This window comes from Trachypithecus francoisi, unplaced genomic scaffold, assembly GCF_009764315.1.
Source record: "Trachypithecus francoisi isolate TF-2019V2 unplaced genomic scaffold, Tfra_2.0 Lachesis_group3, whole genome shotgun sequence".
Taxonomy (NCBI): domain Eukaryota; kingdom Metazoa; phylum Chordata; class Mammalia; order Primates; family Cercopithecidae; genus Trachypithecus; species Trachypithecus francoisi.
Window position 1 is genome coordinate 1,393,932 of NW_022681468.1, and position 67,953 is coordinate 1,461,884.

At 58.6% G+C, this 67,953-nt stretch overlaps 2 protein-coding genes across 9 annotated transcripts; both read left to right on the forward strand.

Moving 5' to 3' along the window:
* Positions 1 to 2,450: 2,450 nt before the first annotated feature.
* NUDT14 (nudix hydrolase 14) lies at positions 2,451 to 15,186 on the forward strand. Of its 5 annotated transcripts, none has more exons than XM_033191058.1 (6): positions 2,451 to 2,658; positions 6,001 to 6,044; positions 6,744 to 6,775; positions 6,967 to 7,204; positions 9,876 to 10,065; positions 10,407 to 15,186. In XM_033191058.1, exons 1-6 carry the CDS (start codon positions 2,578 to 2,580, stop codon positions 10,473 to 10,475), a joined length of 654 nt encoding a protein of 217 aa, XP_033046949.1. In that variant the 5' UTR covers positions 2,451 to 2,577; the 3' UTR covers positions 10,476 to 15,186. The 5 variants fall into 5 exon arrangements, with proteins under 5 accessions (XP_033046949.1, XP_033046950.1, XP_033046947.1 ...); XM_033191056.1 differs by having other exon boundaries at positions 2,453 to 2,658; positions 6,711 to 6,775; XM_033191059.1 differs by lacking the exons at positions 9,876 to 10,065; positions 10,407 to 15,186 and adding an exon at positions 7,790 to 8,126 and having other exon boundaries at positions 2,452 to 2,658; positions 6,711 to 6,775.
* A 73-nt stretch (positions 15,187 to 15,259) lies between these two features.
* On the forward strand, positions 15,260 to 45,561 carry JAG2 (jagged canonical Notch ligand 2). Of its 4 annotated transcripts, XM_033191051.1 has the most exons (26): positions 15,261 to 16,138; positions 16,386 to 16,736; positions 28,206 to 28,263; positions 30,039 to 30,290; positions 30,406 to 30,466; positions 34,155 to 34,285; positions 34,389 to 34,508; positions 34,707 to 34,820; positions 35,050 to 35,163; positions 35,315 to 35,428; positions 35,508 to 35,554; positions 35,642 to 35,815; positions 37,258 to 37,408; positions 37,488 to 37,640; positions 37,719 to 37,832; positions 38,123 to 38,236; positions 38,318 to 38,431; positions 38,646 to 38,762; positions 39,004 to 39,031; positions 39,119 to 39,204; positions 39,849 to 39,962; positions 40,073 to 40,188; positions 40,669 to 40,911; positions 41,581 to 41,712; positions 42,910 to 43,066; positions 43,369 to 45,561. In XM_033191051.1, exons 1-26 carry the CDS (start codon positions 16,073 to 16,075, stop codon positions 43,863 to 43,865), a joined length of 3,738 nt encoding a protein of 1,245 aa, XP_033046942.1. In that variant the 5' UTR covers positions 15,261 to 16,072; the 3' UTR covers positions 43,866 to 45,561. The 4 variants fall into 4 exon arrangements, with proteins under 4 accessions (XP_033046946.1, XP_033046942.1, XP_033046944.1 ...); XM_033191055.1 differs by lacking the exon at positions 40,669 to 40,911 and having other exon boundaries at positions 15,260 to 16,138; XM_033191053.1 differs by lacking the exon at positions 35,315 to 35,428.
* Positions 45,562 to 67,953: the final 22,392 nt, after the last annotated feature.

Consider the following 67,953-nt stretch of genomic DNA (forward strand, 5'->3'; position numbering starts at 1 on the left):
TTTCTGTCTCATGGATTTACCTGTTCTGGACATTTCTTTCTCTCTCTCTCTCGCTCTCTCTCTCTCTCTTTTTCTTTCAAGATGGAGTCTTGCTCTGTCACCCAGGCTGGAGTGCAGTGGCAAGATCTCAGTTCACTGCAACCTCTGCCTTCTGGGTGCAAGCAATTCTTGTGCCTCCCCCTCCCGAGTAGCTGGGATTACAGGCGCGCACCATCACGGCTGGCTAATTTTTGTATTTTTAGTAGAGACAGGGTTTCACCATGTTGGCCAGGCTGGTCTCGAACTCTTGACATCATGTGATCTGCCTGCCTCAGCCTCCCAAAGTGCTAGGATTACAGGTGTGAGCCCCTGCGCCCGGCCTGGACATTTCATATACACAAAATCGTGGAAGACGTGGCCTTTGCATCTGGCTTCTTTTGCTGAGCATAATGTCTCAAGGTTCATCCACACTGTAGCCTGTGTGGGAATTTCTCTCCTCATGGCTGAGTCGTGTTACCTTACACGTCTACACTGCATTTTGTGGATCCATTCACCTGGCAACGGATGCTTGTGTTGTTCTTCCCTTTGGCTGTTGTGAACAAGCATCTGTCTGAGTGTCTGTTTTCAACTCCTTTGGGTAGGCACCCAGGAAGACAGTTGCTGGACCACAGGATAATTCTACGCTTAACTTTTTGAGGAGCCGCCAGGCTGCGTCCCACAGTAGGCACCTTGCTGGTATTTTCATGCAGCTCAGCTCTGCAGTCTGCACTGCCGGGCACCTCAGACTGAGTGAGTCTGAGGAGCACGGTGCTCTGTAGAGCTGCTGGCTCTCCCAGGGGCTCCTTGATGGGGCTACTGTTGCCTCTGCCTGCCCCAGGGCTGCTGCTGCTGGAAGCTGAGACGCATCCTCCTTTTCCACACAACCACAGGCAGGAAGGGGCCTGCACGGGACATGCGAAGGTGCGCACTTACCCTGGACCCCTCGTGCACCAGAGGTAGAGGCCTGCCTGGCTGTGGGATGGGGTGGGGCCAGCTTCTGGGCTAGGTGCTCTGGTGGGTAAACTCTCTGGCTTCTGGGACACCAGGAATGGCTAAAGCGGGGAGACACAGGCCCCTGTAGAGCTACTGGGGCGGTGACAGCAGGACTTGGATGCTGGCTTCATGACCGTGTTCCCCAGCGTTCCCACCCGGTGATACCCCTTCCCTGGAATCTGCGGGTGGCCCAGGACTTTCTGACCCACAGGATGCAGTAGGAATGACACCATATGACATCTGAGGCCAGGTCACACAACGCCTGGCGGCCTGGCCTGGTGAACGTGCTCTGGAGGGAGCCAGCTGCTGCGGGAGAATCCGACTACCCTGAGACCACCGGGCTGCGGGGAAGCCCACACCAGCCACATGGGAGGCCAGCTGGCCCTGGCTGTTCCAGCCACCCAACTGAGGGCCAGGGGTGAAGAGGCCATCCTGGACGGTCCACCCCGCTTGGCCTTCAGACGACTCCAGCCCCAGCTGCCACCTGATTACAACTGCAGAGAGACCCCAAGGCAGGGCTGCCTGGCTGAGCTGGGCCATCCATAGGCCAGGCGATAAAGGGGCACTTTAAGGCATTAAGCTTTGGAGTGTTTCGTTACACGGCAATAGTGAACAGGGATCTGGGAGTCTATTTCAAGCCCATATGGCCAGTCCACCCTGAGCCTGTTCCCCTGGGCCATAGTTCAGAAAGCAGGTGCAGGTCAGGGTTCAGGGCCAGGGTAGGCCTTAGCTCCCTTGCCTCAATATTGTTTCCTGCCCCTGTGGAGGCCATGGTGGCATTTGGGGGGAGTCCTTGGAATCCATGCCCAAGGAAGAACTGCAGCTGCCTGGGACCCTTCCACACCCAGGAAGGACCGTCATCAAGGTAGAACTTGCAGGAGGAGGGAAGGGCAGCTGGCTTTGGCGTGGAGGAGGGACAGCTGCAGAGACAGAGTGGCAGCTCCCAGCCACCCTCGACACCAGGAACCTCGAGGGGAAGCCCCCTCGGCCCAAGCTTTGGCCCCTCCTGCGCCCCACTCTCCTCTCACCTGGCTTCTTTCCAGGGCCCTCTCTCTGGTCTCCCAGTCCCTCCCTCCCTGGGGTGCTGCTCCGTCCCCAGCCCTGCCCGCGGACCCCTGGAGTAACTTAATCTCGGGGTTGTGGTCCATCCCCAGAGTGGGGAGGCATCCACTCGGCCCATCGCACCCATGGGCCAAGGGGCAGGCCCTTGGTTCCAACCACCTCCAGGCCCTCCCTCCCCTAGCCAAGAGGTCCCGAGTCCCACCCAAGCACTGTACCCCGGTCTGCCGGGGTCGACCCTGCCAGTCCTTCCTCTGCACGACGCCCACGTGCCTGCGCGGCTCCCCTGGCACCGCGGCGACCGGCGCCCCCAGGCGCTCAGCACCCAACAGGTGGCACCTGCGAGCCCCGCCCACCTCGGCCGCCCCGCCCCGCCCCGCCCCGCGCACCCACGGAGCATGCTCAGAGCCGCCGTCACGCGCCCGCCCGAAGGCTCCCGTCCGGTCAGGGCGCTGCCCCGGGCTGGTCCTCGCTGCGGTCGCGACCCCCGCCTGTCCTGGCGCCGCCATGGACCGCATCGAGGGAGCGTCCGTGGGCCGTTGCGCCGCCTCACCCTACCTGCGGCCGCTCACGCTGCATTACCGCCAGGTGAGCCCGCGTCCCCGTGCCCTCCGCGCCCCCGCCGGCGGCCCAGCCCACGACCCGCGTCCCGCCCACAGCCTTCGGCGCTGCGGGCCCCGCCCCGGAGCCCCGCCCCCGACTCCCGCCGAGCTCCGGGTCGGCCCCTTCTCCGCCCGGCGGATCGCGGGTTCCCAGACCCAGTGAGCCCCCAGGCCGGGGAGGGGCCGCAGGAGGGACATCTGAGGGTTCACCACTCATCCTTTCAAGGAAACATTGCTGGGCCCTATCCTTTCCGTCCCCCGAATCCGACCCTTTTGGCAGTGGGACTCCTTGGTTGCCCTGGGGTCGGGGAAGGCTTCCTGGAAGTGGTGGCTTTCATGCTGCAACTTGAAAGAGGAGATAGCTGGGCCGAGGAGGAAGGAGCAAGGAGTGCAGAGGGCGGAAGCAGGGAGGTAGGAGAAAGAGCTGAGTGAGAATTGGAGCGAGTCTCTCAAAGTGGGCTTCCTCCTTGGGGTTTTTTCCAGGGAGGGCACCTCCTTGGAGTCTCCATCTGCCTCAGCTCAGCCTTCCCCACCTCCTAGGGTGTCACATTCTCCCATGCCAGGCCCCGACACAAGGGGCTGTGTTGCCTCACTTGGCACCAGGCACATGGTAGGTTCACAAGGAATATTTTGTTTTGTTTTGTTTTTGAGACAGGGTCTTTCTCTGTCTCTCAGGCTGGAGTGCAGTGGCATGATCACAGCTCACTGCAGCCTCAACCTCCCGGGCTCAAGGGATCCTCCTGCCTCAGCCCCTGCCCCAGTAGCTGGGACCACAGGTGCACACCACCACACCCGGCTGATTTTTAAATTTTTTTGTAAAGACGAGGTCTCACTGTTGCCCAAGCTGATCTTGAACTCCTGGCCTTTAACTCCTGGCCTCAACCGATCCTTCTGCCTTGGCCTCTGAAAGCATGGGGATTACAGGCATGAGGCATATGTGTTGGGTGAAGGAGCTACTGCCATCCTCTTCCCACATCCAGTGGATCACTGAGTCCCAGCCTGTCTTCTCCTAAGCCCAGCCCTGTCCGGTTCGGGCCCCACCTTTGGCTTGCATGCCCACCTGCCCCCAGCAGATCTCCCCTCTGCCAGAGCTCCTGAATGCCATTTAGGCAAAGACCACCTTCCTGGCCACAGTCAGTCCAGCACCCCCAGCCTCTCTATCAGGTCAGGTGGTCCAGGTCGCCGTGCCCCTCTGCTTGCCTGCCTCCCTCAGGGGGCATCCTGTCCCCCCATCACATCCAGGACACTGCCCCTCACCATCCTTGTGAAGCCGTCTTGGCCCCCAGCCTGAGAGAGGCCCTGTGCCCCTCATTTCCCCTGTTGTGGGAGTCCTGTTGGCTCTGGAGGACAGGGAATCCCTCTCCCCAAGGCAAAGCTAAGCTGGTGGTGCTGGTGGGGGGCAGCTGGCATCAGTCGAGGTACAGCAGGTGGGGACATGGGGTCACTGCCCTTTTCCCTGATGACCACATGGGATGCCTGCTTGTGGCTGCACAGTCCCCACAGGGCTGGGCCTCAGGCAGCAGGTACAGGACAGCCCAGTCAGGTGCCCTCTGTGGCCCTGGTGGCAGCACTGTCTCCCTCACTTCCCGTGAAGCGCTCAGGGCAGCCCTCGCAGCCTCAGTGGGCAACCCACTGGCACTGCTCTACTGAAGGGCTCTGGTAACCAGAGCTGAGCTGGTGTGGGCCGTGGCTGTGGTGGACACAGATGTAGGCTCAGGCCGGGCGGCGTCTCCTCAGGGCCGAGAGACATTGAGTTGGACCTTGGCTGCCACCCAGGGACAGCTGCAGCCCTCAGCTTTTTGCTGCATCCAGCCAGGGGAGGCCTGTGATGTCAGGCAGACCAAAGGCGGGGGACCCCCATGGCTCTGAGGTGATGCGGCTTTGTTTGCACCCAGCCCTGCCCCCCTCTCCTAGGCCTCTGTGGCCTCCCTGAACCTTCCTGCACCTTGACCTGGCTGGACCTAAGGGTCTGACACACCTTTGACCTTGAGCTGAGAGGGTCCTTGAGACCTGCATGGGGTGATGTTACTCAGGGGGAAGCAGTGGTGGAGAGGGGGCATGGGCATAGCAGGCACATGGCAGGCTGTGGGCAGGGGGCTTCCCTGAAGCCTGCCCTGGCTGGGTGGCTGGCTCTGGGGTGGCTGGATGTCAGGCAGGCCTGGGCTCGCCTCCCGGGAGTGGTACCCTACAGCCTCTTGGGCAGCCTGACCTGCACAGGACACTGGCCCTCCCTTCCCTTGGAAATGGGCACTCTCCTCCCAGGACGCCTTTGCCTCCCAGCCAAGCTCAGAGGGCCTCTGTGCCTCTGCCTGCCCAGAATCCCTTCCCTGACTTCTGTCACCTCTTCCCGGAAGTCCTCAGGAAGGCTGCTTCCCTCTACTGCAGTCCCAGCTGCAGTTCCTGTGTCGCTGCTGCTCAGGCCTCTGTCCATTTCGCAGCCTGGGCAGAGGCCTCAGGGTGGGATGAGCAGCTCACCTGGGCCTCGGAGTGGCAGATGGGCTGAGCTTGCCGGAGACGGGACCCTGTGGGAGCCCAGGCCCAGCCCTCAACATGGGAGTGCATCTCAGAATCCGTCAGTTCCAGCCTCCCCCAGCAGGCCCAGCCCACACACCTGCCCACCCAGGGTGCAGGGGCCTGCCGGGGCGGCGTGCCCAGTGTGTGGGCGTGGGAGGGTGGAGGGTGGCCACAGGAGAACAGGACCACAGGGTATGTGGGAGAGCCAAGGCCAGAAACTGGGGATGGGAGGGTGGGAGGCGGGGCCCAGCCTGGTCACCATCGCAACAGTCACTGAGTCCTGCAGTGCCATCTCCTTCCTGCCTGGGGTGCCACCCTGCCCCGTCCGCTCCTGGTGCCGGCCCCTCGTGCCCTCGGATCTCCCCCTGTTCAGCGGCCCAAGGAAGCTTCAGCAGGAAAACCTGACCTCTCCTCTGCCTGTGGGGCCCTCCCTGCCCTGCTATGAGGGAGTCATGCCTGCCTCCCTGAGCCGCCATGAGCCCTTCCTATACTTGGTGACAGTGTGTGTCTCTTTGCAGCCCCTTGTGCTCGGTCTGTGCTGGGCAGTGTTTCATGGGGTGCCTGGACACCTTCCCTGCCTTTTGCCCTGGTCTTCTGCCTCACTCCTAGGGTGTTAGGCTGTCCTCGACCTCCCTGCCCCTCCCAGGCTGCTTGCGCCTCTGCCCACGGGAGCTGCAGCTCCTGGGTCCCGTGGGCCAGGCCGTGAGCCGATCTCCCTGGTTAGGAGTGGGTGCAGCAGGTCTGTGGCCTCCTCGGTTCCCCAAGCACCTCTGCCCATCCTGGCACGTTGTAACCGCTGATCTGCCTCTTCTAGAACGGTGCCCAGAAGTCCTGGGACTTCATGAAGACGCATGACAGGTGAGAGCCTGGCCCAGCCCAGCCACTGGGGAAGCCCCGAGACTGATGTCCACGGGAACGCTGGGCCCAGGGGGAAGGGGCCCTCTCCTGCCTGACGTTTCCATTCCCTGCGTGGGCTCCAAAAGTCCCTTCTCTCTGCCTGGCCTCTGAGTTTCCTGTCCCTGAGGGGTCAGCCTGAGGCCTGGGGGCTGAGTCAGGTCTTAGCTCAGGGCACCAGGACCATGATAGTGGGCAGGTCCTCTCAGGGCAGGGAGAGGTCGTCCTGGAGCCTTTGCCCCTAGCATCCAGGGTCTGGGCTGGATGGCGACGTGGGTCGAGGAGTGTGGCCGGTGGGCAGCTGGTCAGTGAGGGCCACACGTCCTGTCAGTCACCCGGCCGCAGCTGCTAGCACCCTGACCTACTCAGCTACCCATGTGTCCTTCCCTGCCCCCTGCTTCCCGTCCTGCCAGCTGGAATACAGCAGGTCTGGGTCCTGGCCGGACTCTGACCCTGGACAGCTCTTGTCCTGCCTGGGCCTCAGCCATCCTGGCTGAGCAAGGGGCCTGACCTCCCTGGGCTGCTGGCAAGGAGGTGGGATGGCCATGCTGGGAACAGAAAGGTGGGAGGCAGGGCCCCAAGCAGGGCCAGTGGGGTGCTTCTGTGCTGAGCCCCTCCCACCGTGCACAGCGTGACCGTACTCTTATTCAACTCGTCTCGAAGGAGTCTGGTGTTGGTGAAGCAGTTCCGGCCAGGTGAGGCCAGCTGGGGTGGGAAGGGGATCCGCAGGGTCACCTTCAGGTCCCTGTGGTCCTGAGGGTCTGAATATAGATGTGGGAGGGGGCTCCAGGGGAAGCTGAGGCCCTGGGAGGGGGCCTGGCTGTGCGGGTGACCTGGAGGTGGCCACCACGTGGCTGTAAGCATAGTCTGGCTTCCTCCCACACAGCTGTGTATGCGGGCGAGGTGGAGCGCCACTTCCCAGGGTCCCTAGCAGCTGTAGACCAGGACAGGCCCCGGGAGCTGCAGTCAGCCCTGCCCGGCTCAGCGGGGGTGACAGTTGAGCTGTGTGCCGGCCTTGTGGACCAGCCTGGGCTCTCGCTGGAGGAAGTGGCTTGCAAGGAGGCTTGGGAGGAGTGTGGCTACCACTTGGCCCCGTCTGATCTGCGCCGGGTCGCCACATACTGGTGAGTGGGACCAGGCCCTCAGGTCTGTGGTGTGGCTCGAGATGGGAGGGGCTTCCTGGGAGAGTGAGGGCCCTGTCCCCAGGAGTGTGCAAGCAGGATGGATTTCTCCTTGTTTTTCAACGTTGGATTAGGGGAGGGTTGGACAGAGTGCGCCTCAGAGCCTAAGCCAGGCCGGAACCTGGGCTCTTGGGGCTCTCTGGAGCGTCTCAGCCCCATGCCTCCAGCCTGCGGCCCCCAGCCGTGTGGGGCAGGCCGGGTGGCAGCTGCTGCTGACAGGTGCCTCTACTTCCTGTAGGATTAAGACCGGGTGCTGGGGGTGGGGGTGAGTCACAGCTCTGTTCTCAGAGGGTGGCTCAGGAATGAGGGAGAAGCTGAGTCCTGGGCTGGAGAAGGAGTGGCTCCAGCTCTCCTGGGGAAGAGGCACGGCCTGGAGCCTGTGCTTCGGGACGTGACCCCACCAAAGTCGAGGCGCCAACTCCTGCCCCGTAAGGCCTGCCAGCTGAGGTTGCCTTCCCAGGACAAGCCCATCCACTTCCCCAGGGACACTACGATGGGCTCCTGACTCCAGCTGAGATCTTGGGGAAGGAGGGGGGTGTCGGAGTCCCCCCAGCCCCACCAGCTGAGCACCAGCCTCCACAGTCTCCTCCGGAGGCCAGGGCCCACTCCACTGGGAGAAGCACCGGAAGTCTCTGAGCCTGTCAGCCTGGCACATGGGCCACTCAGGGTTGAACCTGCGGCCCTCCCGCCTCAGCAGCCTCAAGGACTTCACCTGGGCACATTCCTGCCTGGGTAGGTGGACTCCAAGTTAAAGGCAGCATTTCCACGCTGGGCCAGGCATGGTGGCTCACGCCTGTAATCCCAGCACTTTCGAAGGCCAAGGCAGGTGGATCACCTGAGGTCAGGAGTTCGAGACCAGCCTGACCAACATGGAGAAATCCCGTCTCTGCTAAAAATACAACATTAGCCAGGTGTGGTGGCAGGAGCCTATAATTCCAGCTACTTAGGAGGCTGAGGCAGGAGAATCGCTTGAACCCGGAGGCAGAGGTTGCGGTGAGCCGAGATTGCGCCATCGCACCCTAGCCTGGGCAACAAGAGCGAAACTCTGTCTCAACAAAACAGAATTTCCACGCTGAAGGGTGGACTTGGGTGTGAAGGGTGGGCCTTCGTTTTCTGCAGGTGTACACCCCGTGGCCGGCCATGCCCACTGTGCCCCACCTCCCTGGCCCGTGGTACTGAGCACAGCTGGGAGGCATGGGAGGGGTCGGAGTCCCCTTGGTCCCCCCGGAGGAGGTGGGCCTGGGCAGAATCCTGGCAGAGGGGCTGCACGGCATAGGCTCTCAGGGCAAGTGGTCAAGCAGCCCAGGTCGCTCTGGTTCTACTGGCACAATCTCTGGGCCACAGCCTGATTGTGAGGGTGCTGGGGAGCCAAGGAGGGCTCTGGAAAGTGGGCATCCTGCTTAGACTTGCATTGTGAAGAGCAGGCGGTGGCTTCAGGGACGCAGGACTGGAGATGCGGCTGACTAGGGGTCAGGGCGTCTGTCTTTGAGGGCCTGATGGGGGGCTGGACTGACATCAAAGTTCACCCACCCTGTGGCAGGGCCCGTGGCTCCCTGTGTCTGATTCTGGAGGTGAGCCAGGCCTTCTACCTGCCGCTGCAAAGGACAAGGCCCGGGAAGGCAGTCAGCTTGGGGCGTGATGGAGTGAAGTTGGAACGTGCCCTGGGGTAGGGGAGGTATTGCCCAGCCTGGCTGGCAGATTCCTCTCAGCCCGGGCCAAGGGCCGGGCCTGTCTCCTTCACAAGCCAGCGGAAACCGGGGCTGGAAACCCCAGACCCGCCACTTCCCCCAGAGGTGCAGCTGTGGCCGCCACCGGAAATGGGCCATCAGGAAGGGGTCTGCGGGAGGTGAGGGGCTAGAGGGCAAGGAAGCAGCTGGGTAAGGTCGGTCTGGGGTGGGGAGGCTTGAGGGTGGGGCATGGAAGCCCCCAGTATGTTCCCTGCCCATGCATGTTGGGCCCATCTCAGAGGGCGGCCTCCACCCTGCAGGCCTCCAGCTGGCCTGGGTTCATGGTACCCGACAGCCCCTCCTGGGGCGAGCCAGGGCTCCCCCACCCCCGGTCATCTTCCCAGATGCCCCTCAGTCCCGTTTCTCCCCAGATCCACACCTCGCCTTCCCCTTCCTATTCTAGAATGCAGCCTCGCCCCTCTGCCATCCTGTCCTCCTAGCCCGTGGTCTACCTCCACACACACCAGTCCAGGCACCTTCCCTTGGTGCCTGAGCCCTCCTGGCTGCCAGCAGCCCCCTTCTGGCCACTGCCCACTGAGGGAGGGGCTCCCTCTCACCCCTCCCCAACCTGGGCCACTGGACCTGATCCTGGGGACCTCGCTGCCACCCCACCCCACTCTGCCATGCTGCGGGGGTCAGTGCATGCTCTCCCTAGTTTGAAACTTGTGTCCTGTGGGTGCCTGGTGGGGAACCCTTGCGGGAAGGCCATTCCCGGCGTGCTGGGTTTGTCCCTGCTTCCCAGCCAGCCTGTGTCCCCGGGTATGGGCTGGGGTCTGGCATGGGCCTCTGCCGCCAGCCACAGACTGAGGGGCTCCAAACACCACCAGGAACAGCCTCAGGGTGTCTGTGGTTGGGGGCTGCATACAGGGGTGGGGGCTTCTGCTCAGCCTTGACAGGCTTCAGGCAGGTTGTCAGCCGGATCTGCAATCTCATGGGGGTATGGGGCGTCCTTGGCCCACGTGGTTATGGCAGAATTCAGGTCCTGGTGGCTGGCAACTGGGTCCCACCTCTCTGCTGGCTGTTGGCCCCTCCCCTCCCAGCATGGCGGTTGCTTCCTCTTCAGGGCCAGCAGGACAGGTCTGAATTTCTCCCTCTCTGGTGTTGAACCACTCTCTGGAGGGCTTCGTGATTTTAGGATGCTCTCCCTTTTGATGAGCTTAAGTCACTGCCTAGGGTCCTTAAACACGTCTACAACACCCTCCCCACCTGGCGAGTACAACCTGATCAGGGAAGGGATGCCCTGCTGGGGGAGGGGCCACAGGCGTGCACACCAGGTGGGCATCCGGGTGGGAGAGGGCATCCCAGAGTCCTGCCTACTGGAGAGCTGGAGGGAGCAGAGTAGAGAGGGTGGGTCAGAGGGTGGTAGAAGGGCCAGGGGGCCAGCGGGGTGACTCAGCAGACCCTGTCTCAACCCGTAGGTCTGGAGTGGGACTGACTGGCTCCAGACAGACCATGTTCTACACAGAGGTGACAGACGCCCAGCATAGTGGTCCAGGTGGGGGCCTGGCGGAGGAAGGTGAGCTCATTGAGGTGGTGCACCTGCCCCTGGAAGGCGCCCAGGCCTTTGTAGACAACCCGGACATCCCGAAGACCCTCGGCGTCATCTTTGGTGTCTCGTGGTTCCTCAGCCAGGTGGCCCCCAACCTGGATCTCCAGTGAGACTCCAGGGTTCTAGACAGAGGCCAGTCTTGGCCACTTACCCTACACCCTGCAGACCCAATAAAGGCTTACATAGCTCCAGCCTCTGCCTGCTGGTTCTGAGCTGTGACCAGGGCCTTGGAGAGGACTGGGGAAGGGGCGGGGAGCAGTGACCCTGACCTGAGATGGCCCTCGGGACATGGCGAGCTCTCCTGTAGCAGGAGCAACTGGTGGCAGGCCATGCAAGTGGCTGGTGTGGGGCTGAGGACAGGCCTGGGGATGCCATGGGCAGGGCCAGGCTGTGCCTTCTCTTGGAACTAGGAGGGGTGCGGTCTGGGACTCATGGAGGGTGGCATGACACGCCTGGGGGTGGGCCTGCTGGTCAAGGGGCTGCAGTGTGAGCTGTGCTCCCAGGAGTGGTGGCTGAGCCAGTCCTCAGTTGTCGGGATGGGGCAGGCAGCACTGCAGGCTGCTCACTGCAGGGAAAGTGCGCTGCCTGCTCCTGGGGCAAGTGAGCAGTCCCCACCCTGACGAGCTGGGCTAGAGCCACTCCACAGGAGCCCGGAGCCAAAGCTGCCCCATGTCGGGGGCCCCAGTAGCTGTCCATGCACCCCCAGCCTTGGAAGTCTTCCAGGGGACCTTCCTCGGCCTGTGGGGTATGCAGAAATGTCTGCAGGCTTGCCCCCAGAGGAGGGGGTGGCGGCACAGGGTGGGGACACGGGGCCAGTGTTCTCCTTGACATGGGCCAGGTTCCTGGTGCTAACCCGATCCTGGTCCCGGGGCACGGCCTCAGCCTGGGCTGCCCAGCACCAGGCTCTACTGGCCCCTGAGCGTCTCTGGCCTGTATGCCCTGGCCTTGCCTTCTGACATGTCCTGAGGGTGGGGCTGTGGGAGATGCGTGCAGCTCAGAGCTGCTGCCCAGGTGCCCACAATGCTTGTGGGGCAGGAACTCCGCTGGCCTGGTCTGCTTCCTGGGCCACAGGTGCACAGTAATGGCTCTGCAGGTGAATGGCTGTGTTGGCACTGGTTGTGGGCATTTGAGGGCACTGCTGGGCCATCAGTCTTGGGCAGGATCCTCTCCTGGACATCATTAGGTCCAGGCTCTGGCTCTCAGGAAGGTAGAGAAGGGGACTGTGAAGTGAAGGGAGCCTCAGTACCCTGCAGGGGGGCACCCTGGGTGGGAAGGAGGGGACTGACCCCCTGTTATCATACAGCACAGTGCCAGGCAGCCTGGCATTGGAGGCTGTCCTGAGGAGGCTGTGCCTCAGGGGCCCACAAAAGTAGTGCCACCTGTATGCAAATACTGGCTGTGGCCCAGGTGGAACCCTGGGGGCATCAGCAAGGCCAGTGACAGGGCTGCCGCAGAGGGGCTGTCTGGTATGAGGTGTGTGCCAGGGAGGGACTGTTACGTATGGGTGCGTGGGTCTTGGCCAGCCTCAGCTTCCCCCTACCCAGATGAGGCCCCAGCAGGATATTCACAGGACAGGAGCTCTGCCTGACCCACAGCAGCCCTGCTGTGCTGCCCTTACCAGCAGCCTGCCTGGTGACCTCATGAGAGTGCAGTGGGCCCTCCGGGCTGACCAGCAGAGGCTGCCCACTGCCTCAGAGGGACCTCTCGCAGGCACCAGGTGGGTCTGGCCCCTGAAGCACTGAGGGGACAGATGACAGGGCACCCGGACCTGGGTGCAGTCCAGCCCCTCACTCTGCTCCGCAGCCTGATGGGGTGGGTCAGCAGGCAGCGCTGCCGGGCCTAATGGAGCTGGCATTGATTTCCCGGCACTGGAGAGGGGGTTGTAACCGGAAACTCCCCTCCCTGTCTGCTATATTTAGCACTGCAGGACCCGGCGGAAGCACAGCTTACTCCAGAGCCTCGCCGGCTCTGTCCAAACCCCTGGCAGCCTGTCCCCAGCCTGGTCCCCAGGAATGCCCGATGGGCCCAGAGCCCCTGGCCAGGCTGAGTGGCTGCACCCTTGCCCTCTGCACACAAGCTGGGCACTGCCTGCTTCAGAGCACATCCAAGCCCCTCAGAGTGGGAGTCCTCCAGGCTGGGGGACGGGTGGCTCTGGGAGGCTGGAGGGTGCTGTGGTCCAGCGGGCCCCAGGACAATGACAAGGTCCCTTTCTAGAAGAGACTGGATAGCCTGGTCTGGTGAGGGTTGGGGCTGGAGCCCTGGTCCCCGCTGATCTCAGCCCCTCACCCAGCAAGGTGCAGCACCAGGGGGCAAATGCTTTTTGTCAAATCTGTATAAGGGGCAAGGGTTCCCACTGCTGCCTTCTGGGAACTCAAACCAGGGTCCAACTGCCTGGAATTTCTGGCTCAAGGGCTGCAGAAATTCCTGCAGGAAAGGGATCCCCTCTCTGATGCCTCCTATGTCCCCCTCCTCCCCAAGGGCGCGTGCGGCCACCTTCCTGACCTGGGTCCTCTCGTAGACATCATGAGGTCCAGGTAGTGGCCAGGACCTGGGGACAGGACCGGAAGGAGACAGTGAGAGGGAGCCACCCTGGGCAGGAGGGCAGGGACTGACCCCTTGGTACTGCCCTGATGCTCACCCACCTGCCCTGGGCCACGGATACCCAGGCAGGTCTCACTCCAAAGGACCTGGAGGGAGGCAGTGGGGTCGCCATCCCCCTGCTTGGCAGGATGGGCTGGGCTCTGTACCCTGAGGCTGGGCAGGCCAGTGGGCAGGGCTCCAGGCAGGTTGCGGCCCCTACCGGGTTGAGCTTGAATCTTCAGATGAGTGCGCATCCCTCACTGGGGCCTCCGTGCTGAGACAGCTCTGAGCTGGGGGCGCATTGGCTGAAATGCAGATGCTGCGGGAACAGGCCCCACACAAGCCCTCAAAGTTCAGCCGCATGGCCACTAGCCGCCGCGTGGCCAGCCTCTTCAATCCTTTCCTCCCACAGCTGGCCAAAAGCAGGAAGCTGGGAGCTGGACCAGGGAGGGGAACCTGGAGGGTCTGTCCCCTGGGTTCCCTCCTACGTTGGAATTCCCCCACCTCAGCCCAGCCACCATCCCCTCCCCTCACCTGCACCGTGGCAGATCCTTGACCTCACCCCTGTGCCTGTCCCCTCCCCACAACCAGGGGTCTTTGTGAAAATGTAGGTCACTGCAGCCCACCCAGCTCAGTTGCTTTGGTGACCCCTGTGGGGTCTTAGCGGGAGGACTCTCATGTCACCACTGGCCTTGGGTTGTAGTCAGGACCCTTACCAGGGTCCCGCTCCTGTGGCTCCAGGGCCTTGACACATGCTGTTGTCAGCTCCTGGCCTGACTGACCCGTGCCTGTCAACCCTCTGGCGGCCCCCTATGCCAGGTTCTGCATTACTTGTCTAAGTCCTCTCTCCACCCCTGGGCCGGGAGCTCCTGAGGGTATGCGGGGATGGAGTCTCCCTTGTTCACCACTTGGCCGAGTGCCCAGCAGAGGCACCCAGCACCCCTCCCCCACCACAGTGGGGCAGTGGGCATAGGTGGGGTGGAGTCCTGGGCCTCTGGAGCCGGACAGGGCGCTCCTCTGTCCCGGGGCTTCCTTCTCTCGAGGACCTGAGTACCTGCCCCCAGGCCAAAGCATAGGAGGGGTGGCATCTCCACAGGGAGCCCCTCCCCCCGTAGGCGGTAATCACTGCCCACATACCGGAAGGCGGAAACTGGAAGGCTCTGAACACAGCTTGGATTCTCTTATTTGGTGGGGGTCTCTGTGCGGGCCTTATCCTGGCTTATGTCTTAATCCCCACGAAGCCTACCTGCTACTAGGTTTGGGGTGGGCATTCTGAGTAAGCAGAGCCAGCTGAGGCGGGCATGGGGGGCTCTGACCCACCCATTTAGGGACCTTCAGCTGAGCCTGTGGCCTGGATCCTGGAGGGGCTGCTAAATAGGGATGAGGCAGGCAGACCTTGCATATGGGGTGTTCACAGGCCCTGTGCCTCCAAAGCTCTCTTCTTTCAGCCCTTCTTTCAGCCCCAGCCCCATGGTGGCAGTGACTTGCTCCAGGCTGGGGGGCTACACTGTCACCCAGCTCCGGGCACAGGGCAGATTTGCCAGAGGAGCTAGGGGGAGAGAAGACAGCTCAGTTATCATGGGGATGGGTTGAGGACCCCTCTGGTCCATGTGGGGATCTTTAACCACCAAGGTGACCCCTAGCCTCGGAAAGGACTGCACTCAGTGGAGGAGGGACAAGGTGCCCTTGGTATTGACCCTGTGGCGGAGCCTCGAGGTCACCCAGGGAGAGGGCAAGGAGGTGACTGCAGAGGATGGGGTGTGGAAGCCTGGTGACCAGGGCAGCAGGGGGAGGCCTCTCTTGGAGTAGCCTTCAGAGACAGGCACTGCCGACTTTTGTTCCCGTTTCCCTCCTTTTGCCCCCCAAACCCAGACCTGAGCTTGGGGGCGAGAGGCGGGAAACGGGGAATGCGGCCTGAGCATTTCCTGAGGGCATGGCCTGGCGACCCAAAGACAGCGCCGAGCTGAGCAGTCTGCACCCTGGAGCATTTGTTGACTGGCTGCATGACCGGCGCGCCTCGCAGAGGGGAAGGCAGGGGTGTCGGAGGGGCGCAGCGCCCCCTGCAGCCGGCGTGGAGGCGGCAGGAGCGGCGCGGAGAGGGGGAGATTCCCGGAGGAGGTGGGGGGCGCGCAGTAGGGGCTGGGCCCGGCTCTGGCCCCAGGGCCGCGCCAACCCGCGTGGGGGCCGAGCCCTGATCACAGCAGGAGGCGGCATCTCCTCTGGGACTTCGAGGAGCGCGGCGGTGGCGCACTGATGGGAGGGGACCACACGGCAACCTCGGGGCACCCCACCCCTGGTTTCTGACACCCGGCGGGAGCCCAGGCCGAGGAAGGGAGGCCGCTTTGCGGCGCCGGCGCCCGCCTCGCCGACTCATGCGGAGGTGTGAGCGGGGCCCCAGCGGCCCGCGCTGACCCTGAGGCCCCGTGTCCCCGCCGCCCGGGCGCCCTGGGAGGCGCGCGCCAGGCCGGGGCGCTGGCAGGCGACGCCCTCCGCCGCCTTTAAAGCCTGGGGCGCCCCGGGACCCCCCCGGCCCCACCCCGCGGCGCGGCCCCGCCCCCTCATGCATATGCAGGTACGCGGGTGACGAATGGGCGAGCGAGCTGTCAGTCTCGTTCCGAACTTGTTGGCTGCGGTGCCGGGAGCGCGGGCGCGCAGAGCCGAGGCCGGGACCCGCTGCCTTCACCGTCGCCTCCGTCGCCGCCGGGTGGGAGCCGGACCGGGCAGCCGGAGCGCGGCCGCCAGCGAGCCGGAGCTGCCGCCGCCCCTGCACGCCCGCCGCCCAGGCCCGCGCGCCGCGGCGCTGCGCTCGACCCCGCCCGCGCCGCCGCCGCCTCTGCTGCTGCCGCTGCCTCTGCGGGCGCTCGGAGGGCGGGCGGGCGCTAGGAGGCAGGCGCGGCGGCTGGGAGCCGGGCGCGGGCGGCGGCGGCGGGGCCGGGCGGGCGGGTCGCGGTGGCAATGCGGGAGCAGGGCCGGGGGCGCTTGCCCCGGCGGCTGGTGCTGCTGCTGGCTCTTTGGGTGCAGGTGAGCGGGGCGGCGGGGGCGGCGGAGGTCGCAGACGGGGCACACCGGGCCGCCCCTCGGGGCCGGGCGGGCACTGCCTGGGGCCGCCGCGGTTCGGAAGCCCTCGAGGCTGCGCGCGGCGGTGGGGGCTCTGAGCGGGCGCGGCTGGGTGGGGGCGGGGCGGCGGGGCCTGTTCCCCCACCCGTGGCGCCCGGTCCGCCGACCCCGGCCCGCGCCTCCCTCCGCTCTCCCGCTGCCTTATTTTTAGGCGGCGCGGCCCATGGGCTATTTCGAGCTGCAGCTGAGCGCGCTGCGGAACGTGAACGGGGAGCTGCTGAGCGGCGCCTGCTGTGACGGCGACGGCCGGACAACGCGCGCGGGGGGCTGCGGCCACGACGAGTGCGACACGTACGTGCGCGTGTGTCTTAAGGAATACCAGGCCAAGGTGACGCCCACGGGGCCTTGCAGCTACGGCCACGGCGCCACGCCCGTGCTGGGCGGCAACTCCTTCTACCTGCCGCCGGCGGGCGCTGCGGGGGACCGAGCGCGGGCGCGGGCCCGGGCTGGCGGCGACCAGGACCCGGGCCTCGTCATCATCCCCTTCCAGTTCGCTTGGCCGGTACGTGTGCTCCACTTCCCTTCTCCAGCCCTTCCCTCTCCCTCCGCACCCCAGCCCCTCGCGCTCCGCGGCCTCCCAGCACCTGCGGCCGGGTCTGCGTGCGAGCCGCGCGCGCCCAGGCGGGGCGGGGCCGGCAGGGGGCGCGTGCTCTGGGGGCTCGGTCCGCGCCTGGCCACGTGGGCGCGCCGGGGCCACGGGGCCACCGGGAGCGGGGTCGCGGCAGGGGCGGGGCGGCGGCGTCCCGCGTGCGCGGCGGCCTGCGGCGTGTGCCTGCGTCGCCCTGCGCGTGTCTGTCTGGGTGGGGAGGCGAGGCGAGGCGCCCAGGTCCCGGGCAGGCCGCGGAGGCATGTGCGCAGCGCGTGCTGGGGCTGGTCTAGGGCAGGCCCTGACGGAGCCGCCCCGGGCCCGTGGCCAGCCTGTGCCTGCCCTGCAGTTTCCTGGATGCCTGGGGGGCACGGGCGGGCGCCGTGGGACCTAGGCCTGGGAGAGCCTAACGCCTAACGCCTATGTCGGCGAAAGCCCCCGATGCTGGCCCAAGATCTTTCAGAAGCAGAGATAGTGGGATTCTGGTGCTGTGACCTTCTGTGGCACTGCCCTGTTTGTGGGTTTTTTTGGTTTTCATGCTGGGAGGAAGGGTGGTAGGGGTCCAGTGTCACTGGGAAACAGGTACTCATCCCAGTGGGCTGGTGGGCGGGTAGTGGTAGGTGGGCAGGCCCAGGCTTTGGGCACCTTACTTCATTCCCTGGAGCAGGGCCTTGCCCTGTTGCCCAGAGGTCCTTCCCTGCTTGGTCACTGTGCTGGGGGACTGGAACTGGGTGGGTGCTGAAATGAGAAAACCGTGCAGACCTGTGATCAGGGAGTAGATGGATCTGGGAGCCCGGAAGTGGCTCCAGCCAGCAGGAGGCGCAGGAGTGTGCCCACCTGGTATCCTGGGCCCTAAAGAGATTGTGAGTTGAGGGCAAGCCCTGCCGAGGTCATGCCAGTTGGGCCTGCCGTGTCTGGCTCCCAGTCCTGTGCTGTACCTTTGAAGCCCTGGCTGGTGGCCTTGCCTGCTGCTCCTATCCTCATCCCTTCCTGAGCTCCCACCTGTGGAAGCTGGCCACAGTCCCCTTTGGCCATGTCCTCAACCCCTGAGCACCCCGCTGGGTGTCCCTTGACCCGAGGGGCCTCAGAGTGGGGAAAGTGTCCCCCTGATGGAAAAGCAGGGGCAGGCATGGGAGGGCCCAGGCAGTTGTGAGAAGCCCAGCCCCTCGCCCCCACGGCGGCGCGGCAGGCAGGTCTGAGCAGGGCCCGCAGCCTGTCATCTGCACCTGGGCCTGAGCCAGCGTGGCCCCACATCGCTACCTGAGGATGTGTTTTCTGCTCGAGTTGGCAGCAGTGGGTGTGGGGGCAGGGAGGTCTTGGAGGAATGTGGCGGGCTATCGCGTGTCCGCCCTGGCTCTTCGCCCCGCTGGCCAGCCGGTCAGGTGTGGGATGGGACTGGGCAGGCCCTTGCCTTCCTTGGAGTCCGGGCACTGGGTGTCGGGGCCAGCTCACCTCCCTGCCTCTTGCTTCCAGCCGGTTCCTCGAATGCCCCAGGAGGGGGCAGGCGGCTTGTCTCTGGGTTGGGGGCCAGGGCAGAGGCATAGCTGCATGTTTGGGGGCAGCCCTGGTCTCCTGCCATGTGGCCTGGCTGCCGGGCGGGAGCTGTGCCGTGATGCCAGCACCCTGGTATTTGCACTCGGGTGGCAGCAGCCCGTGGCCACACTGCCCTGGCTTGCCGAGGTCCTGCTCTGTGCGGTGATCTGAGGTGTGCTTGGCTGTGACGGGAAGTTCAGGCTCCCTGGGACTTGAGGGGTTTCAGCCTGGAGGCTAGGGTGGTATCCTGCCCAGGCCCGCAGGGCTCTTGGGCTCTCTGGAGTAAAGAGTATGAGAGGGTCTTGTGGAAGAGGAGTGGGGGCGTCTGGGTTCTGCATTCACTCCCTCTGCCCCCTGCCCCCTGAGTGACTCTCCCACCTTGTGGTCTCTGCTGGTGACCCAGGCCTGGCTGGATGGCCCTCTGTCCCCTGGCCTGGCTTCTTGCGGCCGGGGTCTGTGTGCCGTCTACGACTCATGGATCTGTGCTGGTCTCAGGCTCAGCTTCCCTTGGTGGGTGGACCCGGGGTCTTAGATGTGAAGAGGTGGTGGACCACGTGCCAGCAGGCTGCCTGGCTGCCCCTCCTCTCCTGGCTCCACCCCCAGACGTCCCCAGGAGGCCGGTATCAGCCTGGGTTGGTCCTGGTGCCTGACTTGTAGCTGGCAGGGTGAGGCCACATTCTCCCAGTTGCGTGTGTGCACGCACCCCTGGTGCTCTGTAGGCCAGGCAGGTGGTGATGGAGGTTTGGAGAGGAGTAGTGTCATGGTGGGGGCAGCAGGGAGTTTTGCTCTGGGGCCTGGTAGGTGGCAGGCCCAGGGGGCACCTGCTGGCTGAGGGAGGAGCAGGGTGGTGGCAGTTGGCTGTAACCTGGGCAGCCAGGGCCCTGCCCTCAGAGGTGCAGCTGGAAGCCGTGCCTTCCTGGCTGGCCCATCTCTGGAGCCAGGAGCCCAGGAGCCTGCCTGCCAGCGAGGGTCTCTCCTGTTCTGTCTCGGCATGTGCGTGCTGGGCTCCAGGGCAGCCGTGCGGGGTGGCGTGGGTGGAGCATGGTCCCCGTGACAGATCTGGGCTTGTGAGGAGAACGGGATGGGTGAGGGCCCTGCAGATGTAGGAGGTGGGCCTGTGGCTGGCCCTGTGTCTGCCAGCTCAGGAGGCCTGAGGTCCTGGGCCATCAGAAGGTGCTGAGGCTGAGCTTTCCTCACCTGTGAAATGGGCGCGGGGTGCTTTTCATTGCGGGTCTCACGAAGTCAGAGAGGGCTGCTGGGCTCCCAGCTCAGGCTCTGCTTGTGCCCCCAGCCTGGTTCCCAGAACTGTCCAGTACCTCCCCTCCCCAGCCTTCCCTCTCCTCTCTTCTCTTCACCCTAGGGAGGAAGGCTCTTACAGAGCCCGCCCCCTGCATCCAGCCCCACTAGGGCTCAAGGTGGGCCAGGCTGAGGTCTGTGCCTGGGGCCACCTAAGCTGCTCGAGGCAGGCATGAGGTTCAGCCCCATGCTGCTTCCTGTTTTTTCTGAGCTTGGGGCTGGGGCTGACAGGGCCCTGGCCTCCCCACCCTACCTTCAGGGGATCCTGTCTGCACACGGAGCCACCTTCTTCTCACACCTTCCCAGTAGGGACCAGGAGAGCTGGCCGGTCTGGTGTGGAACGTGGGGTGTCTGGGTTCCTATGTTGGGTGGGCATCAGTCTGCTCCTCCTGCCGTGGCCCTGGGGCCCAGAGCCCTAGGGGGAGCTCAGAGCATGTCCGCCTTGTACACTGGGTGTCTTGTTCAAAGCTTTGGTATGGGGGCAGGTGGGGCTTTCAGTGCCCAGGCAACATGGGGACCGCAGGAGCCAGGGAGGACTGCCCTTGGCTAGGGAGGTTTGGGGAGTGGGCTGGGGGTTTGTCACTGGTCCCTGAGGGTGGACTGAAGGGTGAAAGCTGCGGCATGATAGGAACGCGGGGGTGGGGTGGGGGGTGCGGGGGGGGGAGCAGGCAGCAGGCCTGGGTGGGAGGGGACTGTGGCTCTCAGGGGCCCTCCTGGGCGGCTCTGTGGTGTCTTGATGAGAGAACCAAGCTAGGCCAATGAAGGGGCGCTTGTGGAGCCAGGCTCCGGCCTGAGCTGCTGGTGATGGGGTGGGGGTGGGAAGACAAGGATCTGCAATCGCAGGCCCCAGCCAGGGTCCCTGTCCCCAGACCTAGGCCTGAGCGGGGTCCCTATCTCTAGACCCTAGGCCTGAGTGGGGTCCCTATCCTCAGGCTGGAGGCCTGATCGAGGTCCCTGTCCCCAGCCCCAGGACTGAGCGGGGTCACTGTCCCCAGACCCCAGGCCTGAGCGGGGTCCCTGTCCCTAGACCCCAGGCCTGAGTGGGGTCACTGTCCTAAGACCACAGGCCTGAGCAGAGTCCCTGTCCCCAGACCACAGGCCTGATTGGGGTTCCTATCCCCACATCCCAGGCCTGAGCGGGGTGTGGCTGGCATCAGTTGTACCCTGGGCTTTATAGCAGGTGCTAGCAGGCCCCGGCTGCCACCGTCTTCACAGTGGGGGGCCTGGGACCTAGAGGGGTGTGCTGGGGATGGGGAGGTGCACCCAGGCAAGGCCCTGGCTGGTCTCTGGTGTGGAGCATGGGTGTCTGGGTTCCTGCGTGGGGTGGGCTTTGGTCTGCTTCTCCTGCTGCGGCCCTGGGGCCCAGAGCCCTGGGCATGGTGTTTGCCCCCACCCCCTCTTCCCTCCCTCGGGTGACAATGGTGGCAGAGGCCTGGGCCTCTCAGAAGCTCAGGTTTCAGGAAATGTATCTGTGCTTGGAGCTCCTGGCGCCTGCACCAAGCCCAGTGCTCTGTGGGGGGCGGGAGACTGATGTGAGGCCGAGGGGAAGAAAGCAAGTTGGAGCGTTGGTGGGGCAGCAGGCCTAGGAGGCTGTGTTGGCTTGGACCGTGCAGGGCCCTGAACCTGGAGTGCCCTGGGCTTTGGGGTGCCCTGGACCTGGGTGGCCTGAGTTTTGGGATGCTGTAGATTGGGGGTACACTGGGCAGGGGTACACTGGACTTAGGGTGCCTGGGCTTTGGAGTACCCTGGGCCATGAGGTGTGCTGGACCATGCAGTGCCCTAGGCTGGGGATGCCCTGGACTTGAAGTGCCCTGAGTTTTGGGGTGCCCTGGACTGGGGGTGCACTGGGCCATGGAGTACACAAGGCTGTGGGGTGTACTGGATCTAGGATGCCCTGGGCTGTGGGGTACTCTGTGCTTTGGGTGCTCTGGGCCTGAGGCATCCTGGGCTTTAAGGTGCCCTGGACCTTGGGGTGTGCTGGGCCATGCAGTGCTTTGGGCTCTGGGGTACCCTGGGCTTTGGGGGCACTGGACCTAGGATACCCTGGACTTTGGGGTACCCTGGACCTGGGGTACCCTGGGTCTTGGGGTATATTGGGCCATGCAGTGCTTTGGGGCTCTGGGGTACCCTGGGCTTTGGGATGCCCTGGACCTGGGTGTCCTGGGTCTTGGGGTACCCTGGACCTGGGGTACCCTGGGTCTTGGAGTATGCTGGGCCATGCAGTGCCCTGGGCTGTGGGATACTCTGGGCTTTGAGGTGCCCTGGCCTGGGGTGGAACATCTATTGCCTTGTCTGCCTGTCCTCTGACTTGTGCCACTGCTGTTGCCCCTGCCTGGGGACAGGAGGAGGGGTTTAGACTTAGCCTTGAGGGTTTGGGCTGGGGAGGAGGCAATCGGATGGTGGGAGATGAAGTTGGGCTGGGGGTCTGCTTGTGCGGTGGGGGTGGGTCAGGCCAGGCTTGCAGGGAGAGGCTTAGCTGGGCCTGCAGGGATGAAGCCCTTCCCCCTTGGCCTCCAGAGGCTGGGCAGGGGCATAGCCCCGCTAGGCTGGCCTCGAGGGAGGGCCTTGGTTCCTCTCGCTGCTTGCTGGGGAACCTGGGCAGGTGATGGGTATCTGACCTGTCCCCAGAGCCCCAGTCCACCCAGCCCCTGTTGCCCCTGCCGGCACCAGGCCCACATCCTCACATGTCCCAGCCCCATTCCTAGAAGGGCAACATACCCCTCACCCCCCACCCAATCCAGGCGCTGTTGTCCCTCCCGTGTTCTAGGGGTTTGGTGTTGACAAAACCCTGTCCCAGACCATGGCCTGTCAGGCAGGAAGGACAGGGGTGAGAGGCTGCTATTCCCAGAGGAGGCAACTGAGTCCTGGAGGCTGGCCCCTGGGGAAGAAGAGGAGCTGGGAGGGCTGGCAGGTGGGGTGAGGCAGGTACCGCCCTGTCAGCCGGCTCAGGTTCGCTCTGGATGACTTCCTGCCGTCCAGGTGTAGGGACCCCAGCTGGCGGGCGGTGAGGCCCTCTCGGCGGGCGGGCAGGCGCACGTCCCTGCGGGAGCAGGTAACCGGAGCCTTGGGCTCAGGCAAAGGTGGCAGTAATCTTACCTGAGTGGCTGGCATGAGGTTTCCTGGGAGTTGAGAGGAGCTCCCTGCTGGCCCTGAAGCTCAGGTGTGGCTGTACCGGGAGACCGGGAGGCCTGGCATTCCTCTGCCTGTCCTGTGGCCAGAGCTGCTCTCAGACCCATGCTGGCCCCATCCTCTCACCTCACTATTGCCGCTTCCTGGCCCTGCTGGTTCCTGTCCAGCGGCTAGAGTGACTGTTAAAGCCTGGTGGGTCCCAGTCCTCACTCAGACCCCAACAACAGACCTCACTCAGACCCCCAACATTCCTCACTCAGACCCCCGACAGACCTCACTCAGACCCCCAACAACAGTCCTCAGAACCCCAACAGTCCTCATTCAGACCCCCAGCAGTCCTCACTCAGACCCCCAACAACAGTCCTCAGACACCCAACAGACCTCACTCAGACCCCCAACAACAGTCCTCACTCAGACCCCCAACAGCAGTCCTCACTCAGACCCCAAACAACAGTCCTCACTCAGACCCCCAACAACAGTCCTCACTCAGACCCCCAACAACAGTCCTCAGACCCCCAACAGACCTCACTCAGACCCCCCAACAACAGTCCTCACTCAGACCCCCAACAACAGTTCTCACTCAGACTCCCAACAACAGTCCTCACTCAGACCCCCAACAACAGACCTCACTCAGACCCCCGACAGTCCTCACTCATACCCCAACAACAGTCCTTACTCAGACCAACAACAGACCTCACTCAGACCCCCAACAGACCTCACTCAGACCCCCAATAACAGTCCTCACTCAGACCCCCAACAACAGTCCTCAGACCCCCAACAGACCTCACTCAGACCCCCAACAAGAGTCCTCACTCAGACCCCTAACAACAGTCCTCACTCAGACTCCCAACAACAGTCCTCACTCAGACCCCCAACAACAGACCTCACTCAGACCCCTGACAGTCCTCACTCATACCCCAACAACAGTCCTTACTCAGACCAACAACAGACCTCACTCAGACCCCCAAGAGACCTCACTCAGACCCCCAACAACAGTCCTCACTCAGACCCCCAACAACAGTCCTCACTCAGACCCCCAGCAGTCCTCACTCATACCCCAACAACAGTCCTTACTCAGACCAACAACAGACCTCACTCAGACCCCCAGCAGTCCTCACTCATACCCCCAACAACAGTCCTCACTCAGACCCCCAGCAGTCCTCACTCATACCCCAACAACAGTCCTTACTCAGACCAACAACAGACCTCACTCAGACCAACAACAGACCTCACTCAGACCCCCAACAGACCTCACTCAGACCCCCAACAACAGTCCTCACTCAGACCCCCAGCAGTCCTCACTCAGACCCCCAACAACAGTCCTCACTCAGACCCCAACAACAGTCCTTACTCAGCCCAACAACAGACCTCACTCAGACCCCCAGCAGTCCTCACTCATACCCCCAACAACAGTCCTCACTCAGACCCCCAACAACAGTCCTCACTCAGACCCCCAGCAGTCCTCACTCAGACCCCAACAACAGTCCTTACTCAGACCAACAACAGACCTCACTCAGACCCCCAGCAGTCCTCACTCAGACCAACAAGTCCTCACTCAGACCCCCAGCAGTCCTCACTCAGACCCCAACAACAGTCCTTACTCAGACCAACAACAGACCTCACTCAGACCCCCAGCAGTCCTCACTCAGACCAACAACAAGTCCTCACTCAGACCCCCAGCAGTCCTCACTCAGACCCCCAACAATAGACCCCACTCATACCCCAACAACAGTCCTTACTCAGACCCCCAACAACAGACCTCACTCAGACCCCCGACAGTCCTTACTCATACCCCAACAACAGTCCTTACTCAGACCAACAACAGACCTCACTCAGACCCCCAACAGACCTCACTCAGACCCCCAACAACAGTCCTCAGACCCCTAACAACAGTCCTCACTCAGACCCCCAGCAGTCCTCACTCATACCCCAACAACAGTCCTTACTCAGACCCCCAACAACAGACCTCACTCAGACCCCACTCAGACCCCCAACAACAGTCCTCACTCAGACCCCCAACAACAGTCCTCACTCAGACCCCCAGCAGTCCTCACTCATACCCCAACAACAGTCCTTACTCAGACCCCCAACAACAGACCTCACTCAGACCCCCAACAGACCTCACTCAGACCCCCAACAACAGTCCTCACTCAGACCCCCGACAACAGTCCTCACTCAGACCCCCGACAGTCCTCACTCATACCCCAACAACAGTCCTTACTCAGACCAACAACAGTCCTCGCTCAGACCCCCGACAGTCATCCACTTTGCTTAGCCTCAGGAAGGAAGTCCGTGCTGGGGTCTGGATCTATGGTATGACCGCACTGTCCCCGTGGGCTATGCGTTCTCAGCCCCTGGGCTTGCTTGTGGGCTCTGTGAGGCAGCTCCTTCACTTCCTCATGCCCTGCAGCCTCATTCCCAACGCCACCCCTTCAAAGCCTGGCCTGGCTTTTTTTTTTTTTTTTTTTTTCCTTTTTTGAGACGGAGTTTTGCCCTGGTTGCCCTGGAGTGCAATGGTGCGATCTCGGCTCGCTGCAACCTCTGCGTCCTGAGTTCAAGTGATTCTCCTGCCTCAGCCTCCCGAGTAGCTGGGATTACAGATGCCTGCTACCATGGCTGGCTAATTTTTGTATTTTTAGTAGAGATGGGGATTCACTATGTTGACCAGACTAGTCTTGAACGCCTGATCTCAGGTGATCTGCTTGCCTCGGCCTCTTAAAGTGCTGGGATTACAGGTGTGAGCCACCGTGACCCATTGGCCTGGCCTTATTAGACCGACAGCCCCTGCCCCCTGCTGCTTTCCCTGAGCCCCGCTGGCCATCAGTTGTCATCCTTGGTGGCAGAGGCGTGCCTGCTGCACACGTGACATGAGTGAAGGAAGGAAGGAGCCAAATGCCGATGCCTGGGAAGCGGCTGGTTGCTCCAGCTGTCACCAGGGGTGGGGAAGGGCTTGGCCAGGTGCAGCTGCAAGGATGGTGCTCCCGGCAGGCGGGTCGATAGGCTGGGGTGGGTAGGTGGGGATGGGTGGGAACCTCGGGAGCCCCAAGGGTGCTGTGAGCTGGGAGGGTGTGGACAGAGCTCTCGGGGGTGTGGATGGAGCTCTTCATGGGGTGTGGCTGGAGCTGATGGGGGCGGTTTGTGGACAGAGCTCTCGGGGGGTGTAGACAGAGCCTTGGTGGGGGTTGTAGACAGAGCGCTGGGGGTGGGGTGGACAGAGTCCGGTGGGGGTGTGGATGGAGCCTTGTGGGGAATATGGATGGAGCTCTTGGCGGCGTGTGGGTGGAACTTTTCGGGAGTGTACAGAGCCCTGGGGGTAGTGTGGATGGAGGTCTTTGTAGGGTGTGGACGGAGCTCTGGGGAGGTGTGGACAGAACCTGTTGGAGCGTGTTGGGGGTGTGGATGGAGCTCTGGGGAGTGTGGACGGAGCTCTTGGTGGGGTGTGGATGCAGCTTTTTGGGGGTGTGGACGGAGCCCTGTTGGGGAGTGTGGATGGAGCCTGTTGGGGGGTGTGGACGGAGCTCTCGGTGGGGTGTGGATGCAGCTCTTTGGGGGTGCGGACGGAAGCCTGTTGGGGATGTGGATTGAGTTATTGGGGGTGTGGACTGAGCTCTGGGGGGTGTGGACTGAGCTCTGGGGGATGTGGATGGAGCTCTGTGTGGGGGTGTGGATGGAGCCGTGGGAGGCATGTGGACAGAGCTCTGGGGATCATCTGGTGCCTGTAGGCAGAGGTTTGCAGACCCTGGTAGCCTCGGAGATGGGCGGGGACTGGGCCCCATGGCCTGGCGGTGCCATGGCGGATGTGGGAAAACAGGTTTAAGGGAGACTTAAGAGGTGGGACTGAGGGCCTGAGGGTGACAGCTTGACGTGGCTAGGGAGGGTTCTAGGAGCGTGTTGGGGATGGCTCCCCACTTCCATCCTGTGCTCCCAGCTGGGTGAGGCTCCTCAGGCCATCCCTGGGTGTTCTGCAGGCAGGGGCTCAGGAAGGGAGTCCAGGGTTGGCGGCTGTGTTGGCCCCTAGGTGTCCATATTTGAGGGACAAATCGGAGGTGTGGGGCGGGAGACTAGGTGGGGGTCCTGGAGGCTGGGCTGGGTGTGGCTGGCAGCAGGTTGGTTAGGGGAGGGGCTGGACGTGGGAGTGTAGTCTTCTGAGACATCTTGGGAGGCCAGGCCTGTCCTTAGCTGGATGGGGCCGAGGCACTGGGGCAGGGGTGGGGTGGTGACCAGGGAGGGGCAGGCGTGGGGTTGGGCCTTGCTGGGGAAGTATGATTTTCCCCAGCATAGCCAGGCTTTGGGGCTGGGTGGATGGGGGGCGCTGAGGGATGGACGAGCCTGGCCTGCCCGGACACTGCCCAGTGCAGCATCCCCTGGGGTGGGAAGCCAGCAGGCCTGGAGGTGGCTCAGCCCCAGCCCCCTCCTGTGGGCCCTACCCAGATGGAGCCAGGGCTGGGCTCAGGGGCCACAGGCACACCAGGGGTGGAGCTGTGGGATTCCTGGGCAGTGAGGGCTGAGAGGCTGTGGCATGTGGATACCCAGTGCTGGGCAGTACAGGGCATGTCCTGGGGGTCCCACCTGTCTGAGCATGCCTGTGAGTGACAGTCTGTGGACTGCACTAGGTGGAGCAGGGGGCCAGCCCTGTGGCCTCTTTGCTTGGCTGACAGCATCGCCTGTCACCATGGGTGGGGTACAAGGGCCAGGTGGCCCGGGGGCAGAGGGGGAGTAGTGGCCATGGTCTGAGGCTGTGCTGGGCAGTCCCAGGACCTCTTGGCCTCAGTTTCCCCAACTGTACCGCAGGGGCTTCTCCTGCCACCTGTCCTGTGTGGGGGTGGAAGTGGGTGTGGGTTTGCCTGTGTGCTATGTACCTGCAGGACCTGAGCTCGGGCCTGTTAGGGACTCTGGCTGGGTGCCCTGTACTTGGCCACCCCATGCACCTGGTGGAGGCTGCCGGCGTGGCAATGGGGCCCCACATTCTCTCGCGTGGTCACCCCCAGTGAGGCACCAAGGGGCATTCCACCGGAAACACTCAGGTCCCGGCTGCCTGTGGGGCCCCAGTCTGTGGCCACTCCAGCCAGGCTCCCCCTCGCCCACCTCTCCCCCGGTCGCTCTTCCTGTGCTCCATGCTGACTTGACCCAGCTCAGGGCAGGCTGGGCCTCTGGCACCCCAGCGGTAGGGAACCCAGGCCCCTGAGCCCACATGGTCTGGAGGGGCAGTCTCTGAGCTGGGTTATTTTGGGGTCTACAGAGGATGTGGCCTGAGGATGAGGAGGGTGGTGGGTCCTGTGAGGACTCTAGGAGGGGGTCCCTGGCTGGGGAGGAAAGGCCAGAGCCTGGCAGACCTGGGGGCAGGTTGGAGCCCTGGGCCCTGTCCCACCCTGAATAAAGCAGGCAGGTGTGGCCTCAGGCACCTGACCCGCCTCTCCATATCTGCAGCGCTCCTTCACCCTCATCGTGGAGGCCTGGGACTGGGACAACGATACCACCCCGAATGGTGAGTGAGCCCTGGGCCAGGTGGCAGCGCCTCTCAGCTTCAGGGCACCTGTGGCAGGGCCCATGTCCTCTGCCTGCTTGGGACAAAGCCTTTCTTTACTCTGAGGGTCATGTGTGCTGTTTCCCTTTTTGCTCTGGCTGCCAGGAAGCTCTGCCACGTTTGGGACTTGCGGAACTGTGCATACACTCTCTTCCCCACTCTCTTCCCCTGGCTTTGCCTATGTTGTTCTCCTATTGGGTGTGCTCTTTTGGGGCCCACATCAGTGACTTTGTGGAGGGGACACTCTTGGGTGTCTCTCTGGCTTTGTGGCCCCCTCTACCTGTCTGTACTGGAGCATGGAGCCTTGGTGGCCCTCTCCCTGAGGCTCACCTGCTAGCTGGCTGACCTGGGCAGGGGCTCTGCAGGGCCCCGCAGAGGTAATGGGGGGATGACTTTCATGGGTGGATGCGGAATTACCCACAGGCTGAGGGAGCTGCTCATGTGAAGGCTTAGGCAGGAGCGGGCTTGCTGTGCAGGAGGGGCCGCCGGGGCCAGGCTCAGATCATGGGGGCTGGCACGCCACTGAGAAGACACGGGCTCTGTCTGGCAAGCTCTGGCTACCTTATGGAGGGGGCGCTGTGGGGCCAGGATGGAGACTGAGGAGGAGCTGCACCATGAATCTGGGCGTGTCAGGGCGACCTGGACCAGGAGCAGTCTGAGGGGATGAGAGAGACTCTGGCTGCTCTCAGAAGTGGAGACATGGGGTTGGCCAATGGGTTGGAGGTGGTGAGAGAACAGGCCCAGGGCATCCTGGCTGCCAGCAGAGTGGAGGGGCTGTTTATAGGGCAGGGATGGCTGGCAGGGATGCCCAGGTGGGGAGCAGCACCTGTGGGGACCCCAGCGACTCAGGGCAATGGTGTTCCCTGAGGGGGTGGCAGGGGGACAGTTGGGCTGCGGCCCAAGTAAGGTCGTCAGGGCTCTTGATGACGTGGGCCTGGAGAGGCTGGGGCGGCCGGGAGGCCCCTTGGGGAGTGGGCCAGCTCAGTGTCCTCCCAGGCCTTGGCCCATGAGGCGGGAGAGGTGGGGTCTGGAGGACCTGTTCACCTTTTATTGTGGAAAACATCGAGCCTGTGCCGAAGCGCAGGGACCGGCATCACGGACTTTGTATACCAGTGCCAGCAACTGCGGTGCCCCTGGCCACTGGTCTCCCGTTGTCTTACTTAAAGTGAGGCGTAGCCGGCAGGTCTCAGGACCTATGCCTGTCTTGGGGGCCTGAGGGGAGGATTGTTTTAAGGTGGGGACAGTAGCGGTGTTTGGCACTTCTGAGAGCAAGTCACAGCACAGGAGAGGGGAGGGCAACTGAGCACCATGCCTGTGCTGGCGAGGGCTGGACATGGTGCCCAGCTGTGTGCAGGTGTTGGAGCAGGGCTGTGGGTGGGTGGGCACAGGTGTGGGATACGGGACTCACCCCCTGGCAGCAGTCATGCTTTCTCTGTGGAGCCCATGGTCTCAGCAGCCCTCCCTGCAGGACCCCCTGCCCCTAGCTGGGCCCCCCAGCCCTCTGCGTTTAGGGTGGGAGCAGGAGCGCAGGCTTGGTGGCGGGAGGGATAGGCCTCTCGGGGCCCTGAGCTTTCTGTAGCAGTGTGGCCAGGGGCCCTGCCCTCAGAGTGCTGCTGCTGCCTGCTGTGCCCCGGCCTTGCAGCGGCCGCAGACTTCTACCCCGTCCCCGTTGTTCTTGGAGGCCACCTGGCTGGGCTGGTTTCTCTGGCCTGTGCTGACTGTGCCGCCTCCCCAAGAGGAGCTGCTGATCGAGCGAGTGTCGCATGCTGGCATGATCAACCCAGAGGACCGCTGGAAGAGCCTGCACTTCAGCGGTCACGTGGCGCACCTGGAGCTGCAGATCCGTGTGCGCTGTGACGAGAACTACTACAGCGCCACCTGCAACAAATTCTGCCGGCCCCGCAACGACTTTTTTGGCCACTACACCTGCGACCAGTATGGCAACAAGGCCTGCATGGATGGCTGGATGGGGAAGGAGTGCAAGGAAGGTGAGGGGGCCGCCGGGCCACGTGGAGGGCAGGGAGGGCCTCGGGCAGGGCCCTGGGCACAGGCTTTGCCGCCAGGCTGGCTGCAGCTGTGCCTCTCGCTCCTCTCTGTTTGCAGCTGTGTGTAAACAAGGGTGTAATTTGCTCCATGGGGGATGCACCGTGCCTGGGGAGTGCAGGTGAGTGTGCCGCCGGCCCGCCTTAGCCCTCACACCCTTTGCCCTCACATCCTCGCTGGCACACGCAGCCTTGCTCTCAGGAATCACCCGGCGCTGGCTGGAGGTCGGGCGCACAGCCTGTGAGAGCCGGGCGGTGTGCTCGGGACGCTCCTTAGTGCAGTAGGTGCGTGTCTGAGCGTGGGATATGTCTGATGGCAGCAGCCCTGTGAGGACAGTGAGGAGAGACTGGGGAGGCTGGATGGACAGTCATGTCACCAAGGGGCGGAGACCTGGAGGCTGCAGGCCACCGGAAGATGGGGCACGGGCAGAGGACACAGTAACCCTGTCCATGTGGAGGGGGTGGGTGGCAAGTGGCCGGCAAGTGAGACCAGCAGGCAAGGGGTGGCAGAGCAGACTGGTGGTGGGAGATGAGGCCTGCAGGACCAGGGAGAGAGGAAAGGGCTGCTGGCAGGTTTGTAGCTGGGCAAGGTGGGTGGGAAGGCTGTGGTAGCTGTTGAGTGGGGAAGCACCAGACGGGAGGCTGTGAGAGGCAGGCTGTGAGGAGGAGGCCGCTGTGGGGCATGTGGGGGTTCGGGGGTAGGGGCCAGCGGAAGCGGAAGAGGGGCTCGGGTCCTGCAGACATCCTGGGTTGGAGCCCAGGGGTTTGTGGATGGATTTGATCAAGGAGGAAGAGTCTGGGGTCAGGAAGAACCCCACGCTGCTGCGTAGTGGAGCCATCGTGACTGAAGGAGGACTGCCGCAGAGGAGCAGGCGGGCAGAGGTTAGGGGGATGTGGAGAGGCAATGCCTGCCCTGTCCCCGGAGATACCCAGAAAGCTCGTGGGAGAGGCCTGGCCTCAGCCCCGCGGGGCCTGTGGCATTCAGGCAGTGTTGAAAGCCCAGACAGCGAAGGGGGAAAGACGGAGAGGATAGAGGCCAAGAAGCAAGTCCCAGCTGCCGCAGGTCAGGGCGGATGGATGAGGAGCCAGCAAGGGCCTCCATGAGGGAGTGGTTGGAGTCCTGCAGCTAAGTCCAGACAGTGGAGGCCTCTGGACCCGGACCAGGGTGTAGGGGGATCCAGCCGGGGGACTGGCAGCTTTGCCCTAGAGTGGAGCAGAGAAGTCGCGGCGGGGATCCAGAGGGGCTGGGGCCCAGGGTCTGGGGTGGGCATGGGCTTCGAGCCATGGTGCTTACTGTGTGTGAGCAAGCTGGGGAGCCCGAGAGAGGGCACAGGTGGGTGGAGAGACAGCAGGTGGAGGTGAGTACCACCCTCAAGCCAGCGTTGGATTTCAGGGGTCCTGGAACCTCCCTCTGAGGAGTGGGTTTGCCTCCATGGGACGAGGACACTGGGGCACAGTGAGGCTGAGTGATTTCCCCAGGATCACACAGGATGGCATTTCGGAGAGGAGTGGGGGTTTGGGAACCAGCTGAGTTGGGAGCCAAGGTGGGGAGGTGGGTGACCCTTCCACAGGTCCCACGGCTGAGTGGCCTGGAGGGCTGTGAGGAGCTTTCCTGGCCGGTCCCAAAGCAGGGAGGCAAGGAGGGCTGGAGGGAGGCAAGGAGGGCTGGAGGGAGGCAAGGAGGGCTGGAGGGAGGCAAGGAGGGCTGGGGTCGCCCACCTGGTCACTTGCACATGCAGGGATTCCCGGCAGGTTGAGCGAGTCTCAAGTCAGCTCAGAAAGTGCCGCAGGGTGGGCCTGGTCTGGGCAGATGTAGATGTAGGCCTACGGGAGTCGGCCCTGCTCACCCTCGCCTGGCCTAGTGTGCATCACACAACCTGGATGGCAGTGCCACCCTCCCTGGATGGCGGCTGGCTGGCAGCTGCAATGTCCCACCAAGGCTGGAGGAAGGCAGTAGTAGGGAAGCTGGCCATCCCTGCCCTTTCCCTGCAGGAAGATGAGGAGACGGAGTCCGGGGGGCCTGGTGGGTGGGGGCAGTAGGTGAGCCCCGCCTGCCCCTTTTGCTGGCCCTGTGGGGGAGGCCCAGCTGTTGCTGACAGCCTCGGCTCAGGTTCCAGTGCAGGACACCCCCCCACCGGATGCTGCGGAGATGGCCATGCCTTCCTGCCGCCGCCTCTCCAGGGCCCTGGGGCTGCTGGCTGGGGAAACCAGGAGGTGGGGGCCTGGCGTGGGCTGCCCCGCCCGGGGTCGAGAGCACGCCCTTGGGACCCACGAGGTCTGGGCTCTGAGCCCGGCTGTGGCGCTCCCTGGCGGATGACCCAAGGTGTGTCACAGCCCCACCCCGAGCCTGGATCTCTGTGTCCATGGAGGAGGAATTCCAGGCGGGACGCAAGGCCACTCGCACGGGCCGCTGTGCATGCTGGGTTGGATACCATGCTGGGCTGGATACTGGAGACACGTTCTCCCCAGCCTCGGTTTCCCCATTTGTGGCAGCGGAGCTGGGCTGAGAAGCCTTCGGTGCTGGCTGTGTGGCATGAGGGGCCGATGGGCCTTCGGTGCTGGCTGCGGCTTGAGGGGCTGATGGGCCTTCGGTGCTGGCTGTGGCTTGAGGGGCTGAGAGGCCTTCGGTGCTGGCTGCGGCTTGAGGGGCTGAGAGGCCTTCGGTGCTGGCTGTGGCTTGAGGGGCTGAGAGGCCTTCGGTGCTGGCTGCAGCTTGAGGGGCTGAGAGGCCTTCGGTGCTGGCTGTGTGGCTTGAGGGGCTAATGGGCCTTCGGTGCTGGCTGTGGCTTGAGGGGCTGAGAGGCCTTCGGTGCTGGCTGCGGCTTGAGGGGCTGAGAGGCCTTCGGTGCTGGCTGCAGCTTGAGGGCGGCTCAGGAAGGGCCGTGGTTCTTTCCTTTTACAAAAATAAAGTGTTGCGGGTGCCGGTGTGGAAGTGACGTGGCCTGGACGACATTCCCATCCTACAGGACCGGAGAGTTCTGGGAAGGGCCCCCCGGGAGTCCCGGCAGGGCCTGGATGGCAGCCCGCGGGGCCTTGGGGTGTCGTCATTGCAGGCTCTCTCCCCTGACGGAGGCACCCTTGAGTCAGGCCAAGTTCTACCCTGGCCACCTGCCCTCATCTGGAGGACTCCCAAGACGGGACGTTGGCCGATAGCCTGGAGCAGGGCGAGGTCTGGGGGTTGTGGCCGGGGGGCCAAGATGCCTCTCGTTTCCAGGGTGCAGGCGGAGCTCCTGCAGGGTCAGGAACTATCCTGAGCAGGGCCAGCCCAGGCCAGCCTGTGGGCCTCAGTAGCCCCATCTATGAGATGGGTACCTTGTGGGACTTGACTGGGAACGAGTGAAATGATTGTCTTTGAGGTGGGGGTGAGGGTATGTGCTGTGCCCAGGGCCACATGGCCGAGGTAGGGCCAGGAGTGCTCCCCTGCTGCCTGCCGGCCTGCCCAGCCCCTGGTGCCACCCGGCCCTTGCAGCACGTGGTGAGTCGGAGCCGGCGTTCTCATCCCCGGGGTCCCGGCAGGGCCTTCCTTTCCTGGCGCCTGCTCTGGGGGCCCAGCTCACGGGTGAGTCCCAAAATAGCTCAGGGAGGAGTGACGGGACAGCTGGGGCTGACCGTCGGCAGCCAGCGGCCGGGGATGCCCGTGACAGTGGGGCTGGCCTGCGGGGCCGCAACCCCTGCGCGGCTCGGACTGCTCCAGTTCAAAGGCCTGAGGCGCCGGCCCTGGGTGTGGCGTGGGTGACTGTGCCTGGCTCCTCTGCCACCCTTTCAGGTGCCACAGCTCACTGGGTCTTGCGCCCCTCTGCCTTCCCCCAGGTGCAGCTATGGCTGGCAAGGGAGGTTCTGCGATGAATGTGTCCCATACCCTGGCTGCGTGCACGGCAGCTGCGTGGAGCCCTGGCAGTGCAACTGTGAAACCAACTGGGGCGGCCTGCTCTGTGACAAAGGTAGTGGTGGGGGGTGGCGGGCCTGATGCTCTGCCATCGAAGGGTGGGTTGTCGGGGAGCGGGGGGATGGCTTTTCCCCTGAGCATCCCACCCCTGCCCCCAGACCTGAACTACTGTGGCAGCCATCACCCGTGCACCAACGGAGGCACGTGCATCAACGCTGAGCCCGACCAGTACCGCTGCACCTGCCCCGATGGTTACTCAGGCAGGAACTGTGAGAGGGGTACGTGGGGGTCCTGCTGCCCACGTTCTGGCCAGGCAGGGACTGGTTCCCTTGGGAGCTGGTCAGGCCCCATCTCTCTGGCGTCCTGTGTGGTGGGCCCCTGACCCCCAGCTTGGGAACCTGTGGGCTTGGGGAGGCGTGCCTGTGGCAAGCTGGGGGCCTGGCTGCCAGCTCTGCCCCCTCCCTGTGGTTCTGCAGCTGAGCATGCCTGCACCTCCAACCCGTGTGCCAACGGGGGCTCTTGCCATGAGGTGCCATCTGGCTTCGAATGCCACTGCCCATCGGGCTGGAGCGGGCCCACCTGTGCCCTTGGTGAGTGTCTGCACGTGAGTGGGGGACTCCCACCTGGCATCGGTGGGGGTCTGGGAGTGGGGCAACTCGCTGGGGATGGGGTGCAGTGGTCAAGTCCACACATGTGGCTGCGGCTGGCTTGGCAAGGACAAGTGGCAGGAAGACTCAGGCTTGCGGCCCCACCTGCCCATGGGGACCTTATCCCCACGGCTCACACTGCCAGGGCCCCACCTTTCTCCATCCTCTGCAGACATCGATGAGTGTGCCTCGAACCCATGTGCGGCCGGTGGCACCTGTGTGGACCAGGTGGACGGCTTCGAGTGCATCTGCCCCGAGCAGTGGGTGGGGGCTACCTGCCAGCTGGGTAAGGGTTCCGAGTGTGTGCACAGGAACGTGGGCCACGCATGCGGGCTGCTGGGGCTGCTGCTGGAGCTGCTGGGCTGCGGGCGCCAGGTGCCGGTGCTGCAGGGCAGGCAGGGCCCGAGCCCCACGGCTCCCCCTTGTCTCTTTCACAGACGCCAATGAGTGTGAAGGGAAGCCGTGCCTTAATGCTTTTTCTTGCAAAAACCTGATTGGCGGCTATTACTGCGATTGCATCCCGGGCTGGAAGGGCATCAACTGCCACATCAGTCAGTATGGGGGGTGGGCGCCGGCGGGTGGGCCGAGGCACATGGGACCCCGCCTCTGACCCTGCTCCTCCGCCCCCAGACGTCAACGACTGTCGCGGGCAGTGTCAGCACGGGGGCACCTGCAAGGTGAGGCGGGGCCGGGAGGGGGTGTGGTGTGGGTGCTGTGGGGCCGTCGGGGCACCTGCGGGAGGCTCACCTGGCTGGCCCGCCCAGGACCTGGTGAACGGGTACCAGTGCGTGTGCCCACGGGGCTTCGGAGGCCGGCACTGCGAGCTGGAACGAGATGAGTGTGCCAGCAGCCCCTGCCATAGCGGCGGCCTCTGCGAGGACCTGGCCGACGGCTTCCGCTGCCACTGCCCCCAAGGCTTCTCCGGGCCTCTCTGTGAGGTGAGGTCTGCCTGGCCACCCCACCCCACCCCACCTGCTGCTCTAGGAGCTGTAGGGCCAGGCCTCGTCCCCGACCATGGGGCCTGAGTGACCCGGGAGTGCCGCAGGGGGAGTTGTCCCCATGGTGTCCCGGGCTCAGCCCTCCCCTGGGTGCCGGGTGGGCAGGCGGGGCTGTCACAGGTCACCAGGCTTGGCCCCTTGTGGCCCTCGCTTGTGATGGGTCTCCTGGTGGCCTGGGCTAGGAACCCCCGGGCTGCTGCCTGCCCAGGCCTATCTGTCCAACTGTGCACTCCCTCCAGACTGGAGGGCAGGGGGCTCTGGTGGGCAGAGTATGTGGAGTAGGGTGGGTGCCTGATGGTGGACGGGCATACGCCTGTCATGGGTGAGTCCTGGGTCGGAGTGGGCGTCTCTCTTGGGGCTGATGCTCTCGCCTCTCTCTGACCATCTTTTGGTGCTGGACCCCCTCCCCCAACCTCCCCTTTTCCTATGCCTCTAAAATAACTGCCTCCCACCACCCCCTTCCCCACCTCCCCCAACCCTGCCTCCGTTACCTGCCTCCCCGTTACCTGCCTCCGTTACCTGCCTCCCTGTTACCTGCCTCCCCCACCCACCTCCCTACCACCCTCGGCCGCCCTTGATCCTGCCCTGGTCTTGGTGCAGAGGGTGGCCTCCAGTGCAGGGGATGGGCCTCCTGTCCAGAGGGCTTCTTTTGTTTTGTTTTTTTTTTGTTTTTTTTTTTTTTGTTTTTTTTTTTTTTGAGGCGGAGTCTCGCTCTGTCGCCCGGACTGGAGTACAGTGGCCGATCTCAGCTCACTGCAAGCTCCGCCTCCCGGGTTTACGCCATTCTCCTGCCTCAGCCTCCCGAGTAGCTGGGACTACAGGCGCCCGCCACCTCGCCCGGCTAGTTTTTGTATTTTTTTTTAGTAGAGACGGGGTTTCACTGTGTTAGCCAGGATGGTCTCGATCTCCTGACCTCGTGATCCGCCCGTCTCGGCCTCCCAAAGTGCTGGGATTACAGGCTTGAGCCACCGCGCCCGGCCACAGAGGGCTTCTTGATCCTGACCTCAGGACCTGTAAGCATAGCAGTGGCTGGCCCTGGAAAAGACCCACAGTCTTGGCTCTGAGGGTGGCCAGGCAGTGTGTGAGGTGCTCAGGAGCTGTCCTTCCTGCCAGCAGCAGGGGCCAAGGCCACATCCCTCCCGAGGGGCGCTGAGGAAGCTGGGCTGCAGTGGAGGTGGGGGTGGGGGCCCCCAGGTATCTGCGTTCAGCTGACAAGGCCTGGGCAGTCTCAGGTGGGCAGGGGTCTTGGACTCTGGCTGGCACTGCCAGGCCCAGGGCAGAGGGGCCTGGGGGTTCCCAGGGATCTACCTTCATGTGGACAGAGGCCTGGCCTCTGTTCCCGGCCTGGGCCTGGGCTCTCACAGGCACCCCCCACCCTGCAGGTGGATGTCGACCTTTGTGAGCCGAACCCCTGCCGGAACGGCGCTCGCTGCTATAACCTAGAGGGTGACTATTACTGCGCCTGCCCTGACGACTTTGGTGGCAAGAACTGCTCCGTGCCCCGTGAGCCGTGCCCTGGCGGGGCCTGCAGAGGTGCTGGGTGCGGCGTGGAGTGGTGGGGGAGATGGTGGGCAGGGGCGGGCCTGACTCCTGACTGTACTGCCTGCCATAGTGATCGACGGCTGCGGGTCGGATGCAGGGCCTGGGGCGCCTGGCGCAGCAGCCTCCGGCGTGTGTGGCCCCCATGGACGCTGCGTCAGCCAGCCAGGGGGCAACTTTTCCTGCGTCTGTGACAGTGGCTTTACTGGCACCTACTGCCATGAGAGTGAGTGGCTGTGAACAACGGGCTGGCGGTGGGGCTGGGCTGGCCTGAGGCCCTGGCTCACGCTGCTTGCCTTTGCAGACATTGATGACTGCCTCGGCCAGCCCTGCCGCAATGGGGGCACGTGCATTGACGAGGTGGACGCCTTCCGCTGCTTCTGCCCCAGTGGCTGGGAGGGCGAGCTCTGCGACACCAGTGAGTGTTCCAGCGCCCGCCCACGCGGCCTGTGCCTCCACCCCTGTGGGCCCCTCATCACCCTGAGGTGGGCTACTGTCTGGGTGCCCAGAAGGGCCTGGCCAGAGGGTGCTGCCACCACCGGGTGGAATCCCAGGCTGCCCTCATGCCCGGGGCTGGCTACCCCCCACGACACTCCTTCCCTGCCCCTTTCTGTACTCCCCTGGCCCAGCTCCAGGGCTTCCTCCCCCGGGAAGCCCTCCCTGAGCGCCGGTGACCCCCCGCCTGCTGACCGGCGTCCTCGCCCCCAGATCCCAACGACTGCCTTCCCGATCCCTGCCACAGCCGCGGCCGCTGCTACGACCTGGTCAACGACTTCTACTGCGCGTGCGACGACGGCTGGAAGGGCAAGACCTGCCACTCACGTGAGTGCCCACAGGCCCCGGCCGCCGACCCTGGCCCTGGCGGTCTGGGGCCCGCCTGCTGAGCGGCCCATGTGCCCACAGGCGAGTTCCAGTGCGACACGTACACCTGTAGCAACGGTGGGACCTGCTACGACAGCGGGGACACCTTCCGCTGCGCCTGCCCCCCCGGCTGGAAGGGCAGCACCTGCGCGGTTGGTGAGGAGCCCCCGACGCCCCCTGTGACCGCCGGGCATGGGCCCTCCCCGGCGCCGCTCCCTCAGGCGTGATGGGCCGAGGGGTCTTTTTTGAGGGCCACACCTGCCGCTTGCCCCTGGGTCTGTCTGCCCTGTCTGGGTTGGGGGCGTGGTATGGAGATCCAGGGCCTGCGCAGGGCCAGGTGAGAAGCTCCCTCCTCCTCCTCTCCTTACAGCCAAGAACAGCAGCTGCCTGCCCAACCCCTGTGTGAACGGGGGCACCTGCGTGGGCAGCGGGGCCTCCTTCTCCTGCATCTGCCGGGACGGCTGGGAGGGCCGTACTTGCACTCACAGTGAGCATGGGAGGGACCTGTGGGTGGGGGTCACTTTTCTCCACAGACGACATCCCTGTCCCCGACTCTCCCCCCATCCCCTTCTGCCAGCCCCTCCCCTGGCTGCCCCTGCCCCCAGCAAAAGGCACCCTCCTTGATGACCCTCCCCAGCCCCACAGCCTGATCACGCCGAGCCAGCCTGGACAGTGCCTGGCACGCTTGGGGGTGGGTACTGATCCCCTGCCTTCTTCTCCCAAACCAGATACCAACGACTGCAACCCTCTGCCTTGGTGAGTGGCACCTGGGGGCCACAGCAGGGGTGGGTGGGACTTGGCATACCACGGGGAGCCGCCTGATGCCCACCCTCTGCTCTGCAGCTACAATGGTGGCATCTGTGTTGACGGCGTCAACTGGTTCCGCTGCGAGTGTGCGGCTGGCTTCGCGGGACCTGACTGCCGCATCAGTGAGTGGCCTGGGATGACAGACAGCCCCAGCCTGGGAGCCCTTCCAGCCCAGCCAAGGTGTCAGCAGTCTGAGGACATCAACATCCACGTCCTTGAAGGGCAGTGTGGCCACAGCCACTTCCTGCCTCTCTCTGAGCCTCAGTTTCCCCACATGACTGTACCCTGTGGCATTCTTGCGGTGTACCCTGCCAAGTGACTAAGTGGGGCGTGCCAGCCCGGGGGACCAGCCCGGGGCCAAGGGAGCTGTGGGGGTTGGAGCATGCAGCTTGACATGGGCCCCTCTGTGGCTGCAGGGCTGTCGTCCCTGGGTGTTGGCCCATGTGTCTGACCAGCACCCCTTGGCTGGTCCAACGCAGCAGCTGGAGCTAACCCAGGATGGGACAGGCCCACTGCAGAAGCAGATGGAGGAGGGTAGTATTGGGCCGGGGTCAGGCTGGCCTCAGGAAGGCCTCAGGCAGGCGGCAGCTTGGGTGCTGGGGCAGGTGGGACCTGCAGGACTGGCGAGGCCTCTGTGCCGGGCTAGGGGCTGCTTCTCATCGGCCTGGGGCTTGCGCCCGCGTGCCACTGGCTCCCCGCTGCCCAAGACCATGCCGGTCCCGCGGCGGCCATTCACCGTGCTCAGCAGCAGCCGCTCTCCCCACAGACATTGACGAATGCCAGTCATCGCCCTGCGCCTACGGGGCCACGTGTGTGGATGAGATCAACGGGTATCGCTGTAGCTGCCCCCCCGGCCGAGCCGGCCCCCGGTGCCAGGAAGGTAGGCCCCGTGTGATTGCCCTGGCCTGGGGCGGGTTGGGGGGTGTGGGTGAGACCCAGCCCCGAGGGCCAAATGCACTCTGCTGACCCTCAAGCCCCTTCTCCCCACAGTGATCGGGTTCGGGAGGTCCTGCTGGTCCCGGGGCACTCCGTTCCCACACGGAAGCTCCTGGGTGGAGGACTGCAACAGCTGCCGCTGCCTGGATGGCCGCCGTGACTGCAGCAAGGTGCGGGCTGCTCATGAGCCTCCCCGCCCTGCCCTCCCCTGCCCTGCCCTGCCCTCCCCTGCCCTCCCCTGCCCTCCCCTGCCCTGCCCGAGGCTGGTGCACGCTGACCCTGACCACTCTGTGAGATCAGGAGGCGGGTGCTGGGGTCAGGATGGGCTGAGAGCTGTCTGCCCCCACTTGAGGGACCCAGGGAGGAGGGAGCTCAGCCAGGCCCCATGCTTCAATGTGCAGTTGGGAAAACTGAGGCCTGGTCTGGGTCCTGCCTTGCTCTGCCTACCCTTTCCGGTGTCGAGCTTGGCCTGCCTCCCTGGGAGCCCTGGGTGGGGGGTGGGCTTGGCCTGCCTCCCTGGGAGCCCTGGGTTGGGGGTGGGCTGGGACTCACAGACCTGGGTGGTGTCCCTCCCTGGCATGGGGCCTGTGCCTGCCTGTGGGTCCTCATCTGTGTGCCTGCATCTGACCCTCCTGTGCGTAACTGCCCAGGTGTGGTGCGGGTGGAAGCCTTGTCTGCTGGCCGGCCAGCCCGAGGCCCTGAGCGCCCAGTGCCCGCCAGGGCAAAGGTGCCTGGAGAAGGCCCCAGGCCAGTGTCTGCGACCACCCTGTGAGGCCTGGGGGGAGTGCGGCACAGAAGAGCCACCGCGCACCCCCTGCCTGCCACGCTCCGGCCACCTGGACAATAACTGCGCCCGCCTCACCTTGCGTTTCAACCGTGACCATGTGCCCCAGGTGAGGGGCCTGGTGGCATCTGAGCTTGCAGAGGCCACACGCTGGCATCTGCTTGTGGCATGGCCAAAGCCTAGCCCCGTGGGGCAGGGAGACCCTGGTTGGCTGAGCAGAGTCACTCTTGGTCACAGAGAGTGGCCCTGTAGGGTGAGATGAGAGGGGCATTGGGCCTGGTGCTAGGTGTGGGTGGCAGAGGAGGCCGGGAGAGCAACCAGCTGGGGGTGCCTATTTGTCCAGCTGTCCTGAGGGCCTGGACTGACGGTGCCATGACTGCCTCACCCCAGCTCTTGGGCTGCAGCGCTGTGGGCAGTTTTGCCCTAGCCAAGGACCCAGCTTTGTCTGCTGTGTGCTTGGAGCTGGGCCCCCATCTCCCAGGAGGGGCTCAGAACTGGAGGAGACCCGTGTACCCCGCCCCGCCTCTCCTCCCCGCACTGGCCTGCAGGTGGAGCTGGCTCTGCCATGAGGACAGGCGACTGGGCACTGTCACTCCTGCCTCCTGGTATAGGGCACAGCCAGGTGGGAAGCTGTCCCCACTAGACCCTTGGCATCCCTGCTCTGCTCTCCTGGGCAGGCTATAGGATGTGTCCCGCGTGTACCCACAGTGCCAGTCCAGGGACATAGGTGTCAGGTTCACGGCCCTGCCCTGCCCATGCACTGCCTGTCTCTGCCCAGGGCACCACGGTGGGCGCCATTTGCTCCGGGATCCGCTCCCTGCCAGCTACGAGGGCTGTGGCACGGGACCGCCTGCTGGTGTTGCTCTGCGACCGGGCGTCCTCGGGGGCCAGTGCAGTGGAGGTGGCCGTGGTGAGTGCCAGTCGGGAGCAGCACCTGGGTGGGCCCTGGGTCCCATCCTATGCAGGTCCTGACTGTGCTGGGCAGAGGCTCTGGTGAGGCTAGTCATGGTGCGGAGGGACTGCAGGCAGGCATGTCTCCCCAGGCTGGGGCTGTGGCCCCTCACTGCCCATGCTGCAGGCTCGTAGAACTACTCCCTGGGCCCAGCCAGCACTGGGGACATGCAGGGCTGTGGTGTGGAGCCCGCTTCCCCTGCAGCTGCATCCTCGCCTGGTCCCCTGCTCTGTCTTTGCCTCTGTGTCCCCACGTCACAGGCAGCAGGAGAGTCTGCGGGCTCAGTCTGCCCTGGGAGGCCTACTTTGGGACTGGCACCTGCCCTGGCCTTGGGGGGTGTCAGATGTGAGTGGATACCAAGGGGGTTGGGTGAGACTGGGGTGGGGATGTGCCTAGAGAGGGGAGGGAATGTTCTGGAACATGGTGGGTGTGTGTGCAGAGCAGTGGGTGTGGCCATGGCACAGCGTGGCACGTGGAGGCCATGGCCAGGCACAGGAGGGACGTGCAGTGTTTTGGTGCCCTGAGGCTGCAGATGGGGTCGGGGACATGAGCGGGTGCTGCTGGGTGATGGAAGGGCAGTAGGGCAGGGGGAAGATGGGAGAAGTATGCCAGCATGGGTCATGGCGCCATCAGGCACATGGTGGAGGCAGGGGCACAGCCCCGGATTGCTGTGGCCTCGTGAAGGCACTAGGTTTGTGGTGCCTTTGGGGCGTGGCCCATAGGTGGGGGTGAGGGCTGGGAGCTGACGAGAAGGGATGGCCATCTCGGAGCAGGTGTCAGTGAATGGGGCCACACCCCCCCGACTCACTGCCTGGTGGTAAGGTCCCCACCGCAGGACTCCAGGCTCTCCTGTGCGCCTGGACGGGGCCACCCTCCACCCCTACACTTCCCCCCACCATTCACTGCCTGGTGGTGAGGCCCCCACCACAGGACCCCGGGCTCTCCTGTGCTTCCGAATGGGGCCACCCTCCACCCCTCCAGTCCTCCCCCTGCCACTCTCCGCTCCCTGCCTGGTGGTGAGGTCCCCACTGCAGGACCCCGGGCTCTCCTGTGTGCCCACCATGCCCCAGCGTGGCCAAAGCCTCAGTATTGGGGGCAGGTTCCTGGGAGCCTGGGGCCCTCGGGCCATCCCCCCAACGCCTTTCTTTGCCGCAGTCCTTCAGCCCTGCGAGGGACCTGCCTGACAGCAGCCTGATCCAGGGCGCGGCCCACGCCATCGTGGCCGCCATCACCCAGCGGGGGAACGGCTCACTGCTCCTGGCTGTCACTGAGGTCAAGGTGGAGACAGTCGTTATGGGCGGCTCTTCTACAGGTGAGCACGGGAGGTGGGCCCCTGGGAAGGTGCCAGGCGGGCAACTCAGGCATTGGCACAGAGCCGGCTGATCCTGCCAGCCACCAGGAATAAGAAGTCCCTGGCGTCTGCTGCCCCAGCTGCCCAGCCCCACAACCCGACCTTCCCAGCCCTCATCCTGGGACCCTTCCCACAAGCCAGGAACCAGAGGGTGGGGCCTGGCTGCCTGGCCAGCAGGGCCCTCCCAGGCCTGGATGTGTGTGGCTAGTGCCCTGCAGGCACCCAGGCCTCAGTGCCTACCGGCTCTTCTCCCCGGTCCCCAGGTCTGCTGGTGCCCGTGCTGTGTGGTGCCTTCAGCGTGCTGTGGCTGGCGTGTGTGGTCCTGTGCGTGTGGTGGACACGCAAGCGCAGGAAAGAGCGGGAGAGGAGCCGGCTGCCGCGGGAGGAGAGCACCAACAACCAGTGGGCCCCGCTCAACCCCATCCGCAACCCCATCGAACGGCCGGGGGCCGGCCCGTGGGGCGGCGGGGGCCACAAGGACGTGCTCTACCAGTGCAAGAACTTCACACCGCCACCGCGCAGGGCGGACGAGGCGCTGCCCGGGCCGGCTGGCCACGCGGGCGTCAGGGAGGACGAGGAGGACGAGGATCTAGGCCGCGGTGAGGAGGACTCCCTGGAGGCGGAGAAGTTCCTCTCGCACAAATTCACCAAAGATCCTGGCCACTCGCCAGGGAGGCCGGCCCACTGGGCCTCGGGCCCCAAAGTGGACAACCGCGCGGTCAGGAGCATCAATGAGGCCCGCTACACTGGCAAGGAGTAGGGGCGGCCACCAGCTGGGCCGGGACCCAGGGCCCTCGGTGGGAGCCATGCCGTCTGCTGGACCTGGAGGCCAAGGCCATGTGCATAGTTTCTTTATTTTGTGTAAAAAAACCACTAAAAACAAAAAACAAATGTTTATTTTCTACGTTTCTTTAACCTTGTATAAATTATTCAGTAACTGTCAGGCCGAAAACAATGGAGTATTCTCGGATAGTTGCTATTTTTGTAAAGTTTCCGTGCGTGGCACTCGCTGTACGGCAGGAGAGAGCAAAGGGTGTCTGCGTCCTCACCAAATCGTAGCGTTTGTTACCTGAGGTTGTGCACTGTTTACAGAATCTTCCTTTTATTCCTCACTCGGGTTTCTCTGTGGCTCTAGGCCAAAGTGCCGGTGAGACCCATGGCTGTGTTGGTGTGGCCCATGGCTGTCGGTGGGACCCGTGGCTGATGGTGTGGCCTGTGGCTGTCAGTGAGACTCGTGGCTGTCAGTGGGACCTGTGGCTGTCGGTGGGACCTACGGTGGTCGGTGGGACCCTGGTTATTGATGCGGCCCCGGCCGCCGGCACGGCCCGTGGCTGTTGGCGCACCTGTGGTTGTTAGTGGGGCCTGAGGTCATCGGTGTGGCCTGAGGCCGGCAGGTCGACCTCGCGCTTGCTGGCCAGTCTGCCCCGCCTGCCGTCTGTGCTTCCTCCTGCCCAGAACGCCCGCTCCAGCGATCTCTCCACTGTGCTTTCAGAAGTGCCCTTCCTGCTGCGCAGTTCTCCCCTCCTGGGACGGCGGCAGTATTGAAGCTTGTGACAAGTGCCTTCACACAGACCCCTCGCAACGGTCCACGCGTGCCGTGGCACCAGGCGCTGCCCACCTGCCGGCCCCGGCCGCCCCTCGTCGTGAAAGTGCATTTTTGTAAATGTGTACATATTAAAGGAAGCACTCTGTATATTTGATTTAATAACGTCAACATTCCGGCCTCCCTTGTTCTTTGGGTGCTGTTCCTTTTGCATTTAGAGTCAGACTGGGGGAGAACCGCGCCGGCAGAGAGGCGTGAGGCAGTGGGGCATGTGCTGGGTGTTGGCCCACATGGCTGTGGTGGCTGTGGAGGGTGAGACGGTCCTGCTGAGTCAGGGCCTGCCAGGGCCGCGAACGCGGTGCCAAGTTGGTGGATGCACGTTTGGCCAAAACCTTCCTGGGAATGGGGAGGGGGATTTCTAGGTACCTGGTACCTGACTCTGACTACAAACAGCTGAAAACAGTTTTATAAAATAGTATAAAATTGCTTACCCACGAATACCTATCAAGGTCTTAAGGAGTTATCAGTTCAAAATTTTTATTCATTCATTTGTTCCTTTGTTTTGCTTGTTCATTCAGAGGCAAGGTCAGCATTTGGGAGACTGGAGGCAGGAGAGAAGCAGCCCTTCCACCTGGCCCTGGAGCTGGTTTTGCCTCTCACTGCTTGAGCCAACTGGAACATGGCATGGTGGCCTCAGGGCTGGGCATGGAAGGCCGACTCCAAGGCTGACTCCAAGCTGTCTGTGACGTGCAAGTTTTTACCCTGCTGTGAGGGGCAGGAGGTCAACTGAGTCAAGGAGCAAAGCCAAGAACCAGATCTGTACAACAAAGAAGAAAAAAGTCCTGCTGACAGCCTGGGAGTGAGGCTGCCTTGCACAGGCAGAACAAATGAATAAATGAATGAGTGAATAAAATTTTTGACCTGGTAATTCCTTAAGACCTGCTGGTTGCTCAGAAGTTACTCTGGATGTCTGTTGAGCACTGCTGCTGTGGACTCCAGGAAGCCATGCAAATGAGCTATGGTGTGCACTCCAGGGGCAGTCTCTCTCACTCCGGCTGGAGTCCTCCCATCAGCTCCTCCACTGTATTGAGCCAGGTCTGCAGGGACACACAGAGGAGCTGGTAGGAGACCCTGCTTGCCATCGGCTGCTCACAGGCCCAAGGCTTATGCCCTCAGGGTGGGGTCGGGTTAAACCCGCCTCCTGCCTTGGCCCCAAGGAGTTGGCCGGGCAGTTCAGGCAGAAGGACAGCCCCTGAGGAGTCATGTACACCATGACTCGTGTGGACATGAAGCCCGTGTTCCCACCACCAGGTTGGCCAAAAGACGGCAGGCTTTGAGTTTCCTTTTAAACGGTGTTTACCTAACTTGCAGTTCCCTAGGTTCCTGGTGGAACCAAATGCAAATCACCTTTGTTGTAGACCTCTGTACACCTCATGAATGATTTTTCAAGATCAGTGAGGAGACCACAATCAAACCAAGTACACAGGGGAACCTGGCACCATGATTGAAAACCATAGGAAATGCATGCAGAGGCATCTGAGCATACTGGAATTCTCAGACATGGATTGTAAAAAGCTTGCTGTGCTCAAAGACAGCTTGGAAAAGCCAATAGGCCAAACAAACTTCAACCTAGCACCAAGTAGAACTTCTGGAAATGAAAAAAAAATACAATCTTCAAACTAAAGACTCCAGAAGTAGTTTGGCAGCCACTCTTAGACACTGCTAAAGAGAGAATTTGTGCACTAGAAGATAGGTGAGAAGAAATGATCCAGGCTACCCCACAAGAGATAGAAAATAGCATCAGCAGCTGAGGAGGAGGCCCCAGGCAAGGGCCTGGCAGGGGCTGTCCTGAGACCCATGGGAGCCCATCAGGCATGGAGTGAGCAGTGAGTAGGTGCAGCAGGTATAGCAGGTGTCATGGGTGGGGCTGGGTTGCCTAGTTACTTCTGCAGGAAGTTTCCCACAGACCTGCACGTCCTTGGCTGTGCCAATGTGTTCCCCCAATTCTGGGGAGGCCCTGGGCAGCAGGCGCTCACTCAGGCAGAGGATACAGGGAGCCACACCACCATCCCTGCCACCACTTTCCAGGCAGAGTGACCTGTGCACAGAGGCCAACCTGCAGGCTAGATGGCGTGGGCGGGGCCCCATGCGCATATGCCTTGGAGACTCCCGCCTCCCTGGGCCATCCTCTCCCACCTCTTATTCCCACACCGTCAGAGCAGGGAGCAATGAGTCGGCCCTGCCTAGCCTGGCTCGAGAGGTGCATCCTGACTGCGCCGTCTGACCCAGCCTGGGACCAAGTCATGGCAGGGGCCTGCTGTGGGTGCAGAGCCCCTCTCAGGTGGTGAAGCAGCACCTCCTGCACCCACTGCTGCCAGGGCCGCCTGCTGCGTCCTTGGTGTTCGGCTGCCGGGACTGCGCCTGCTGGTTCTGCTTGGCAACAGCTCTGCCTGCCGCGTCTCCGAAGAAACCGGGCCCCAGGGTGCATAGAGGAGGTTCCACACGGGACCCTGGTCCCTGGGGTGGCCAGACCCATTAACTCCTGAAGGCCAGGCAGCAGCAGCCGGGTGGTATGGGCCTCATGGTGGTCACAGGCCCAACTCCAACTGTCCCAAGACCCAGCAGGGCTCACCCCTTCCCCGTCAGACCCCTCAGACCCAGGGTCTTCCAAGGAGCCCCTGAGGTCAACAGGGACCTATAAGGTCTCGGATGGACAGCATCTGGATGCCAGGGCTGGAAGACCTTTATATAAAAGGGGAAACTGAGGCCCGGGAGGAAGGGACCTGCCCTGTGACATTCTTCATGGCTCCCCAGCCCTGGTGGATTCAGGGGCTAGGATTTGAGTCTTGGGGTGGCGTTCCGAGAGGAGGGCAGCCAGCAGGAGGCACGGAGCCACAGGAGGGCTTGCTGGGGACAGTGGTGTCCGTGCGGCTCTGGGCCAGGGGGCTGGGGTGGCAGCTGGGCGGCACCGGGGGCTTCTCCTCTGGGTAGAGGCGCTGTGGAGCATCTGTAGGGGCAGAGGCAGGGGCCCTAGGAAGCTCACTCTAGGCTACAAGGTATTGCCTGTGGGGGTCACCTGTTCAGCTGCAATACTGTTATCCTGCTGTTGATCTGGGAACCAGGAAGTGTCTGCTTGAAAGCCTTCTGTGGAAGAAGGAAGCCCAAATGGTAAGGAGGATTCTAGAAGCACGGAGGAGACTGGAAAAGGCTGCCGAGAGGCCCCCCGGGCTGCAGCATCCAGTATCCTTGCTCTGATGGAATGGCCAGGTGGCTTCCTTGTGCATCACAGGTTTGGGGTGGCCCAAGGGGGCCTGACCCCGAGGACTGGCAAGGACACACTCATCAACCGTGGGAGAGCGCCCAGGCCATGGGACACGTCCACTCAGGCGGGGAGGCCTCTCACCGGGCAGGGCTGGGCAGCCCAGGGTCCTGAAGCCAGCCTCCCCCATGGTGGCCGGGATCACCCCTGGGCCCCTCAGCCCTCATCCCACATGTTACCATTTCCACAGCTGGATTCAGTCCCGCGACTCAGCACCCCGTCCCGCCCCACATGGGCACCCGCGCTTCTCGCGTGTGGAGAATGACTCACATCCTGGGCCACGAAGCCCCCAGGGCTCTGGCTCCCTCTGCGCAGATCCCCAGGAGCTGGGCCCGTCCTGCCTCCCGCCTGGCGGTGGAGGCTGCGCTGCAGCCTTCGGGGGCCAGGACCGCCCCCGCCCCGCCCTGAGGGGCTCGGTAGCCAGAGGCAGGCCCTGCCCGGACCCACAGCGCGGAGCCGCAGAGGAGGGGCCCGGCGCCTCATCATCAAAGAGGCTCATTTGACCTGATCAAAGTTCGGCACAAAATGGCTTTCCGGAGCCAGAGCGCTGAGGTCCCAATGAGCAATCGGGCAGCAAAGCAGAAGAACGGGGCGGGGGGAGCTGGTGCCGAGACTCACACGAGGCCTGGAGCCGGAGCCGGGGACGGGGAAAGGAAACTCGGGACACAGCCTCTGAGTCGCAGGAGCTGCAGACGGAGAGGGAGGGACGGACGGAGGTGAGAACACTACATGAAAGAGCATTTCTCTGAGCTAAGTGAAGACCCCAGCCTGCAGACCCAAGGGCCCACCGGCTTCAGGCTGGGAACCTGGTGCCACGGCCAGGCCTGGGGAAGAGGAAACCTTCCGAAGCCACAGGCAGACGCCCGCCAAGGGGGGAAGAGAATGGACTGTGTGGTGAGCTAGTGCAGCCAGCCCCGCAGAGGGAGTCCCCTGCCCCGCTGTGGTCGGCGGGCTGGGGGCGGGTGTGCAGACCCTGCAGAAGGAAGGCACATGCACCAGTCCCTTGGGAAGGCGCCTGGCAAAGCCACTAGTTTCCAATGCAGGTGCCCTTCGGTGCAGCCACCTAGAGCGCCAGCCGCGAGGGTCCCAGGCCTAGGAGGGCTGCAACTGCACAGCCATGCATGGCATGGACCAGGCACCAGACAAGGCCACCACGGGAGAGGCCACTGGGGAGGCCACCGGGCTGCGGGGCCTCGCAGGGCAGTGCGAAGGTTCATGGAGCAAGCACACTGCGGCAGATTGCTGGAAAGGAGGAATTCAGAAACAGCCACCGTATGATATGATCTGTGCTTGTTTTTTTGTTTTTTTGTTTGTTTGTTTTGTTTTTTTTTGAGACAAGGTCTCACTCGGTCACCCAGGCTTGAGGGTAGTGGCACGATCATAGCCCACTTCAGCCTCATCCTCTTGAGATTAAGGGATCCTCCCACCGCAGTCTCTAGAGTAGCTGGGACTACAGGCACGCACCATCAGGCCCAGCTAATTTTTTAAAAACTTTTTTGTAGAAATGAATTCTCCCTATGTTGCCCAGGCTGGTCTCGAATTTCTGTCCTGAAGTGATCCTCCTGCCTTAGCCTCCCAAAGTTCTGGAATTATCGGAGTGAACCGCTGCCTCCAGCCTCATTTTAAACATTCTTAAGTGTACAGTTTAGTGGCATTAAGTACAGTCAATTGTGCAATCATCATGGTTTACCTTAAAAATTTCTTTCTTTTCTTTTCTTTTTTTTTTTCAGACATGGTCTCACTCTTGCCCAGGCTGGAGTGCAGTGGTGTGATTATGGCTCACTGCAGCCTCTACCTCCTGGGCTCAAGGGATCCTCCTGCCCCAGCCTCAACCTCCTAACTAGCTGACACCACAGGTGTGCGCCACCACACCCGGCTAATTTTTAATTTTTTGTAGAGATGGGGGTCTTGCTATGTTGCCCAGGCTGGTCTTGAACTCCTGGCCTCAAGTGATTCTCCTACCTCGGCCTCCCAAAGTGTTGGGATTACAGGCATAAGCCACTGCGCCTGGCCTAACAAAATGTCAGTTGTGGTAAATACACATAAAATATCTCTCTTAACCATTTTTAAGTGTGTAATTCCACAGCGCTAAGTCCATTCACATTGCTGATCACGCTGGGTCTCCAGAAGTTTTTCAGCTTGCAAATCTGAAACTCTGTCCCCATTAAACACCAACTCCCCATTCCCTTCTCCGCACACCCCCTGGTGTCTACCCTTCTACTGCCTGTCTCTATGAGTTTGACTACTTTGGATGCCTCGTGTAAGTGGAGTCAAGCAGTATTTGTCTTTCTGTGCCTGGCTTATTTCGCTTGACTTCATGTTCTCAAGGTTCATCCACGCTGTTGCATATGGCAGAATTTCCTTCCTTTTTAAGGCAGAATCATAGTTCCTGGGATGCACAGACCACACTTTGCTTATTCAGTCATCTGTTGATGGCCCCTGGCTACTGCGTCTGATGCTGCTGTGAGCATGACTGTGCAAACATCCCTTTGTCTAATGCTGCTGTGAGCATGGCTGTGCAAACATCCCTTTGAGACCCTCCTTTTGGTTTTGCTGGGAGTACACCCAGAAGAAAAATTGTGGGATCCACTCTGGGGTCATTCTGCTTTTAATTTTTTGAGAAACTGCCATGCCTCTTTCCAAGACAACATTCCCACCAGCAGCGCACAAAGATTCCAATTTATCCACAGCCTTCACTTGTTATGTTTTGTTTTGTTTCGTTTTGTTTTAATAACAGCCATCCTATCGGGTGGGAGGTGGCATCTCACTGTGATTTTGATTTGCATTTCTCTAATGATTAATGATGTTGAGATGATCTGTGTTCTTTTTTTTTATTTTTTGAGATGGCCTATTTTTATATTAATTGTACTATTTTTCCCCTTTTTCTGTAGCCATACTTATTAGAGTCTTTTTTAGGAAAAGAAATTTTGGACTACAGCTGATTGTAAATGTTTGCAGAGAAGAATTTAGAACAATAACTTTGAATGACAAAACTTAGACTAGTCATGGTTAAAATTTGATAAAATTCCCACAGTACAAGGAAATGTAGTTATTTTTGTTACTTGTAGCATTTTAAGATAACAATAAGAACCATGACTGACAGTGTCACATAAGGGCTATCAGGCTTTTATAAATTTTATGCAATCTTTAAAATACTCACATTAATAACATATCCATGTAAACATAGGTTTAGAACAGGTTTTTTTTTTTTTTTTTTTTTTTTGAGACGGAGTCTCACTCTGTGGCCCAGGCTGGAGTGCAGTGGCCGGATCTCAGCTCACTGCAAGCTCCGCCTCCCGGGTTTATGCCATTCTCCTGCCTCAGCCTCCCGAGTAGCTGGGACTACAGGCGCCCGCCGCCTCGCCCAGCTAGTTTTTTGTATTTTTTAGTAGAGACGGGGTTTCACCGTGTTAGCCAGGATGGTCTCGATCTCCTGACCTCGTGATCCGCCGGTCTCAGCCTCCCAAAGTGCTGGGATTATAGAACAGGTTTTAATATAACAAAGTTATGACTGATATTTGTGTTTTTTTAAATTTATACAATTTTGGAACATTTATAGCAATAATATACCCATAAATGTAATTGAAAGAAGGTCTAGCATCACTTACCATTTGACAATGTTTCCATACAGTTTACCAAATAAGTCTAATCATGTAATTCAAAAAGGCTTAATTTAGGATTTTGGTCCTGGAGAAACCCATAAAAAATGTCAAAAGGTTTAAAGCACTTGATCAAAACAGAATCGCAAGTCGTTGAAAAATAATAGTTATTTGTTTAACCAGAGTGATAATTAAAAGACCTCAAAGGCAATACAAAAGTTATATGGATGTAAAAGCCTTAACCCTTTCAAAGCTCAGTTCTTCGAAGTTATCAAAAAACTAATAAAGACAACACAGGAATTATCTTGACAAAATGTAAAATCTTGTGTGTGTGTGTTTTAGGCCAGATACTAAAAAGGTAAAGAGAAACCTCTTGTAATGTCGGATTGCTTCTCCTTATGGGAAGCAATAGGTGGCTTCTAGGTTGATTTCTGGGTTTAGGTAACCTAGAAATCAAACTTTATTAAGAAAGGGTGTTTGTACTTAATCAGACACAGGAGAGTGTGTCCAGGGTAATGAGTGTACACTACATTATAGGGGAGTGTAAACAAGAAAACTAGTACCTTGAATGGGGGAATACATGACTCTTAGTAACAGCATGGGAAGTATCCTGGTTACATTGAGCAATTCAGACATGTTAAGAAAAGCCAGCCAGGCACAGTGGCTCACACTGTAATTCTAACACTTTGGGAAGCTGAGGTAGGAGGATCCCTTGAGGCCAGGAGTTTGAAACCAGTCTGATCAATATAGCAAGACCCTGTCTGCACACACACACACACACACACACACACAAAGAAAAAGAAAGAAAAGTCAAATGTGATCAAGCCACTGCACTCCAACCTGGTGACAAAGTGAGACCCTGTTTGAAAAAGAAAGGAAACAAAAAGAAAAGCCAACAGCACAGAATCAAATTATACTGGAGGAAAACATTGCTTTTCTAAACTGTGAAGATAAACATTTAAGCATCAGACCACAACAGCAAAGTTAGAACGGGAGTTGATGAAAAGATTGAAGGAGAGAGTTACAATCCCAGCCAAACAAAAAGATATGCCTTTTCTTTTTTTTTTTTTTTTTTGAGGTAGAGTCTCGCTCTGTCGCCCAGACTGGAGTGCAGTGGCGCAATCTCGGCTCACTGCAAGCTCCGCCTCCCGGGTTCACGCCATTCTCCTGCCTCAGCCTCCCGAGTAGCTGGGACTACAGGCGCCCGCCACCTCGCCCGGCTAGTTTTTTGTATTTTTAGTAGAGACGGGGTTTCACCATGTTAGCCAGGATGGTCTCGATCTCCTGACCTCGTGATCCGCCCGTCTCGGCCTCCCAAAGTGCTGGGATTACAGGCTTGAGCCACCGCGCCCGGCCAAGATATGCCTTTTCAAGGGGAGAGGCAACAGAAGGCAATGATATATGACTGCACATTACATGGCAAAAGTTGAACTTCTGAGATGTAAATTTGAGAAGTTTAAAAAAAGAAACAGATAAGAATCAAAATCTCTTATAATTTTATTAAGAGCAAATCAAGACTTTAAGAAAACTTTGTTCTAATATAGGGAACCAATTTTTAGTTTTGTAGTAGTGTATTTTTTTTTTTCTGAGACGGAGTCTCGCTCTATCACCCAGGCAGGAGTGCAGTGGCTCACCACAAGCTCCGCCTTCTGGGTTCACACCATTCTCCTGTCTCAGCCTCCTGAGTAGCTGGGACTACAGGTGCCTGCCACCACACCCGGCTAATTTTTTGTATTTTTAGTAGAGACGGGGTTTCACATTGTTAACTATGATGGTCTCAATTTCCTGACCTTGTGATCCGCCCACCTCGGCCTCCCAAAGTGCTGGGATTACAGGTACCCGCCACCACACCTGGCTAATTTTTTGTATTTTTAGTAGAGACAGGGTTTCATGTTGTTAACTAGGATGGTCTCGATCTCCTGACCTCGTGATCCGCCTGCCTTGGCCTCCCAAAGTTCTGGGACTACAGACGCTTGCCACCACACCCGGCTAATTTTTTGTATTTTTAGTAGAGATGGGGTTTCACATTGTTAACTAGGATGGTCTTGATCTCCTGACCTCGTGATCCGCCCGCCTCGGCCTCCCAAAGTGCTGTAATTACAGGCGTGAGCCACCGTGCCCAGCCATAGTAGTGTATTTTTAATATCAAAGCTCAAACCTTAGAAAGATTGTTATAAATAATTATTTAAAATTATAGCTAACTTAATCACATATAAAATTCCTTTTATAAAATTTTCCTTTCATGAAACTTATCACAACTTACACAGGCCATTTAAGTTATGCTTGGACTTTTTGCTTTGTCCTATAATCAGTCATTTTACTTTAGGACAAAAACTTCACCATACAAGATTCTTTCTCATACAAAATTATTCTCTCTCTCTTTTTAAAATTTTTCTTACCAAAAATACAACTTCATATCCATAAGCTTCTTTACATTTCTCCCTCCTACTTCCTGGCTTCTTTTAATTTTGTTTCATATTTTTAAAAAAACTGAAAATTAGACAAAAATTATTTTTTCTCAATAAAGAACACATTTTTATGCCTTTTAAAGAATTTTTAAATTAAAAACACATTTTTGGCACATTTATATATGAAATCATATATAAATTATAATTTTTAACTCTTAGTAAATAAACTTAAATTTAGTGAAAACCTAGGAAGCCAGAAATCTTGAATTATCTGTCACATATTAGAATTTTATTGATGAGAACCATATTATAATTTTTTTGAGATGGAGTCTTGCTCTATCACCCAGGCTGGAGTGTAGTGGCATGATCTTGGCTCACTGCAATCTCCTTCTCCCAGGTTCAAGTGATTCTCCCACCTCAGCCTCCCAAGTAGCTGGGACTACAGGTGCATGCCACCACACCTGGCTAATTTTTGTATTTTTGTAGTGATGGGGTTTTGCCATGTTAGCCAGGCTGGTCTTGAACTCCTGACCTTGGGTGATCTGCCTGCCTCAGCCTCCCAAAGTACTGAGATTTCAGGCATGAGTCACCGGGCCCAGCTCATATTATAATTTGTAGAAACATGTAACATAATTTTTCTTAGTTGGAAATGGAGACATTTAAGATTTCAAACATGAAAAGTTTATTTATAGGCATTTATCCCATTGACATTTACTTATTTAGTAAATTGCTTTTCTAGACCTTCAAGATAAGGTCTTTGCCTAGATTAATTATAAAAACTGAGATATTAGACAAAGTGAATCATCATTTTTAAGTTATTTTCCTGCTAACCATCTTTACAGCCTGTGAATATTAGGTGTTCACCTAAGTAAGAATATTAAAGTTAAATATATATGGCTATTTTTCTGATAACTCAGAAGATTTAGTTCTTTTTATTAAATCAAAAATATGAAATAATTTTTCTTATAAAAAAATTACACAAAGGTCATTCTGTTTCTGGCTGGGTTTATAGTTTTATAGTCTTCATGCTAAACCCTGACACCTTAAAATATTTATCAGCTCATATAAACCTGTCTGACCACTCAACCCAGGCAAATGTATGCTGACAATTCTGAAGACATTTCTATTTCTTATTTTACCACTAATTTCAAAGTCATCTTATTTCTTAGAGATTTACTTAAGTCAGATGAACTTCAAAAATATTTGGGCTTACTAATTTATGAGCACTCATTTATAAGTCATTTGGTACCATGTAGACACAACATATAACATAAACATACATATTTGTAAACACATCAAACACACACACATGGCTGGGCGCGGTGGCTCAAGCCTGTAATCCCAGCACTTTGGGAAGCCGAGATGGGCGGATCACGAGGTCAGAAGATCGAGATCATCCTGGCTAACATGGTGAAACCCCATCTCTACTAAAAAAATACAAAAAAAAACTAGCTGGGTGAGGTGGCGGGCGCCTGTAGTCCCAGCTACTCGGGAGGCTGAGGCAGGAGAATGGCGTAAACCTGGGAGGCGGAGCTTGCAGTGAGCTGAGATCCAGCCACTGCACTCCAGCCTGGGCGACAGCGAGACTCTGTCTCAAAAACACACACACACACACACACACACACACACACACAAATGTCTTACAGCTTTCATTTTAGAATTTTAGTCATGAGATACTAATAAGAAACTCACTGGTTTATGAAAGATGTTTGGATCCAAGTTACATTTTTTTTTTTTTTTTTGAGGCAGAATCTCACTCTTGTTGCCCAGGCTCGAGTGCGGTGGCACAATCTTGGCTTGCTGCAACCTCCACCTCCCAGGTTCAAGCGAATCTGGGTTCTCAGCCTCCTGAGTAGCTGGGTTTACAGGCACCCACCACCAGCCCAGCTAATATTTGTATTTTTAGTAGAGATGGGGTTTTATTATGTTGGTCAGGCTGGTCTCGAACTCCTTATCTCAAGTGATCTGCCCACCTTGGCCTTCCAAAGTGCTGGGATTATAGGTGTAAGCCACCATGCCTGGCCCCAAATTACATTTCTGACAACACTGGGACATGTTCACATGGCTAAACTTTATTTGCTTAGATTTTTAAAACCCCTTTTACTTTTTTTTTTTTTTTTAGTTTTACACGAGTTTAGGGTTAAAAATTCAATGTATACATTTTAGTTAGAACTGGCTGAATTCTGTAAGAAAACAAAATCTCCAAGTAGTCTTGAACTAGTAATACCATAAACAATGAGTTTTATCTCAAAAGCACTAGAAAATTCAGCAGATTCAGGCCGGATGCAGCGGCTCATGCCTGTAATTCCAGCACTTTGGGAGGCGGAGGGGGGCAGATCACAAGGTCAAGAGATGGAGACTATCCTGGCTAACATGGTGAAACCCGGTCTCTACTTAAAAAACAGAAAAAATTAGCCGGGCATGGTGGCGGGTGCCTGTAGTCTCAGCTGCTCGGGAGGCTGAGGCAGGAGAATGGCATGAATCCGGGAGGCAGAGCTTGCAGTGAGCCAAGATCGCACCACTGCACTCTAGCCTAGGTGACTGAACAAGATTCTGTCTCGAAAAAAAAAAAAAAAAAGAAAAGTCAGCAGATTCAATGTAGTCAGAAAGAAAAAGAAAAAAAGAGAGAGAACTTAGAAGACTCACATGTTTACTCTGTAGTTGCAGATTGGTTGCTTGAACTCTGAAGTTTTCTTGATGTTATTTTTCCATCAGTTTAAACATGTAGACAAGAATGGGCAATAATATGTAGCTGATTGTAGTCCCAGAAAACCTGGCATGCCTTAATGTTTGAAAATCCAACGTTTGGTCATTTCAGTGTTAAATCATTGTCTCTGTTTCTCCTTCTGGTTATCTAAAAACTTGTGGGGCCTCAGAGCACTGTGTGACCAACCCCCATGTGTGTGTCCCCAGAAGAGCCAATTGTCAATTGCTTGTGACAAGGAATTTCCTGTGGGACCTCTGTGTGTTGAAAGGATTGCATCTCCAACACTTCCGTGAGCCCTCTGACCACCGAGGGATGCCAAATCAGAATCTAGTTGGAAGGAGCAAATTTTCCTGGTCTTTGGAGTTGACTCAGGTCAAACTCTCATAGATTTTCATGGCTTCTGTCCCGCTGAGCCTCGCTTACAGAGTCCAACGGAAAGGGAGACAGAGCACTGCCACAACCTAGCCAATCAGACACTTCACACGATCATTTCTTCCTAGTATCTTTCAGCGAGGAGAAATCCCCTTCTCAAGAAATAAAAGTCGCCAGGAATAACTTACCCCTTCATCAAGGAGTCATAGCAACTGCGTGTGAATAAATCTCAAGACCACCAGCTGTGTGGGAGGAGAGACTCACTCAGTTGTCTGTAGCCACTGGGGAGCCAGAGGGACTCAAAGGGCCCAGGCCGGTACCAAGGCACCGGGTCCCGGTGATGTTTTCGACAACTCTGGGCAGTTAGGCTTGGAGTTCCCTCATGGTAGTCATGATTGTTGACTAAAGGAGAAAAAATCAAGCTTTCAAAAAACTAAAGGTAGTTTTATTCTGAAGTCTGACTGAGGACTACAGATTAAGGCCAACAGCCTAGAAGCAGCTCTGTCAGACTCCTCAAACACAGTGTTTCAGCTCACTGCATGTGTACGGAGTGGGGGTTAATATGTGCAAGAGCACATCGACGTGCTCGGATGTGGCATTGAAGCAGAGTCACATCGAGGTTTGGTGGTGGAGTACATCTGCTTATAGATGACAGAGGCATCATCACGAACCCCATCACATTATCTTATGTGTAGGAAAAGGCAATAATTTTTTTTTTTTTTTTTTTTTTTGAGACAGAGTCTCACTCTGTCACCCAGCCTGGAGTGCAGTGACGCAATCTCAGCTCACTGCAACCTCTGCTCCTCCAGGTTTAAGCAATTCTCTGCCTCGGCCTCTGGAGTAGCTGGGATTACAGGTGCGTGCCACCATGCCTGGCTAATTTTTTTGTATTTTTAGTAGAGACGGGGTTTCACCATCTTGGCCAGGCTGGTCTTGAACTCCTGACCTCGTGATCCACTCACGTCAGCCTCCCAAAGTGCAGGGATTACAGGCATGAGCCACGGCGCCCGGCCAATAATTTTTTTTTTTTTTTTGAGTCAGGGTCTTGCTCTGTCATCTAGGCTGGAGTGCAGTGACTGATTTTTTTAAAAATTCAATCAGCAATCATGGCCACCAGGAAGGGACTCAGAGCTGACTGTTCAGGGTTGTCTGATCATAGCTCATGGTGTAACCTCAAACTCCTAAGCTCAAGTGATCCTCCTGCCTCAGCATCCCAAGCAGCTAGACATGGCCACCATGCCCAGCTACTTAAAAAAAATTTTAAGGCCAAGCACGGTGGCTCATGCCTGTAATCCCAGCACTTTGGGAGGCTGCGGCAGGTGGATCACTTGAGGTCAGGAGTTGGAGATCATTCTGGCCAACATGATGAAACCCCATCTCTACTAAAAATATAAAAATTAGCTGGGCTTGATGGCACATGTCTGTAATCCCAGCTACTCAGGAGACTGAGGCAGGAGAATCACTTGAACCTCAACTGCAGAGGTTGCAGTGAGCCAAGATCCTGCCACTGCACTCCAGCCTGGGTGACAGAGCTAGACTCTGTCTCAAAAATAAAAATAAAAATTTTAAAATAGAGACAGGGTCTTGCCATGTTGCCCAGGCTGGTCTCAAACTCTTGGCCTCAAATGATCATCCCACATGGGCCTCCACTGCGCCTGGCAGGGGTCATTTATCTTTGAAGGAATGTAGTGACTCAGGCAAGAGATGTGGGGGCCGTGCACTCTGTCCTACTTTGTCTTCAAAGCATCTTTCTGGAGAGCTACACATTGTGGAAGAGTCAGGGCTTTGTGAAATTATACTGCAAGCAGAAAGGAGCACACGTGGCTTCTTACATTTGCTACTTTGTTTTGCAAAAGTAACACCTTGTGCATTAGAGAGGATTTGAAAAGGACAAAAATACAGAAACTAAGGGGGAAAAATCCATCATCTCACTACTCAGAAACAACCACAGTTAATATTTTGGGATTTTTGTTTTGTTTTCTGTCCTTTTATTCCATTTAATTTTTATTGTGGTAAAATCACACACTATAAAATGTACCATCCAAACCATCCAAATGCAGTTCATGATTCGTAGTTTTCAGTTTATATACCTGACATCTCTTTTGTCAAATTTATCCTTAGTATTTCATACTAGGTGATGCCTTTGTAGGTGGTGTTTTAAAATTTCTCAATTTCCAATTGTTTCTTGTAAATACATAAAAATACAATTGATTTAGCCGGGCATGGTGGCTCATGCCTATAATCCCAGCACTTTGGGAGACTGAGGCAGGCGGACCTGAGGTCAGGAGTTCAAGACCAGCCTGGCCAACATGGTGAAACCCTGTCTCTAGTAAAAATACAAAAATTATCCGGGTGTGATGGCAGGCACCTGTAATCCCAGCTACTTGGGAGGCTGAGGCAGGAGAATCCCTTGAACCTGGGAGGCGGAGGTTATAGTGAGCTGAAATCGTTCCATTGCACTCTCCAGCCTGCGTGACAAGAGCGAAACTCCATCTTAAAAAAAAAATACGGTTGATTTTTGTTTAATGCTCTTCTATCCCACAACCTTGCTAAATTCCCTCACTTGTTCTGGCTTCTGTCTTTTAGAAAACTGACACGAGCTCTGCTAATGATGGAGCTGTTGACTGAGTCATCCAAGCCAGCTTGCTACTTCCATTCCTAGACATGAAATTGCCGGGTTGCAGGACAATGAAGCATTTTGAATAAGTGCTGCCAAACTACTTCCAAAAAGAGCTGCTGACTTCTACTACAGCGGGGGCATTCCTGTCTTCCCCACCCAGCTAGGCAGGCTGTGGCATTTGGGGCAGAGCCATGGGGTTGTCTGTGAAATGGCTCCCGGTCCTGCACCTGGCTCTGACCTACAAGCGTCATCCTCATGGCTTTTCCAGGCATCCTATGGACGATTTATCTGAGTGTCAGCAAATGAAGAGGGCTCTGTGTGAGTTCCTGTCCACGTAGCATGGAGTGTCATTTTAAAGGACACTTTTTGTGCTGTTGTCTAAATACGAGCGGCTGGGGGCATTGAACTAATGGACTTTGGACAGAGTCAAGCAGCTCCATAGTGAGGGAGCAGGAGGCGACTTACCTTGCCTGGTTCTCGCCCTCCTGTCCGTCCTTGCCGGCCAGGGCCCAGTCCATCACACTCTGCTCGCCCACCTAACCTCCGCAGCCGGGTGGCCTTTCATCCTACTTGATTGAATGGTATGCAATTGCCTCTTTTTAGTCAAAACAGCCACCTATCAGCAATTTCGTGTAGTTCAACCAAATTATTTAAGTGCAGCTGATGCTCAGCACCAATTTTCTCAGCATAAGAATCCCCCGGTTCCCCAGGCAAAGCAGCCCCTCAGGGTCCAGAGCGTGGGAAACAGAGGGGTCATCCTCACAGTGGCCTTTCCTGACCAAGGGCATCCTGACCTGAGCAGCTGGAGGGGCAGCGAGATCTCACCTTCCTCATCCTTCTTCCTCTCCTCTGGAAGTAGCAGAACCCTCCAGTGGCTTTTCCACCTTATTCAGAGAAAAAGCCCAAGTCCTCAAAGGTCGCCCCATGGCCCAGCCCCCCACCCTCCCTCCTGCCGGCTCCTCGGGCGGCCTCCCAGGCTGGCCTCCCAGGTGTGCACTTGTCCCTCCCTTGCATCTTAAAGCCTCTGCCTGTCACCCAGCACCCCTCCCTGGTCCTGGGAGCGTCTCTGTGAGTCACGGCCCCACGGTGCCTCTCATTGCTGGAGCTGTTTACTGTCTGTCTGCCCCCAGAAGCCAGGTCCAGTAGGGCAGAGACTTAGACTGGGTTTCCCCTGTCCTGTCCCCAGGTGTGACCTGGTATGTCGCAGACACCCAGCAGATACTGCATGCATGAATGGATGAATATCAATGTCAAAATACTCTTGATAAAAGTTCCCTTTTTGGCCGGGTGTGGTGGCTCACGCCTGTAATCCCAGCACTTTGGGAGGCCGAGGCAGGTGGATCATCTGAGGTCAAAAATTCAAGACCAGCCTAGTCAACACAGTGAAACCCTGTCTCTACTAAAAATACAAAAATTAGCCAGGCATGGCGGGGTTGCCTGTAATCCCAGCTACTCGCAAGGCTGACGCAGGAGAATTGCTTGAACCCATGCGGTGGAGGTTGCAGTGGGCCGAGATCATGCCATTGTGCTCCAGCCTGGGCAACAAGAGCAAAACTTCGTCTCAAAACAAAACAAAAATTCCCTTTTCTTGTCCCTGTTCTGCTTGTGCCTAAGGGTGTGTGTAGGACACTGTTGGGCAATTCAGGATTTCTTACACCTGCTTTACTTCAATTTTGCTCTTACATTTCAATACCAAGTGTTTTTTTTTTTTTTTTTTTTTTGAGATAGGGTTTTGCTCTGTCACCCAGGCTGGAGTACAGTGGCATGATCATGGCTCACTGCAGCCGTGAACACCTGGGCTCAAGTGATCCTCCTGCCTCAGCCTCCTGAGTAGCTGGGACCACAGGTGTGCACCACCATGCCCAGTTTCCAAGTGTGTGTGTGAGAAATAGGAACTTGCCGGGCGCGGTGGCTCAAGCCTGTAATCCCAGCACTTTGGGAGGCCGAGACGGGCGGATCACGAGGTCAGGAGATCGAGACCATCCTGGCTAACACAGTGAAACCCCGTCTCTACTAAAAATACAAAAACTAGCCGGGCGAGGTGGCGGGCGCCTGTAGTCCCAGCTACTCGGGAGGCTGAGGCAGGAGAATGGCGTAAGCCCGGGAGGCGGAGCTTGCAGTGAGCTGAGATCCGGCCACTGCACTCCAGTCCGGGCGACAGAGCGAGACTCCGCCTCAAAAAAAAAAAAAAAAAAGAGAAATAGGAACTCACAGATGCCATAACACCTGGATTCTGACATGTTTGAAAAGAGTGCTATAAAATGCTTCAATCACTGCTATCTTCAGCATTGCATATTGCTGTGGAGAAGCTTGGGGTCAGCTGTTTTTTCTCTCCTTGTGGTAAGTTGATTTTTCTGCTTGTGTGGCTGTTGGATTTATAGCAGATTTTGTTTCTGGCTACTCAGCCCTTACCAGCTCTTCTCACTCTTCTCCACAGCACTGGGGCTAGATGTCTGAAAACTACATTCCCCAGACCCACTGCCAAATGGATTTCCATGGGGTTCTGTACTTGGAGGCACTTGTGTGGGGTTAGAATGCAGGGGCTAGGAAGGACCACTCTGCTTTTGACCTTGGCAGCAGCAGCAGCTGTCTCAAAGTGACATCGTAGCAAAGGAGCTCAGGCTCAGATTATGGAGGTTTTGTAGGGTGGAGGCCACCAAGGCCCATCCCTGGTCATGGCTGTGCAGCAGGTGGGATGTCTAGCTCAGGCTCCTACAGGCGTTGTAGCTACTTCCCATGGGTCAGGATCTTTGGGCAACACCTCCATCCTGTTGTATTCTGTACAGGTTCTCCGTATTAGAAACACACAGAGTGGTTTCTGTTTCCTGTCTGCTGATCCACACTGAGCATCAGGAGCGCATCCAAGAGAAAGACCCCGATCTGTGCTCTGTGGAGAACCCCGACTTGCATTCTGCGGTTGCTTCACGCAGGGGTCCAGCTGTTGAGATGGAAGAAGGCTCACACGCCTAGAGCGTATGGGAAGTTGTGTTGCTCAGATAATGAACTTTCTGAGGAGGCAGGGCCGCACAACCTGGTCCCGAATGGCCGAGCAAAGAGGGTGTGCGTTGCTTTGGTGTTTGCTGGAGCCGGAGCTGGGGCTGGAGTTTGCTTGGTTTGAACTTCCTGAACACGGGCTTTCTTACTGGCTTGCTCAGACGCAGGGCAAAAGGTTGCAGAGGAGGGGCTTACCTGAAAGTTTTCAGCAGTCAAAGAGCAAAAGCGGAGTCAGACTGTGATAATCTGGGCTTGGTTCACATGACTGGGCTCGGACGTGGTGACGGCCTCGTTCTAACGGAAAATGGAATGCGATAGCCTGTGTCATCCCTACGATCTTTATCCAGATTACCCCCTGGAGTTGTCTGCGATGAAATGCTGCGATAGGCTGCTGGGGTGGTGCATCAGTTAGCCAGAGCTGTGTCACAGCCGTGCACCTCCGTGGCCGAAGACGTTAATGGGCACTTACTGTTGCTTGGGAGGTTCTGCTGATCTGGGCCTGGTCTTTGCTGAGCTTGCTTATGAGCCTGTGGCCACCTGGCAGATCAACTGAGGGTTAACTAGTTTAGGGTGGTCTCGTTCTCACCTCTAGGGGTGGCTGAAGGTCAGCGGGGCAATGGGAGTGACTGGGCCACAATGCCTCTCATCTGCCAGCACTCTAGCCTGGGCTTGTTCCCATAGCAGCACGGCAGGAACAGAGGGAGGAGTGTTCACGGCTGCCTTGTCTTTCTTCTTTCCCCCTTTCCTTCCTCTCTTTCTTTCCAGCTTTATTAACATACATTTCATATACCATAAATACACTCTTATCTACAGCCATACCACCCTGAATACGCCCGATCCCGTCTGATAAAATGCACTCATTTCCAGCATACAATTCAATTACTTTTCACAAATGGAGAGTCATGCAATGGTAACGACTCTAAACTTACAACACCTCCATCACCCCAAAAGGAGGCTGCACAACCTTGCAGTCACTCCCCGTTCCCACCCGTGGTCCCCAGGGACTGAACTATTCCATTCATTTCCTGTCTCTGTAGATTTGCCTTTTCTGGACATTTTGTATCAGTGGAGTCATAAAATCTATGGTCTTTTGTGTCTGATGGCTTTCACTCAGCATAGTCATGTTATTCCATGTATCAGAACTTTGTTCCTTTTTATTACCATATCATGTCCCACTGCATGAATAGACCACACTGTTTCTCCATTCACCAGTGGATAGACACTTGGGTTATTTCCAGTTTGGGGGCTACTATGAATAAAAGTGCTATAAATATTCACGTACAAGTTTTTGTGTGCAGATATGTTTTCATTTCTCTTGGGTGGATAGCTAGGAGTGGGATTGCTGGGCCATATGGTGACTCTATGTTTAACAATCCAAGAACCTGCCAAACTGTCTCCAAAGCAGTTACTGCACCATTTTACATTCCTGTTACGAATAAGCAAGGGCTCCAGCTTCTCCACAACCTCTCCAGCTCTTATCTGTCTTTCTGGTTACAGGCATCCCAGGGTGTGCAGAGTGGTATCTCGTGGTTATAATTTGCATTTCTCTATTAACTAATGTTGCTAAGCATTTTTGAAAGCATCTGAATATGTCCTTTGGAGAAATATCTCTTCAAATCTTTTGGCCATTTTAAATTGGGATGTTTGTCTTCTTACTTAGTTGTAAGACACAGGCACACACATATTATTAATATAAGTCCTTTAGGGAATATATAAAATTCGAGTGTTTTCTTCCATTCTCTGAGCTGGCTTCTTGTTGAAAAATCTATTGACCATAAATGTAAAAGATTACTTATGGATTTTCAGTTCTTTTCCATTTATCTGTATGTCTATCATATTTCCAGTACCACGTTGTCTTGATTACTGTGACTTTGTAGTAAGTTTTGAAATTAGGAAGTGTGAGTCTTCCATCTTTGACCTTTTTTTTAAGATTATGTTGGCTATGGCGGGCGCGGTGGCTCAAGCCTGTAATCCCAGCACTTTGGGAGGCCGAGACGGGCGTATCACGAGGTCAGGAGATCGAGACTATCCTGGCTAACACGGTGAAACCCCGTCTCTACTAAAAATACAAAAACTAGCCGGGCGAGGTGGCGGGCGCCTGTAGTCCCAGCTACTCGGGAGGCTGAGGCAGGAGAATGGCGTAAACCCGGGAGGCGGAGCTTGCAGTGAGCTGAGATCTGGCCACTGCACTCCAGTCCGGGCGACAGAGCGAGACTCCGCCTCAAAAAAAAAAAAAAAAAAAAAATTATGTTGGCTATTTGGGGTACTTTATTGGCATGTCAATTTCTAGGAAAGCAAAGAAAACAAAACAAAGCCAGCTGAAATTGTTGTAAGGACTACAATACATCTGTAGATGAATGTGGGAATTATTGCTATCTTAACAGTGTTGAGTTGTCCAATCCATGAACATGGGATGTCTCTCCATTTAGGTCTTCTTTCGACAACATTTTGTAATTTTCAGTGGACATGACTGCACTTGCTCAAGGGGTCTTGAGGTTCAGTCCTGGGACTGTTAAATGACATGTCTAACACACTCTGTTGGACACATTTCTGGGGTCCACGCACCAGATACAAGACATGGAGAAAGAGACTACCCCTGTTGGTAGGAAGCATTGCAAGGCCATATGGTACAGAGTGTAGATCTAGGGATGGTGAAGAAATGTGGCCATTGCTCTCACCTTTTTAGCACAGGTGTGAATAATGACTATGAGGAATGAGGATTGGGCAGTTGCTGATGCCTGCACTGGGGAACTTAATGAAAGTCAGTGAGAATCCTGTGGTTAAATGTCTTCATTTACAAATGACAAAAAAATGGAGCATCTATCATGGGCCTAATCACTTACCTCGTGTAGCCTCAGCACTGACTTAGTTGAAAGTCACCCCAAATTGGCCTTGGAAGTTGCAGAAGTCCAAGGAAAGTTGAATCTAGAGCCTCACCAGGTCATGTATATGAAAGTTAGCATCAACTCAGGGGAAGTAGAGTCCTGAGAATCAGAATGAGAATATTACCTGGGTTGGAATGAGTCTGATGAACTTGAACTTCCAACCTCTCTCCAGACTCCCTGGCTTACAAAGCAGCCCCTCCTCCCCTCTGTGTAGACTGGCCTTCCTTTGCTTGGCAGGTGAGTGGTACAGATTTTAACCTTGCCCAACAGGAGGTCCAGTCTTTGCCTTCAGCTCCTGGGTACTAATCTCTAGGCCCTTAGGATGTCCAGCCTAATAAGAGGGTCTTTGTTTCTGTGGAGGTTTTGGACCACACCAGACAGTCTACACTTACAATGTGATTTATGGTGAGAGTCTCTGGTCACATGGGATTGCCTGATGTCCAGAGGGACTACACAGGCAATCAGTCATGGATTCCAATAAAGACTTTGGACACTGAGGCTCAAGTGAGCTTCCCTGCTTGGCCATATTCCATCACACATCAGTACCAAGAAGTCACACCATCCACAACTCTGGAGGGAGAGGACACCTGGAAGCTTCACATGGTGTCTTCTTGGCCCCTGACCCCAGTGCCTCTTCCTTTGACTGCTTTTAATCCATATCTTTTTGCTGTAATAAACCATAAATACGAGTATAACAGCTTTCAGTGAGCTCTGTAGGCCCTTCTGGTAAATTGTTAAACCACAGAGTGATCTCGGGAACCCTCCAAACCTACAGTGGGTATCAGAAGTAAGGGCAGTTTTGCAGAATGCAGCCCCTAACTTCATGCCTGCCCTGTAATCACCTCCCCCAAGGCAGTTGTTTGCTGGGGGATTCTCTTGTCTCACAGCCTCAGCATCCCTTTTTGCCTCTAGATTCGTAACTCAAGGCAGATCCCAGCATGCCCCATGGGGACACATATAAAGTCTAAACCCAATGAGAGATGGCTGACACCCCAAAATTCCTATAGGTAGAAACTCTTGGGTTGAGTGTGGGGATGGCTTCTGTCTTAGTCTGGCCTGCTTTAGGAGGCTACCATAGACTAAGTGGTTTATAAACAACAGATATTTATTGTTCACAGTTTTGGAGGCTGGAAGTCTGAAATCAAAATGCTGGCAGATTCCGTGTCTGTTGAGGGCTTATTCTGCATCGACAGTGCCTTCTCACTCTGTCCTCATGTGGCCAAGCTTGAACAGCTTCCTAGGGCCTCTTTTAGAGGGCACTAAACCCACTCATGAAGGGTGTGCCCTTATGATGTATTCACCTCCCCAAGACCTCACCTCCTAAGACTATCACCTTGGAGGTGAAGACTTCAACATATGAATTTGGGGGGATTCAAATATTCAGTCCACAGCAGCTTCTAAGGGTGGTCCTCCACCATGGGTGGATCCGGTCACGCTTGTCCATGCGTATTTCCTTATTGGAGCTGCTGGCATGTGGGTGATTGCTTGCTAGTGAGGAGGGGGTCCCTGGTTTGCTTGGTTAGACAGTCGAGACATGCACTCAGTGGCCCTCACTGACTGAGGTCAAGACGCCAGCACACCTCTGGTGCAGCTGAGAAAGAATGAGAGGGCTTAGGGAATGGGATACTGTTACGGTTTTGCCCTGTGTAGCTTATCCTGCACCTCTATGCCTTGTAGATGTTCCCACCTCTTAGTGGGTAGATCCTTTCCCCTGAATGGGGAAAGAAATTTTACTCCAGAGCTCGGCCTCAGAGACAAGCTAACCACGTCATATTTCTTCATTCCTTTAACGAATGCTTCACAGTGTTCACTCTATGCCAGATCTTGCTCTGAAACCTTTGCAAAAATAATTCACTTACTCAACCCACAGCACCACAGGTGTTTTGCTGGTGATACTGTTATTATTCCCATTTTGCAGGTAAGAAACTGAGGCATAGAAGGGCTACATGGATGGCCACGGCCACAGAGCTGACAGAGCATCCTGATGCCTTCCAGGTCACTCAGCATGAAGCTCCCACCTCCACACAAGGGGGAGAGGCCCCAGGCCCGCACCTCTCTCCTTGGCATGAATTTGGTCTCCAAATGTGCTGTGAGCACATACATGGACAAGAAGCACATAAGCCTCCCCAGAGCAGACAGGATTCTCAAGGATGCTATGCCCACTCTGGAAGGGTGTCCCTGCTGGGCGCCTCTGCCCACTCTTGTCCCCCTTCCTGAGGTACAGACCCTCACAGGCCCAGCCTTGTGCAGAGCCCAGTTCCAGTCCCTGTCTGGGCAGAGCCTGTGGCCTGGCGGTGTCCCCAGAGCCCAGTGCCTCCCAGACGCAGCTGGGTCCGACAGCCCTGCCCCTGTGGGTCCACATCCCTCCTTCTGACCTCCCAACTTGGCTATGCATTTTATC

Bases quoted from the DNA above. Each gene is read 5' to 3' on its own strand.
- NUDT14 (XM_033191056.1), top strand. From the start codon at position 2,578: ATGGACCGCATCGAGGGAGCGTCCGTGGGCCGTTGCGCCGCCTCACCC. The intron at 2,659-6,000 runs GTGAGCCCGCGT...TGCCTCTTCTAG, and splicing joins TCACGCTGCATTACCGCCAG to AACGGTGCCCAGAAGTCCTG. The intron at 7,205-9,875 runs GTGAGTGGGACC...GCTTCTGCTCAG, and splicing joins CGCCGGGTCGCCACATACTG to CCTTGACAGGCTTCAGGCAG.
- JAG2 (XM_033191051.1), top strand. From the start codon at position 16,073: ATGCGGGAGCAGGGCCGGGGGCGCTTGCCCCGGCGGCTGGTGCTGCTG. The intron at 30,467-34,154 runs GTGAGTGTGCCG...GCCTTCCCCCAG, and splicing joins ACCGTGCCTGGGGAGTGCAG to GTGCAGCTATGGCTGGCAAG. The intron at 34,286-34,388 runs GTAGTGGTGGGG...CCCTGCCCCCAG, and splicing joins CGGCCTGCTCTGTGACAAAG to ACCTGAACTACTGTGGCAGC.